Source organism: Vidua macroura, chromosome 2 (genome assembly GCF_024509145.1).
Source record: "Vidua macroura isolate BioBank_ID:100142 chromosome 2, ASM2450914v1, whole genome shotgun sequence".
NCBI classification, from domain to species: Eukaryota; Metazoa; Chordata; class Aves; order Passeriformes; family Viduidae; genus Vidua; species Vidua macroura.
Window position 1 is genome coordinate 93,496,108 of NC_071572.1, and position 72,089 is coordinate 93,568,196.

Consider the following 72,089-nt stretch of genomic DNA (forward strand, 5'->3'; position numbering starts at 1 on the left):
TGCACCCATGATGGGATGGATCTCTGGACCTCTGCTCTTGCCTCTTCCTTTGCCCATCTTGGCTTGTCTCACTGGTGTGCCCAGTTTCTTGTTCAGGCTGGGGTTGGCATTCCTGCGTGCCTGTCCAGCACCTTACACAACACAGGTCTCTGAAGAGATGCAATGCCCACAGAAAGATCAATGGCCTTGGCAATACCCCTTTCACAGGACCCTTTGTCCCCCGCCCTTGAGAAGAGTGTTAGTAAAACTCACAGCTATGAGAAATCACAATTTAACCATCAAAGCCATATAAACTATGAGTCTATTCCAAACTCATGCCCTTAAAGCATTCATGGATCCTCACTTGGGCAGCTGCATCATTGTCCCAGCACTAGCTTCAGCAGCAGGAATTCCTACCACCTATCTCTTCCTCATCCTATCCCATGGTCCTTCCCTGATCGTGTTCAACACCATCTCAAGTCACTGTGACTCCCATTTGGGGAGCTGTGTGGTGAGCTCTGTCAGGGTTCAGACACAACTTTGTTCCTGTGTTACATGGCCAGGCATTTTTTCGTGACAGTTTTTTTGTCTTCTTAAAACAACCCTGCACCATTAGAGGAAAAGACTGGCCAGGCAGCCTGCAGGTAATTTCTGTCAAAAGGACTGAGAGTTGAAACATGGCACAAAATACCTCTGGTTGGAAGAAGTCTTTGAGAAGTAGAGCTGCTGGGTCTGTAATGGGAGACAAAGCCTTTGCACTCCCAGGGTCACCAAGCAGCAAAGCTGTGGTTGTCTACACAGCCGCTGCAGGCTGCTGCCACACCCACGGAGTCCCAGCAGAGCAACACAACAGAAAAACCACAAAACAGGTCCCTGAGGGGCAGAAGAGCAATAGTTTTATTCCCACCTTGGCTGTAAGAGCCACCAGCAGATATGAAGGGAATCTCTTGAACAGACTCAGTCAAAGTGGGTTGACTTCTTGCATAATAGGGTTTCTGGTGCCGAATGCTTAACAGCTCCCTTTGGGAGGCTGCACTTTGGTTTTGCATCTGGATAGCTCAAGAACAAGGAGCGTGCACTGGAGAATCCTGTTCCAGCAGGGTCCTGCACAGAGTGACTGGGGACTCAAGGCAGTGGGAACCTGAGTGTGAGTGCCTGGGCTCCAAGAACAAGGCAGAGGCAGGGAGACTGGCAAAAGGCAGTTGCTATCCATCCTGTCCCTCCACACCCACATTCATCCCAGGTTTCTGGTGGCCATGGACCCCTGGAGTGTGTTAGCTGATCCCAAATATTTTCTTCCCCTTTGTCTGGGCAGCATCCAAACATCCACACAAATGCTGTGGTCTTCAACCTTGTGGGTGCATGTAGCTGCATCCCTGCAAACAGAATATCCACATCTTTTCTATCACTGCTGTCTGGAGAGCTCCTGCATCTTCCTACACTTCCCTGTGTATCCCACTGCCTGTGAACACCTCAGTTATCTAGTGAGGCCTGTTTGCTGTGCAATGATAATATACCCAAACCTTCTGCCCTGCTGCAGGTTATAAAACCAAATACTTTGTTTATTCGCTTGATTACAGGAATGTACCATGACAGCAATTTACTTTTTTCTTTGCCTTACTGGGTAACTTGCTGTGTGTGGCTTAAGGACCCACCATGTATGCTCCTGATGATCTGTGTTAAATAAAGAACAGGATCAGTCAGAAAGGAAGGGTGCTGAGGAGGATCCAGTTTATACAAGAGCCTGAAGGAGTTTGTACAGTGCAACAAAGCACAAGGTGTTGCTTTACATGGTGAGTCTATAAAAGCATTCAGGGATGTATGATAAATATCAGGGAGTGAGAAATATTTGTTAGACAGCACTACCAGCACAACATCAAATGGATACAAATCAAGTGAAAACTTAGATTGGAAACAAGTTCCAAATCATCTGTGAGAAAACAAAACATCTGGATATGCCAAAGAGATGTAAAAGGCCCCCCGGGTTACAGGCTCCACTCCATCTTAAAACTGATTAGCTTGTCATTTGTTCCTGTGTTTTAAAATAAGTTGCCTACTCTTCTTCCATCCACATCTATATTGCATGCCTGAGGGAATGCTGTTCCCTCTCCTCACCACTGATTTCCCTTGCCCAGACTGGGTGGGCACACAGGGCTGCAGACCAGCATCCCATCCTCCCCCAACACTGCCTGAGCTCCTCCCCAACCTTCTGCACACAGTTTGCTCCCACAGGCTTCACTCGGGGCTGTGTTTTGCAAAAGCACAGCTGCCTTGGCAGGTGAAGGAGGGGAGCCTGGATCGGGTGCCAAGCATTTATTTGCTTAAGCTGGGCAGTCCCCAGTTTAAATAAATCTGAATTCCCAGGGTCTAGGAAGGGAGGCTGGCCTGGCAGTGCCACCAGTGCGTGGCTGGCAGCCGATTGCCTGCCTCGTTCCCCCTGAGCTGAGGCACACAGATCCCGCAGGCAGGGGAGGAGCAGGCTCTTGGCTCCTCGGCAAGGGGGAAGGAGTCTGGTGCCCCAGCACCATGGCAGAAATGTCTAATTAGATACAACAGAGGGACAGATATGCATACCCAGGGACCTTTCTACACAAGCATAATTTAAGGAAAGCCAAATATTTATTTTAAATGGCTGTGCCATATGCTGATGAAATGCTAATCTGCATAGAAGAAAAAATACCGTAAATAAACTCCCCAGAAGCACCTCACATTCACTGAGCTTCATCTTTCCGAGCAAACTAACAAGTAGAAAATAAAATCAACACCATCCATTATAGACTCTCTCCCATAAGAAATTCAGGCAAGCTTAGGATGTCATGGGCCAGTGCTTTTCAGACCATCATCTGTGGCTCACTGGAGCACCTATTAAGGGTCTGCAAAAGGTATTTAAGAAAAACAAACCTGCTCTATTAAAGAAAAAAAAAAAAACTTGCTTTATTTAATTCACAATACAGAGATCTTCAGCCTCAGTACAATAAATGCTAGAGGGCTGCAAATCAAAAGCAACTGAGAAATACTACTGTCTGCTTTAGGGTTGGGAACTGGGAGTCAGAGGGACAGTTTTGTCTCCTTTGCTGATCCCAGGACCTTCCACCTCCCTCCCATCCTTCTACCATCTCAACTCCCCATAAGCATTTGGAGCATCTCTTCTTGCACACCCAAATTGTACCCAGCACAACAAAGCCCCAGGACCCTAGAGAAATACACCACTATTAACACTGCCTTATTCTTCTAGCCCTTCAAGCACAGCTCCAGTCCCACCACACGCCAAAGTTTGAAGACATTTCAAGACGGGCAGCAAGCTTTTGGAAAGTCCAATTTGATTACCTAAAAGGCAGCTTTTGTAGCAGCAGTAACAAATTGGCCCCTGGACATTGTCATGTTTTAAAGCAGCAAGGCTGGGTGATGAAAGCTGTTGGCAGTGCCTGGAACTGGTTTCCTTTGAGCCACTTCCACCCTCTTACGTAGGTTCTGCTCACTGGTGAAGACGCAAAGACCCACACTTCTATCAATATGCATATTGTGGTGTTGTCAGCATCTCCTTGAGGGTATTCCCCTTTTCTTCTTGGTTGTATTTATAAACCCTGTGCAGAGTTGCTATGGTTTCTGTTCCTGCCAGCCCAATTGGTATTCTGTGCAGTTCTTCTCACCTTCACCATTTGGGTGACCTTTCCTTCACAAGGAAGATTTCATGCCATCAGCCTGTTCAGTCAGATGTCACACAGCACACTGTGCCAGAACACCAACAACCAAGCAAAAGAGGGCTCTGTGGAACCAAATAATCTGCAAAGGCTGTCTGAGTGATGGATAAACAATGGTAATTATTTCAAAACAAATTGGAAACAGAAAGCACAGCCCAGCACTGCAACAAAAAGGAAAGCCACAAAAAGAAGAAATTGCAGATCTCTATGTCTTGAGTACTCTTGTATCTTCCTCTAGGCAAGTATTTTTCTACCTTTCTTGCTCTCCAAAGTCAAGTTCAAAAAAAAAAAAATCTTAATTCCAAGACATTTTCTTTTACCTCAGTTAAACAACATATGCAAGGGGCTGTGTACAAATGAGAGCAATACAGTTGCAAACTGGCAGTAAGAATTTCTCTCTTTGTCCAAGAAATACTCTAAATATTATATTTAAGTGAGTTTGCACAAGCTACACTGCTTACTGTACAGCCAGTCAGGCAGGATGCAGGATGAGTTTCTCCAAAAGTAAGCATCCTGGGAACAAGTTCAGTTGCTTCATGTACCAACCAGATCATGGGATCTCCAAAATCCTAGCCCAGACACTGAACAAATAGCCCATGGCTTCCCCCTAACTCTGAGAAAAATGTTCCTACTGCAGCAAAGAAATCACAAATACACAAAAGCCAGGAAACAGAGCTTGGACATGATACAACCCTAACTCTGCCTGTGCAGTAGGAGTGGGAACATCCCCACATTTTGCCACTTCATAACAAAGCCAGAACTTTCCTTGTGGCACCTCCTTGGCTGCTGAGTTAAGTTTTCTTGCATTGGACAACTAGCCTAGCCAAGATATTTCATCCCCATCTGCTTTTAATGCTAGCTGGGGCCTTCTAAAGAAGAGGAAAATTGCCTGAATATTTCCAAGACACTACATGCAGACATGTGTAGAAGCATGGCACCTTAGCTGATGAAAAGACAGCTCTGTACTGCACACAAAGAAACTTCTCTGTTAGAGGTACTGAACCACCATGTATGTGCTGAGTGGGTCACAAGAACGGGTCACAACCAGCACACAAAGACAGGGAGGCCCAGAAGGCAGAGAGGGTCAAATGTTCCTGTGCTGTGGGATGCAGGAACAGCACTTGCTGCTGCAGCTCTGTTAGCTGTGCTGTGTGTGGCAGCTGGGCTCTGAACACGGGTGACTGAGGCATCCGCAGCGACGGCCAAGCTTTTGCACAGCGCCCCAGTGAAACCCTCACCGTGCGCAGGGAAATGGCCGTGTGAGACATTCTCTGAACTGCACCAGCGCCTGGCCTTTGCTATCACCAGCAGTCTGCTTTATACCAGAGCACTACTGAGCCTACTCTTGTCCATCTTGGCTCCATTCTGCACCACAGTGCTGCCTGGTGGACAGCTCACACACAGGGGGCTCAGCTGCTGCCGTGGTGCTGACACCCACTTTACACCAGTGTGCAGCTCTAGGATTCCCAGGCTCCCTGCCTGCTCCCCGGCAGCAGGGTGTCACCTGCGCGTTCATCGCATACTTATCTGTCACTACAGCTGTGAAGAAACATCTCAATTCATAATCTGATTGAGGGTGGCTTATTCCAATAACAGATTAAAAAAAATCACTAAAAAAAGATCACTATTTCTTCATCTGCTTCTACCTCCTCATGCCTGGATTGTACCATGAAGTCTTTGGTCATTCGATGGAGGACTTCTTTACAGCACACAAGCTCTTTCATCTTTCCCATGATCAGAACAAGTCAGTGCACCTTTGCTATTTCAGTCACTTTTAAACTGGGGTGAGTTGAACTTCCTATGCAAAGATTTGACCTCTCTTGAAATCCCCAGATCAGCATTTCCCTTGCTCGCTCTTTCATGTTTGAAGCATTATGAAACACTGGAAACTCCATTCTTTCACAAGGAAGTTAGGGAGAAAATTCAAATAATCAACTCAGTCCCAGGAGACACAGGGTCTCTTTCCAAGTTTGAAAGCTCCTTCCTAATAGAAGTTTTTCTCTTGAAAGTCTCCTGGTTAGCAGGCAGCTTCTTTGGAGCCTGATTATACTTCCAGCCCAGGGGCAAGTAATAAAAAAGGCTGCCTGGCTCTGTGAGGTCTGAATCAGGTGCTAACACTGAACATCTGCTGGGGCCTCTGCTCTCCTCTACCCTCCCTTCTATGTGCTGGGCATTGCAGTATTCTCCACTTTATAGCTTGTGGCAACAAAAGGCCAATTTAGAGAGAAAGCATTGCTGACAGCTTTATCCAAAACCCCCAGATTTTAACTGCTCTCCATCCAGGACTTTGGTGAAAGGGCACCACGACATACTGAAGAGATCCACATTGTATGGCAGCCTTTGGAAGCAGTTAGCAGCAAAGCACTCCCAGCCCCACTCGAGTGAGACGGACAGACTCTAGCGCACATTTATTACTTCATACAGCCAGATTGAGTACTGTACAAAAATTAACAGAGCCACCCAGCAGGGCCTTCACAGATGTTTAGAAAACACACAAACACAGCTCTAAAACATGTTCTTTATGTAATCTAGATAAAACTACTGAAGCACCACCTATTGTGGTCACACCCTACGTGTGTGGATGATCTCTATACACAAACAGGTATAGATTGAACAGTGTTGCTGTGACACATGGCTGTGTCATGCTTGTACATTGCTTTCCAAGGAATCCAGGTTCCTTACACAAGGGTTTCCAGCATGTGAACTGGTCTCACTTTGAGCCGTAAGCTCATCCTTTGGGCCTTGAGCTGCTGCCACTGTTGGCTGCCCTTCCTTCCTGGGCTGCTCCTTGCTGCATCCACTGCTGGCTCCCCTGGAGTCAATAACCCAGTCTCTAAGCCTACCTAGGTGGGTGTGCCAGCATGATTTGGTACAGATAAAAGAGTCAGCACACAAGGACAGCTCCCTTTCCTGAAATGTCTCAGCAGGGAAGGGATGGTCTCAGTCTTCTGGGGTGCCTGATCTAGCAGGGCCCAAGTCATGTCAGTAATTCTGGGGCACAACCATCATATACATCTACTGCCCGAAAACTTTCACTTTTCTGTTCTGCAGCTGTGAATGATGAATGGACCTGTACAGTAAAAACATTTCTGGGGTAGAAACCATGACCTTTAGAGAAAAAGACTGCAGCACCTGAATAATTCCTACTAAAGGAAATGCCCAGTACAGTGTATTTTGCTTAACAGCCAAGAGGGAAGTTTAATGCCTTAAGGTAGAAGGTCCATCAAAGAGCTAAGGAATGACAATTTCACCAAGTGCTGTGCTTTCATCAGTAGCAAGGTCACTGCTGTTTGCAATGTGAAACTGAGCAAACTGGAACTTAGACCCTACGAAGCAGCAACTGCTGAATCCCAGCACTGCTCTTGGGCAGCTGAGTAGAGTTGTTACTGGCATTTATGTCAACTCCCTTCTACATCTTGGTTGTGTAGATTAAGCTCCTTGGGCAGCAATGGCCTCTTTAGTGAGAGACCCCACAGTGCTAATCTGGTATTGGCCACAAAAGATTTGTGTAGCTTTACTAATTTCTACTGCAGTCAAACAAACAAACAAAGAACAACTGTGGCCATCTACAGCTTCATAAGGAAAAAATGACAGTCCACAGCAGTATTTTCAGAGCTTTCTCTCTATAAAGGACCAGTTATTCCCTGGGAGGAATTATAGAATCATTAAGGTTGGAAAAGACTTCTCAGATCATCAAATCTGACCATTAACCCAGCACCGACATGTCAAAATGTTCACATGTCCCCAACTGCTACATCTACACATTTTTGAAACACTTCCAGGGATGGTGATTTTACCACTTCCCTGAGAAATGAAGTATGTGATTTAAGGTTTTTTGCCTTAGTGGTTAACATGTCATGGCCCAAGAGACCCGTATGCTGAATTACTGACATTACTGGGAACATCTGAGGACTAACAAAAAGTAACAAATAAGGATATATTCCCATTCAATAAGAGGTGCTGTGTGTTTCTAACTCCATCACATCTGTCTGTGCCACTAGGAGTCTCCACAGAGAGCTGAAGGGTTGAATACCTACCAAGCTGCAGGGCAATTCACATCCACCAAGATACTTAAGGCCTAGCTCACAACATCACCAAAAACCTGAGAGCTTGCATATTTCTCTGTAAATCTGGTTTGACCACTCCTTCACATTCCTACCACAGGAAAACTTCATGTGCCCGACTCGCAGGCTGAGTCTGTGAAAAGCTCATACAGTCAATATGACAGGTATCCTCTAGAGAGGATTTCTCATGTTAGACTTTAGAACCCTTCTCATCACTGCACTTGTATGAGGGAAGGGAAGAAACATTTAAGAACATAAATGAGATCATACAGATTATTTTATAAATATTATTAAACCAGTAACATTTATACATTTTTAAGAAATCTTCATCAAAAAAAAAAAAAAAGCATGAACAGTTCTACAACATAAAAAGGTAAAAGTCCCATTGCCTAGTAATGCTAGGAAGAAATTAGTATCTAATCAGAAGTGAAAGTTCACAGCCATTTGTTCTAAGGACAGCATTGTGTTTTAAATACAGCCTTTAAATTAGTGTCTTTATTAAACTCTTAATACTAAAATAATAATAATAATAATAATAGTAATAACAATTACATTTAGATAGCACAGACAAAGCACAAGATGATACACAAGCATAAAAGTGCAAGTTATAACCTAAGTCAAAGTGCCTACTTGTCAAACAGGTTCAAACTATGTTCAGAGAACAAGCATAAACCGGACTGAGAACAATCCATGCCTTTTTCTTTCCCTCTCATTCCCATTCAGAAATCATTGCAGGTAACACTGATAACAGCCTGAAGTGACATTAATTCCAAATGGGAGTACATGAGAGGAGAGTCAGGCCCATGTCTTGATGGAAAACTGATCCTCATTTCCTCTGTGTAATGCCAATTAATCCACAGGCTTTGCTCTGAATATCTGAGCACAGAGAGAAAGAATAATAACTTGGATGCCACATTCAAGGGAGGCAGAAGCAGCACTTAAGAGCAGGGAGGGTACAGCAAGCCCTTGTCTGTTCCTCTGGAGTCACATCCCCCAGCTGATTTATTGACTCCAGCCATAAAAAATGACTAAGAGGAAGTTAAGTAACACTGCTCTTGATTTGAAAAATAAAAAGACTACCCTCAGAAGTATGATTTTTCCCTTCCTGTTTGTCTTATTTTTCTGCTTCAGAGATAAAATATCTTTTACAGTATCAGCTCATTATTGTGTTCATTCCCTTTAAAGGCAAATAGCTTAAAACATCCTGTCACCAGAAAGGGGTGGGATGAGGGCAGAGGCAGACCTTTTATTAAACCTTTAAAAAGATTTCTAACTCATTTTGAAAGTGAGAACAACAAAAACCATAAAACTCCAGCAAAGGAAAGCTGTCACTGAGATTAAGCAGATCCAAACTCTGCCATCCATTTTTCATACTTCTCCAGGTCTGCAGCAGAAACAGATTTGGAGATTTTCTTCAGAGCCAGCTCAAAGTCCCCCTTGGTAACCGGCATCTGAAGCTCTTCTTTAGAAAGTGCACGAATCTCTTCTGGAGTTAAGCCATTAATACGTCTTCTCATTGCCATTAAAGATGCATCCCTGGAAATACAGGACAATGCATGGGAGCTAATTGCTAGCAGAATTTGCTGTAAGCCTATGAATTTTGATTGTGTACTCTTGCTAGAAACCACTGGCAGGAACATTTAAGACAGCATTTATTTACCATAGAAGATGCAGTTCACATCTTTCATAGCTTCCATGTTCCCAGATCACTACATTAATTCAACATAAAGAATGCATTGGCACCAAAACCCATTTAAGCATATGGTAAATGTGCAGAGATAATTAAAACTATAAAACTGAACACCCTTTAACAATGATTCATGGAGATGAAATTTTACAACTTTAGAGCAGAAAAGGACAGGGTGGGAGACAAACTCAAAGACTTTTTTTTTTTTTTTTAAGTAATCTGGATTTTTACACCGCATTCCTTTTAGACTTCAACTTTCTCCCTGCAGCATAGCTCCAAAGGACAGTCAGCAAGGGTTAAGAATGCAGCCCAGCTCGGCTGCCTGCTTGTCCATAGCACCTGGATGTGTGAAGGGCAGAGCAGGAGGCATCAGACACAACATCACGTGGCCCTGAAGTGCTGAGGCCAAAGATGCCTGTGGCTCCTCATGCTCTGCCTGCTCTCTGACTCCTCCCCAGCTCAGATCCTGCCAGCCTGGCCTATTGGCTTGAAGAATACTGCTCATTTTCTAACACCATGGCCCACAAGCAGTCTGAAATTACATTTTCTTTTCCCCCAGGTTTTTCCCAGCAAGGGCTAACACAAACCTTAGGGAGAAAGGTAATTTCACTACTACATGACACACACCGAGTTTTCAAATCCGTGGAGTGATTTCACATTTTCAGAAAGGCAGCAGGGGGAGAAGAAAAAAGATTCCCAAGCCATACTCTTACAGGATCAGTTTCTCTTGACAGGATACTTAACGAACATAGACTTCCTTCAGATAAGTTTCTTTAAATACCTATCCTTCATCAGAAAAGACTGATTTGTCAAAAATGAAACAAATTGTGGAAACAGGATGGAAATAAATTAAATACTAATATTATCATCTATATCCCCCCTGCACCTAGAAGATGCAGGTAGACACCAAGACTCAGCTGCACTGGGGGCTGTCCAAACATGCAGCATATAGAAGTCCCAAAGAAATGTTCTGTGAAAGGCATTTTTTGGATTATGGAATTCTAGCTCTTAAACTAATGGGATTTAAAAAAAACCCCAACAATCCGCTTTGCACTACATTAACAAATGCAGACAACTACAGTAAATGCAGCCAACTGTAACATGAGATTTGCTCAGATAATTTTTTTCACTTCAGATCCAAGAAAACCACATCTCACAGAAAGACTCCATGGTATTTGGACCACTCCACATGATAGTAATACCTGAATACAGTAAATAGATTTGGGCCTCAAACACAGACACTGTGAGCATGGCTTCAGCTATAGTGGGTATTGCCTTTTATCATATAATGCAAATGATGACTTCCCATGTAGTTCTATTTGCAAATTAAGGGCAATGAGATACCTGCAAACATTAGTGATGTCAGCACCAGAATAGCCTTCAATCTTCTCAGCAATTTCTTCAAGGCTGATATCAGGATCTAGTTCTACTTCCCGAAGATTAATCTTCAGTAGTTCTGCTCTGCCTTTTGCTAGAACGTAGAAATATTTGTTTGAGGACTGGCAAGAGTTACATTAAAAATATATATAAACACAACTTAGATTTTTCAGTGGAAAGTATGAACAAAAGAGTTCAATATAAGAAAAAAGAGAGAACAAGTCATAGTGAAGTGTGCAATCAAATACAGTAAAGTATTTGATTAAATGCAGTATATTGAAACAGCATAGTCGAGAGATATTTGTCAAAGTGATCTGTCACTAAAAATGTCTGTTATGTCTCAGGTGATAAAGCATTTGGTCACATATTACCCAAGGGCACAAAAGCACAATCCTACAAATTTCTGTTTCTTCTCACATCCCTTTGGATCCACTCCCTATTCGAGGGTTTGACTGCATATTAGTCATAGTTTCATTAGAACTACAATAAGGATTCTATTAAAAGAGCTTCAGACAGCACAAACCCCTTAACAACAGGCTGAACTCTAAGCATATGTTTAAGCAGTTTATTCAGTTGGGACCCAAGAAATCAGCTGAAGCCTGATAGAAAACAGACACATTAATACAATAAACATATATTAATATATTTTTGATAGCAATGTCCTGGTATCCCACTTTCCTACCCAGATGCAGTGTGCACACAGTGATAACCAGCTGTGTCAATGAGCACTCATGCACTCAATTAACCATTTCTCTTGCAGAGGGCACGTGCATATGTGCATTTGGGTACACATGTTAAGCAGCCGAAGCTTGTAAGGGGGAATTCACATTTGACAGCTTAGGCCTCCGTGTTGCTCTGCACAAGGGTGGGAAAGAAGAGGATGACTGGTTTCCTGGCTTTCACTGTCCAGGAAAAATATGCCAGCTCAGCATCTTTATTCCCCAAGTGATCAATTTTTATGACATATAAAAAAGGACGACCACAACAGAAGAAGTAGCAGTAGGAAAGGCTAAAAATCTTAAAAAAATGTCCAATAAAATATGTTTTATTCATTGATGTCCCTAATTCTTACTTTTTTAACTTTTGGGGAAGGAGAAATGCAAAAGAAAATAGCTTCTCTAGAGCTGCTGGTTTTGTGTGCTTTGCAGAACTGTCAAGAGCACAGAGTTATCCATCACACACAATTGGCACTAGCTATTAAATGGGGATTTATTATTTAGAGGGCACAATGTCCACACAAGCATACCTGCAGAGAGTATCCTGCATCAGAGAACATTCTTCTAATTGTTGCTGTGGGGCTAAGCAAGTCTGTGCGGCATTTTGAAAATTAAACACTACAGAATATATGCTTACATCAAATTCCAGAATATACAGGTGCATCTATGCTACCATGCCACCTTTTCAGTTAAAATGCCTGACTATATCAAATCACACAGCACAGTTACAAGACTTGCCCAGAGTAGCACAACATTCTTACTTGCAGAACAGAAACAACAGAAACTAAGACTGGAAATAAAACCAGATCACATCTCCTATGTTGTCCAGGGTGTAATACACTGTGTTAGAAAACAATCTGGTTTAATTAGAAACAAAAGGAAGAGCTGATAGGATTTTAAACTAATTGGTCATAAAGACAGGCATCCTGTTAGGAGCTGTTACTGCCTGTAAGCTGCAAAGACAAGCTGTAGAGCTATTAAGTGTCCTTAGACCTGCTAAACTCAATCACAACCACTGTCACCATGGACATGCATCCTGTTATCTTGAGTGCTCATGCAGGGAGATGAGGCATCCACTGTACCAAGAAGAAAGGGAGCTATGCAAACTTCAAGTGATAGGAATCTCAAAATTAATAGGACAGGTGGATGACAGCTAGGAAAGACAATACAAGCTGAGATGTCTTAGGGCAGGAAAGCAATCAGCCTGCTGCATTCTGAGTGACTGGAAGCACAGTAATAAAGGCAAGCAAGCAGTGATTTGCAATGAACTAAGCCTGTAAGTGAAAATTCATGGATCTACTTCTTTCCATTTGTCTGCGAGGGCATGGAGTGCATTTGCAATATTTGTGAACACATCCAAAGGCTGCCTTTGATGATCACTCAAGGACTGACTGTTAAACATTTAAAATAATTCCAAGCTCATTAAAACCAACTCTCTTTCAAAATATAAGAACCCATCAATGGCTTGCAATGAAATGCCACAGCTCTTTGTTTTTCAGCCCCCAAGCAAGCAGCATTTCTCCTTTTTTCACTCTCTTTAAAAATAAAGCGATCCAGACAAATTATTAACCCCTGAATTACACTGCTCATCACAAAACTATCAGGATTCCTTACAAGTGCAACAGTCCTGCAGTTATCCTAAACTCATCTTGTAAAGAGAGGAAAGGAAAATGGTCTTCTCAAACAGACCTGTGGGCAAAGGTATATAGATCCTCTTCTCCAGTCTCCGTCGGAGAGCTTCATCAATATCCCAGGGAAAATTTGTAGCAGATAATACCATAACCATCTTGGAAGGGTCATCGTTCTCCAGAGCACCACCTACCCCTGCAAGCACAACAGTTCAGAGCAATTTTATTCCAGAGCTCTTATTGATGGAGATGTTTGCTGAGAAACACTGCACAGACAAACATAGCCTGGACAAAGCTAAGCAACAGCTCTCTATAGTCCTGTGTCCCTTTCCAAACTTCCCATAGCTAGGTGTCACAAGACCATCATTATCAAAGAGAGAGGGACAGTTCATTATTTTGCTGAGTAAGGGGAGGGCTTTCTTGGACAGCGCTAATAACACAGCAATATGTGAGTGTAGCCCTACTAGTCCCACTGACAGTGCTATCTCTGTCGAGTCTGGTCATAGAAGAAATAGGAGTCACTCAGCTTACCAAGTGAGGACTGCAAAGAGATCAAAAGCTTTCCTATCCTGAGCTTACCACAATGAACCTGCAAATTTGAGAACATTTAAAATAGTAGTTTATATACAGTCGTTTATACAGCAGTTCATGATAGCTGCAATATAAAGGTGGCTATCAAACCTCTACACCATACAATATTCCTTAGATGGTCATGCTTGTTGTGTGCAACTGCACAAAACAGGTACTACATCTGACTTAAAAGGGTGATATTAGCTGCCATCATAGAATACAGCAAAAGCAGATCTCACAACAGGGTTCCACAGTTGGAGAGTCTAGCAAAGGGCGGAATTTTGTTTAAACTGAATACAAATTAAATACCTGCATAAAACTGCACAAATCTCCATTATCTGCTTCTTGTGGAGTCTGTATCTCTTTAATATGAGCTTTCAAGTCACCCTAAAAATAGCCATTTAAGAAAAAATAAAGCAGAACACCCTTTTCAGTTATCTGTTGTTGAACACTCCAAAAATACACTCATCTCAAGTTGTGTCTCATTTTTCTCTCATGCATAAAGCCAGGTTTTCCAGATGGGTCAAGTTCCTATGTTCCCACCTGTAAAGAAACAGCATCCCAGCCCCAAAGCCAGATCTAAGCCCTTGTTACCATCCATTTGCACAAGCAGCTCTGACTTGACTCTGCGACTGGCCTCGTGTTCGTCAGACGTGCCTCTGCGGCTGCAGATGGAATCTATCTCATCAATGAAGATTGTTGTTGGCGCATAAAACCGTGCCTTTATTCAAATGAAAACATCACTATTAAGGCTGCTCAGCAAGCACAAGCCCTCATCAGACCACAACCCAGCCCTGCTGGACATACCCACACATATCTTCCCTGACTGTCACAAGGGAGGAATTCAAGACCTTGATTTACACACTGTCATATGCTGAGGTTTATACACTTTAAATTGTACTCCTTGGGTCAGTGTTCATTGGCTTTCCCCAGCAAATGACACTGAAATGGGGAAAAGAAACACTACCACAACACGGATAGTCTTCTTGACACAATACAGGCAGTTTTCCCGTCCAGGTTTTGGGCTGGTGAGAGTTAAGCATAAAGGATAGAAGGGAGCTTAGCAATCTCAAGAGACTCAGGTTTTAGCTGTGGATATTACAGGAGTGCAGCGAGGGTCTCAGAGGTATAGCCCACATGGATATGTCCTTCACACACCCTGCATAATGGACTGCACCCACAGCTTCACTGAGAGGCTTGTGACCATCATTCAGAACAAAAACAGAACTAAAATATGTATGGCTTCTAGAATAATTGCTCCAAACCCCTTCCAATTTCAAATCTACTTCATATGGGATTGTTACCCCATAATTAAACAACTACTGAATTTCTGTTGAGGTCATGACTCTCTATTTAGTCTGGAAAATGCTATCCTAAACAAGGGTGATGAAGCATTTCCTTCTTAATCCTTAATAACATACCATATGTGGAAACCTAGAAATTATGTTTTTCTAATTGGTTGAGGAGGTGTCAGTTCAGTGAACTCCATGCTTCCAACATGCCACTGGAAGGGCAGGAAACCAAGAGCGCTGTCCTTTCTCACCTTAATGAGCCCTAGATCACCTCATCAAGGACATACCATTTCAAACAAGAGGCGGACCAGCTTCTCAGACTCGCCTCTGTATTTAGACGTCAGTGTGGAGGAAGACACGTTGAAGAATGTTGTCCCACATTCTGTAGCAACAGCTTTTGCTAGCATTGTTTTGCCAGTGCCAGGAGGACCAACCATCAGCACACCCTGGAAGGTGAGAACAAAGGTAACGAACAGCAAATTAAGAAAACTTTGCCATTGGTACTCTACATAACATCTCAATATGAGCCAAGATCTGGATTTAAATTAATAACATAATCATCATCAGTGGAAAACAGAAGACAAGTATCCTGCTTTCGAGGACAGTGTGGAAGTGTTCTGTCATTTCTTCTTACAACTCCACTGGAGTCAGAACCACAAAAGCCAGTACCTGTTGCTTGTACTAACACCTAGGAAATGGACAAGAGATTTACAGCCTTGCTCAGAATCAGAGTCTTGACTTGAACTTAGGCCTTTCCCAGCTCACAAGGGGCTGCAGAGGCAGATGAAGACAGTAAATTCTTTTTTTGGAACAAAGGCCCCTTCACGAGAAACTTTCACAGAAACCAAAATACTTTCACAGTAAGTTGTGTTTCCTCAGTAGAGAAATTTTCTACAGAAAAACACTTTCCCAAAATATCCCGACAATATGTATGACTCTGGTTGGTGTTTACATTTGCATGAGAGCATTCACTGAATACATCAGTCTGTTTTTTGCTTAATCTCCCGATCTCAATGTTCCTATGACCACATTACTGCGTCAAAGCAATTCCTGGATGAAACACCATCCTCATCAAGCTGGATGATTGGACTGTACTGCTATTACTATTTTACAGATAAGCAACTGTGGCTCATGTGGACTACTGCTTAGTCCCACAAAAGCCTAATCTGAACTTCAGTGATTATTCAGAAAGCTTTTTAAACTAGAAACAATTCTTATATCCACATCATCAGACTATCTTTCCATCTGTGGTCTCTGAAAGAAAGAAGCACACATGTATGTAGCTCAGCACATTTACCCATGATTACATAGTTTTTTGGCTTTACACAGAACCCATGTTAAGATCTCATCACTGAGATGGGTTAATTACTCTTGATAATACTACTAAATACAGCCATCTTTATGGGTAGTCTTTCCAACCCTTTCAGCAGCAGCACTGGAGAGGGACATAACCCTGGTCCATGTTCTGTACAGTGCTAGTATAGGGCCCTGTGATTTTAAGTAAATCAATGAAAATGTAGTGCTCAAGCAGCTTGGGGTTTTTTTCCCCTCCCAATTGCAAGATCTTATTACATGCTAACAAGAGTTTCCTAAAATCATACTGTATTGCAAGGGTAATCAAATTAGCTAGTGTTAGAATTGCACATCATAATGTGCTTTGCAATTAATAACTTACATAAAATGCCACAGCAAAAAAATATCTGTTAAATGCAAGCCATATAGCAAATTAGATTTCATCTGTTCCTCACAAAAATTTACTTCAAAAAGCACAAAGAATGACATGGAAGAGATCTATAAAAACAAATCAACCGGGAATGCAATTATTCAAAAATGTCCCATTTAAAAGCAATAGCCACTCTGTATTCCATTTTCCATTAACTCTTAATACCTTTATTGCCATTTAATACTTAGCTAATGCAAGCTCAACATACATTCATCGGTAAATTAAATCAGAAATGTTCAAATGCCATCTCTACAGCTAACAGTCCAAAGTCACTCCTCAGGCTGCTCAAGGTTTACTAAGCTCCAGAGCAGCAAGCATAAAAAGTAAATGGACTCTCTTTTCTCCCCATGAACACTCAGACATTCTGATTTGAGATGCTGCACAGTTATACTGATATTGCACATACAGCCCTGGAGTGACGGGGTAAAAATTACTCAGCCTGTAATATGCAGGTCAGAGATGACTTACTGTTCTCTCTGAGCTTCAAATGTGTTCATTTAATATTTTTTTAAAAAGCTTCACCTCAATTCAAATCACATTTGAAGCATGTGTTTGATAAACTGTGTTTAGCACAGGACCTGGCGATACAGAAAAGTAATGCCATTTTTGGGATATTGGTTCAATTCTCCATTATTCTGGAAGATCAAATCCTGGCTTCAGGTACACATGCTGTACACTGCCAAAACTGTAGCCCGTGTGTCACTTTGCACCTCCTGCTAAGTATTACAGGAAGCGCTACATTGCGCATGATACTGGCATTATATATGTGCATAACGCAGGTGCAAAGCAGCCACACCAGGTGTAAAGCCAGGGGAAAAATAAGCTCTCTGGGGATAGAGACAATAGAAATATCAGTTAAAGAAAAAAAAGAAAAAGAACTTGAGTTCACAGCAAAACAAGACATGCATGGCTGCAAACAGAAACACATAGGATCAAGTTGCTCTTTCTGCAAACTAGGAGGCTGCCACTTACTATTTAAAACCCTTGACAAACACAAAGACTTCTTTATTCTTCTTCTAAGGCTCTGTTAATCCTAAGTATTCCAATAAGAAGCTGAAATGCACCGCAGGGAGTAAGTGTTTTGATGAAATCACTGCAGGGTTACTTCTTGTTGTTGTAACAATCACTAGCAGAGCAGTGGGAAGCACAGTGAGCAACCAGGCTTTCTTGGCACAAAACATTTCAGAGAAACAGAAAGAGCAAACCCATGGACACTCAGAAACCCGTGGCTGCAACTACACAGCACCTGTGTTGAATCAGGGACGACAGCTGGCTCCTTCAGACAAGGCACAGTTCTCTGAATACAAGCACAAACTGTGAGGGCTGTCTTGGGAATTGTTCTCAGGGGAGTCTGAGCATCCAAAACCAGCTTCGGCTGCCTTTTTCCCTGAATTATTGTCCTGAATTCCTAGGCTCAACAAATGCCTGCTGCTACACTGATTACTGCAAGACACAGCCTTCCCTTCAATACTTTTCATCCTTATAGCACAGTCAGAGGTCAACAGTAGGGAAAATACATGCTGTTCTGTGTGAAAAATAAATTCATGAGAGTTACAGCTTCACAAGTCACCAGGGAAAAGGCTAACAATGAAGACTCTTCATAGCCTTGTCAGAAATCAATTTGCATTTCAGACTGAAGAGAGGAAATAGTCTTAGAATCTTTTCCATGTTGACAACCACCTGGTTTTCAGAGGTGACACTGCACAGTAGGAAAAGGTAGTCTCATGCAAAGAGATGGAGATCGTAACTCTTTAAAGGACCAAGCTGTTGTTCCTTTATCCACTGCCACAACACTTGGAGACAAGGTCAGTGGCATTTTTCATATTTCCTGCAGTAAGGCAGATACCTGCCTTAAAGACAGATGGCCACTACATCCTCTGTGCATGCTAACAGGTGAAAAAAAAGCAGAGCAGATCTTTACTCCATTAGAAGATTTTGAACATTTGACAGATGGGGCCCCCATAGTCTATAACAAGAGTATGGATCAACTTCCTCTAAGCCAAGAAGAGAAGAAATTCAGCTGTTCAAAATACACTAAAATACACTGCACATGTAACTCACAACATCTAGGCTCTGTCCAAGATGATAGCTCAGTTAACCCTAAGGTTAACCACAAGGCCACTGGTACTGACCACAAGCACTCTAACTCCAAAGGCCCAATAGCCTGGGGCTAGGTTTGCACTGACTGTATGTTTGGGCTCCCTCCCTGCAGCTCAATAAAACCTGTGAGCAGCTCTCAAGCAGCAATCTCCCAGCTCCTGCTGGGTCTGACCTAAGTATAAGCCAGGGAAGCACAAGGACCAATCAGGAAAAGACAGAACAAGTGTTAGTACAGCAAGATCCGACCCATGCTGCTGAACCAGCGCACTAAACAGGAAACTACTCTTGTACACAGCATTTCCTACACACGCCACTTCCTTCCACACTCAGAATATCAGACAATTTGCAACAGTCTTTTTTCCCCAGTAAAGCTTCTCAGTAACCAAAAAGGCCTTGTGTTGTGACTAGGTATTCCCCAAACAAGCATCAATCCATTCCACATCAGAAGCAAAATAATGCTGTCTGCTGTTTACAGAAATGCTCGCCAAACTCCTCCCTCCTCTTCCTTCTTAGCTCTAAGCAAAGCCCAGACTGGGCTCACTTCTGGTCAATCAGCCTAGTTCAGTCCTAGATCCTTCCAGCTGCCCTGCTTGCAACTCCTTCTCCTACTCTGAATTTCTCACTCCAGCTGCAACTAGGCCCAGCTGCAAATGTAACTGGCAAAGCTAAGTCACCAGACTGGCCCCTCTTTCCTTGCTTCCTTGTACCATGCAGGTTGCAGTTTGCAGTCTGAGTCACAGGTAGTTGAAACATTTGGAGAAAACCAGTCCAAGGATTGCTTTCTTATGGGAAGTGATGACAACTGGACACCATAAGCCTATGTAGAGCTGTCTGTTAAGCATTTCTGCTTTGGTTGATATAATCTGTTTACTTACATCTACAGGTTGGCATATAGAAAGTAATATAATATCAACAAGCTATAAGTGAGTAAATAAACAGAAAATACCGTTTACCCTAAGGGCCAGATCCACTTCCAGCTGTTTCTTTCAGTGCCTTTTACAAGAATCATTATGAGAGGATTTAATAAACAAATTCATGATCTTTACCTTTTTAGCCTTTTCTACAGGCATTCACACGTTACAGCAGGAGACTCACATAGGTACAGCTTGCCATTTACTAAAACACCACATAAATTCTCACCTTCCAAGGTCTTCTGATCCCTTTGAAAAAGTCAGGCATCCACATTGGAAGAACAACAGCTTCTCTTAATAATTTCTTGGCTTCTTCCAAATCCGCTATGTCATCCCTGTGCAAGATGAAGAAACTTGTATAATATTCTCATGTATTTCTTCTATTTTTATACAAGAGAAATAGAAAAGCTTTTCACTTAGTACCATTTCTTTTAGTATGCAAGCATATGCCTCATGAGAGCACTCCTATCATACTGTGACCTAAAATTGAATCCACTTTTGGAAGACAGGGAAAAAATTACTTTCAACTCAAGTTACCTAGAGCTGCTTAATTAAAAATTGTTTTGGACAATGAGAACACCAAAGCAGTATCTTTAAAGATCTCTGGAGCATATGTTCATTTCAGCAGTACCTGTAATGAATGTACTGCACATAGTATCAATTAGCAACAAAAGCTTAACTTTAATCAAATTAATAAACTGTTAAAGCAAAAGATCTCATTTTTGCCTGTCTGCAGACGATTGTCTTGTCTCCCTATTTTAGGAGTTTGAAGATAGGTAATTTCTCTCCTTTCTCACACCAGCAAAAACACCTGAATTGAGAAAATCCTCATACCAGTGAATGCTTGGATTCCTTGACACAATGTCTCTTTCAAGAGCTTCGATCAGGTCTTTGTCGTAACCTGCTCCATCAAATTTTGGAATTTCCCCATCACCAAATTCCTGGGGTATTTTCTTTCCCTAGAAGTGAAAATCATACAGGCTCATAAGAATATTACACAACTGACACACTTCCTGGCCAACCAAAGGCATGAATGCAGAAACGGCCTCACAAAAGTGGCTGTGTCATGACTAGCTGAAGACCAGAGCACCGAAAGCATATATTGAAGATGCTACAGTTGCCATCCTACCTGTCAGAAATAAACATCTGACACTTTCATCACTGAAAAGGAACAGGGAAGCTGTTACCTGTGCTGTCTGATGGAGCAAAACCATGATTCTCTCCCCATTTCATTAAAGCCTTTCTGCCCAGCAATACCTGCTTTCCTCAACTACAAACTGTCTATGTCTCGCTTCTCATTCACAGGTCAGCTTCATAAACAATTAAAATGCTTTTCAAATGTCGTATTTATTTAAGGGCTGCACCAAAAGCCCTAAAGAAGCTCCAAAGACACCCAGGCTTCTTAGACTACAAAAATTTTTGCAGCACACCAATGCTACATCAGTGACCAAGCCACACTCTGCCTCTGCCCCAAATGGCCCAGAGTTTCTGGTTAATATTTCCACAGCTCGTTCAGCTTATAGGGGTGAAGTAACATTTTCCCTTTGAAGCATCAGGGCTCACGCTCCTCCTCTTTCAGTTCTGAAGGAAATCGCTTCCCCTCCCACCATTCAGGGTGCCTGAAAAGCAGCTGCGCTGGTTTAACGGAGGGGGCTGAGTAGGGAGCTACTTTAGGACTCTTAACTCAGCTTCTAAACACTATCAGCAGCAAGTTAAATAATCCCAGCTGGCTGGACAAAAGCATCCTAGACGAAGGCGGGTTGAGAGGCAGCTGGAGACACACAAATAACTTCGCAGTGGAGAAACAAAAAGGTAGCGATTACACCCCTCCCAGTTGCCGTTTGCCCACGACGACTTGTGAGGGAGTAGTTTATCTTCCCAGTGCTTTTATTTCTTGCTTCCAAGCGAACTCTTGTGTTGTTTAGTCCTCCTAACTCAGCTTTTTGCAATGGAAACGAAGCTCGGAATTGTGTTTAAGCAAAGAGCTGGTGTAAAAAATGTAGTGGTCTGGTGTAAAAAGGAAACGGCGAAAAACACCCTGTGGAGTTTTCAAGATTTCAGGAGAGATAAAATGCAATCCAAATGTAACCATTAAAAATAAAATTAAAAAAAAAAAAAAGAAGAAGAAGAAAACAGGACAATGAAATGAAAGGTATTTGCTGTCTGTTACATACTCCTCTTGTTCTGCAATGGACTGGCATTCCTAGTAGAAAAATTTTTCTGCACATCACAGAACAATTGGTTTATCTTGTTGCGCTTGGGTTTTGTTTTTTCCTGAGTGAAACCGAGTTAAGGCAGGACTTGGAAGAGCAGGAGCAGGGAGGGCGGCTGGCTGCAGCACGCTGGGGCACGAGCAGCCCCGAGAGCCCCGAGCCCGGCGGGCAGACGGCGCAGCTCAGCCCAGCGGAGCGGAACAGAAATCCAAAAATCAAAGGGGGAAGGAAGGCCCGGGGCCGGGAGGGCGCCGGCAGCCCCGGCGCGGCCGCGGGGCGGCAGCACGGCCCCAATCCCGGCCCCGATCCCGGCCCCGCTCCTGCGGGACGTGCTGTGCCTGGGACCGCTGGTTCTCCTGCCCCTGCGGAAGGTCTCGCCAGCGGAACGATGGAGAAGGGCGGCCAGCGGGCAGGCGTGCTCTCAGCATCACCTCGGCTGTCATTATAGTGACACTGAATTTTTTTTTTTTTTATCCCCCCCCCCCCCAGTTCCGTAATTAAACCAAGATTTAAAGTAGTTGTAGTTTCCACAAGTAATAAGATTATTAATGCTGGTCCAAAATTGGTCCAACCTGCAATTCTCAGTCAGCAGATATGAGCATAGACTAGAAATAATGATTTTTTTAAAATGTCACCTGAAACTAGGCAGCAGGAGTAAGCATATTTTTTCCAGTCATCTCTTTGGGTATTACTTTCACAAAATAGGTTTAAATAAAGTTGCTGTGATGGCTTCTCTCTAAGAAGGTATGCCACCAGATAGGTATACAGGGCTGCAAAAGACTATTCCCACCCTTGGCAATCCTATCGCATAATTTCAGGCACCCAAAATCTGTCTTATACATTTAGAAATCAGCTGTCCTTTCCATCAGGAAGAGTTATTAGACCTGCACTAACACATTGGAACAAAAACCTTGTTTCCAAAATTGATGTTATTTCTACTCTTGTACTAAGTTTCTGCAATAGTTTCAGCAGTTCTCGGTGTGTCCACCACACTGATACACTTGCATCAGGCTTGTGCTCTCCCTTCATTTACCAAACTAAGTCTCCTTTTGGAACATAAGCTGAACATAATTACCCAGTCACTTTGGCAACGCTTTGTTTTTTCTCTCCCTCCTAATGTTAACATATCTTTCTTGAGTGTGGTTGTACACAAAACACTCCAGCTGTTTTCTCACCAGATCCCCTATAATGGCACAGGTATCTCTTCTCTCTGCTGGTAACACCTCAACAATCTGGGATTTTGTTTACATTCACATACATAGCATTATCATACTGTCCCCCCCTTTAAGGCAATCTCAGCAGATTAATCACATAGAATAACCCTGAGGGCTGCAATGGCCAGAACTGGACTCTGAAGATACCTTGCCTTCCTGTAGGTTCTTCCCATTGCATACAAATGCCAAATAACAACTATCACATGCAGTCTCCACCCCTCACTGCCAAAGCCAAAGGTGGCACCTGACTGTGCCTCGCCCCACAGCCAGCCCGTCCCACCACCACCAGGAAAAGGTAATATACCAAATAGAAGTTCAGCCTGATCCAGTTTCTGCTGATACATCCAAATCCATCTTCTCCTCTACTGCTGAGCTCCCAGCTTCTAGCAGAAATTCATGTTATAATTTCCAAGAACACAGCCTCCTGCTCTGCACTGCTGAACATTATCCCATTTCCATGACTCCAACACAGAGTCATCCAATTCTTCCTGTGCAACAGCCTCATTTGCCTTTTCTGGAGATGGTGCTTCCCAACTTCGTGTCATGAGCAAATTCAGTTAGTGCATGCCTCCTTTTTGTGACAAGTTAATTGGCACAAAAATATTAATTTAAATAAAAAGCAAGAGTCAAAAATGATGTGCCAGTGATTCCTTTCAGTACTGCTTGTTTACATTCCCCTTGCTGCCTAATCCCACTTCAAAATTCCTCTACACCACACACTAGATTAACAAATTGCTTCCCATGTGCTACCCGGGTAGATTGATTTCTTTCTATAAGACATTAACTAGAACTCTAAAGAAATCCTGGCAGAGGCAACATCTTTGTTTAAGAAACCGTATTTCACTCTATTCCACTTTTCAATTAGTTCCAAGTCTTTAGCTTTTCATCCACTCTAAATTTGTTGTAAAACATATAAAAATTAACAACTCCGATTAGCCTGGATCGCTTTTCCTTTCCCCTTCTCAATAGAGACATTGTCAACACAACTCACCATTCACATGAGACAGCATCAGACTAAGTCAATTTTACTGTAAAAATGTGCTCCCAGCCCTGCAATTTCACCCAACAGTTCTTTCAGTGTTTTCAGATGGAGATTATGCAGCCTTCCAGTCCCAATGCATGGAGGTCTGTGCTTTCACCTAAATACAACTATCTCATCTCATGTCACAGTTGGTGATGCACAGAAGGATAATCAATCCAAAATAATTTAATTTATTAAGTCATACCTTCATTGATGTTAATATTCACTTCACTGATATGGCTGCACAGACCTTGGCTGTTTCATATCCTTCATAATAGTTACTGTCCTTATTCACTGACAGTCTAAAATAATCTAAAGAGTACTCCTAAAAAAGTGTTCCACTACTTACATATGGTATTATGCAATTTCTAAAAGACATACTGGTAGCATTCATGCTGCCTCTTTAAACTGAACTATTAAACAGAAGCTAAAATTCTTGGTAATGCTTCAGCAGAAGGTACCCTGAGAACAAGCCTAATAATTTTCAGTGGAACTAAGAAGGAAAAAAAATTTGAAAGCAGCATTTTAGGGAAAAAAATGAAAGACACATAAGGATTAAGTGGACAGACACAATCTGGTGGGTTTAGATCAAAATTATTTTATATAGCACTAAAAATTGTAATTTTATTGGCATACTTAGGTTAAAATTACCTATCCCAAGATGGTTACTGTCAGAATGAAAAGATGTATGGTCTGGAGAGGAGAAACAGTGAAATAAGGCATTTGTTTCAAGTGAGGCAGAGCATTTCTGAAATATATGTACTATACTTACATTTACCTTGAAAAAATATGTGTTACATTGTGGTATTATAGCCAGGACAGCATGCAACCTATTACACTGCAGTCAATGTCTTAGGAAATGGATAGGTCATTACATGTTCTAAGTAGTCCTATCCTAGCACCCAAACCCAAAAACTACAGAGCTGAAATATTTAGTAGAAGAAAAGGTACCTGGTTACTTAATTTAAAGCTTCAGGTTTGCCCTATTATTTTTATTATTCTTTTTATTATTATCATGTTCAACTGAACATGATGAGCTACCAAATCTCTTTGATTCAACATAGCAGTCTACAGAGCAAAGCTGCTTGATGGTTCAAACTCAGAAACTGAAGAACAAACACTTGTAAACTAAGAAAGGATAAAACTGAAAGGTAAACCTATTTTCATGCCTGTGTGCAAAATATAGGAAGTTACATTAACTTCTTCCACTTCCCACACCTGGCTATTTCTTCTTTCATTGAAAATGTTTCTCAAAGGCAAATCATGGATCCCTTACAAGAACTGTTATATAGCACATGAGGATTTGTAATCTGGGGTGATTTTCAGTCACATACCCCAGACAAAGGAACTAGAATAAACACCCAGGAGCTAGACAAAAGGGAATACAAGAGCACATATATTGGAATTTTTTGAGGAGTAGACATATTTTCCTTCTGCCACCTAGTGACCAATTTATTCAGATAAGAGCAGTGTTTAAAATGTACCATATTAAATGGAACACCTTCATGACTTTCCTGCACCTCACAGCAGTAGTACTGTTAATCACATTATTCCCAGAGATAAGTATTATACAAGTCATGTTGTTGTAGGCTCCTTATAGCAAAGCCCTATAATGCTCATCACCGGAAAGCTTGGAGAGCAGAGTTCACCCTCATTAGAGCTAAGACTTTGAAGGCTGCCTTACACAAGCACATCTGGTGAACCTGTCACACACTATGACTCCAATTCCCCATATAGCTGGCAAATCCTTCAATAATTTCACAGATCTTCATGAGATTTTTATAGCTTGCAGGAGGCACACTTGTTATTTTAAATCTTACTGATCCAGGGTAGAGAGATTTCTAAAATGCTTGATCTGTACAGTCACTCAGTAGCACTGCTGAAAATGTGCCTGCCCCTACCTTCTGATGGTCATAAGGGCTAGGATAATTTAAGACTTTTCCTGTGTATCAGAAAACAATTTATGATGGAAAAAGCATATCTTTGAGTTATTCCTAAGCTGTCAAGAAGTGCAATAGAAAGGTCACAAAGGAACTACCGAATTTTCGAAGAAAACTGGCCTAAATATTTTCTTATTCATCTCTCAAGATCTGTACAATACTGTGTGCCCCCATAGGAGGGCATGTCTTGTATCTTTGTCTGTCAGGAAAGTAATGCCACTTCAGTACAGTCTCAACTTGGATAACAAATACCATAGAGTCCTTGGGTTCCTGGCACTAACTCCACAGTTAAATTAAAAAATGCAAGTGTCTCAGAAACAGCGATTTGCACACTGACATTTTTTACAACCATGAAATAGTCCTGGTTTTGACAACACCACTTTATAGTGAATCAGTGTTTCTCCTTTTCTTTCACTTCAGCACTGCTTCTTTTTCATGGATCTTCAGAAGAAAGTATCTCCAAATTAGTCTAGTTTAATTCATTGGTTTTACTTTTAAAACAAAAGAGTTCCAATAAGCTTCTTTTTAAACACCATAATAAAGACAAAACCCTTTTCATAAACCAGAGAAAATGAAAAGTTGCTTGGAGTTTGGTTTTAATATTTCTCCCTCATATAATTTTCAAATATGTAACTTCAAATAATTTGGCACAGATTTACCTATCATCAATGCATTTATGGAACTGTTCTGAACTCTTACGTCTGCCTAAATTATACTATGGTATGGCAGAGGCAATGGTACTGTAGAAGTCCATTCATAATGCTTCAAGTCTAGGGAAGGGCACTGGTCTCACTTTTGCACTTTTTATATTAATATCTGTACAAAATCCCTGTAGTGGATTCCTTTAAGAAAAACAAAACAAAACAAAACAAAAACCACCAAACATGGGAGAAAAGGAGGAGAAGGGACTTTATGCCTGAATGACACTTAGAGATTAGAGACAAGCCCATGGTCTTCACTCAAAGGATAAGAAACTCTCAGCAACAGGACACTATGCTTCCCTTCCTCAAAAAAATCTTGCACCAAGAGAGAGCAAACATGACAGAACTTTTCTTAATTTGCTGTAATTATTAATAAATATCAACATATTTGATCATGGGGAAAAAGAAAGCACTAAGTTTTTCCACGTGGGATTATCGTGACTTTTTATTATCTGTATTAAATGACTAAGAGTGATTCCCTTTGCCACCTGCTGCATCACAACACCTCCCTGCCAAGTCCTTTCCCACTTCTTACCTTGTCATCTCTTCCTCTGGCTCTGGACTCCCTTTCACGGCTGCCTGAAGATTTCTCCCCCTTGGACACCACGTGTGCTCTGCCCATGGGCCCGCGGGGCTGAAGTCCTGGGGAGTCTTTCTTCAAAGATTTCCCATCTCGGTTGGGACGTTTTATCTGAGGTGGAGCCCTAACAACAGCAGCCACAACAAAAACATGCTAAAAACAGTGCAACATTAAGAAGGAAGGATTCTAATTTGCCTTAGTACATTATTACTAAAGCTGCCAAGACCCTAAGCCTTATTTCCCTATATCTGCAAATCAAAAACCACATTCCTGGTTCTGTCTGATACTTAAAGTAAGAAGAAAAAATGCAAAAAGAAAAACTTAACAACATTATCAGATCAGTACTCCTAATCAGTCTTACAATAAACCAACACCCATGTAACAAAAGAGGAAACAATTTAGTAAAATTCTTCAAATCGAATATTCCTCTGACTCCAAACCAGGAGATTATATTAGGCTACACTCACATGCACAAATTCTACACAAACAGGTGACATTCCTGGTAAAATAAAGATTTAAAAAACAGAGACATAAAAAAAAAGGTGGCTAAAATCTTTGACAGGCCCCAAAACAAAACAGAGAGGATTTTAAACAGTCCGCCTACTTCTGACTTCATTCCCCTGTGTGAAAATGTCAAAACATAAAAATTACCTTGAAAGCAAAAGCAAACAGAGCCAAACTGCAATCACCTACATTTGTGTACATCACCCACCATGTCAAAGAGTACTCAGCAGCAGAATGAGGAGAAAGAATTTGGCTTTAAGACGAGGCGTCATTGTCATTTTCTCTAGGGACTGAATTTGAAATACAGAACTAAAATAAACAGCCAGGAATGTCACCCAAATTTAGTAAGTGTCCACTATTGAATCTTGTACTGATTCTTGTTTTGTAACTCAAAATTTGTTAACCCCAAAAACATTTTCCTGGAATATGCTTTAAATTAAGCCCATTCTTAAACACACTGCTGGATACAACGACAACATATTGCTTTTCATGCATTTTCTTTAAACTTAACAGCATAGAACAGTGCCTAAGTTTCCTTACTTATTTGCACAAGATTTAAATTTCAGCTTAAAAGAAGCAGATGAACTATTTGGGCTTTATCACTAAGGAAAACACAAGAATAAATACATCTTGAACTTTACAAAACATTACCACGGAAAATCTGAGTTATTTCTACCACTCACAAAAGTACTCAGTATTAATATAATTTTACACTTATATTCTTAGGGCTTTTTTTTTTTTTTTTTTTGAAAGGCAAAGATCTTTTTGATAATCATAAAGCACAGGAAGTTATAAATAAGCTTGGCATTTCTTTCTGTTAACCAAGATCTCTCATTTTATTTTGCTCCTTTGCTTATGTGAGTATACATACGTTAAAATTCTGTGTTCTTATGTTAAAAAATTACTGACATGATAAATGCTATTTTTGTCTGTAAGCTGAATCTGTTTCTAACCAGCAGGTTGAAAATAGGGATTTCAGAAAATGCACAAGCATCTATTTTAAAAAATCTATTAGCTAAGTGAAGTTGCCTTAAATATGGTTACAGGAGAGATATACCATATGTAACAGAACAAGTTTAGCAATTAAACTAACCAATGGATTAAACACAGGTTAAATTATCTGTAGCTAGGGAGTGATTTCTAACCACCATGTCCTTTGAGATCCTTCAGTTCCAGCTCTTTGCAGATTTTTCAGTCATCAATTAATTCTTTTGCTCAAATAAACTGAAATGGAAGTTTTCTCTTTGCACATGAGAACATCAGCTGTCATCAAAAGCCCACTTACCTCTGCAGCAGACTCTAGTTCCAGGCACTTAAGTTACTCCTACCAGAATAAAGGAGTGACTCTCTTTAGAATGTCAGAAATAAATCTGACTGTAGTTTAAAACTTTTTTATCAATGAATTAAATTCACTCTTTATTACAAATGATGAAATTAAATGCAATAAATGTGCAAATTAAGTGTGATTTTCATGTTACAGAAGCATTCAAAAACAAATACAAAACTATGGTGACCCACCTTTATTCCACCCACTCTGCTTGAGCCTCTCCTTACCTGTGTTCAGCTGGAACAGGAGGAGGCCAGACAGCTGGATCTCTGAAAGGCTCATCTTGACAGCATACAGAGATATCTGGAGGTCTGTCCATTTTAAAACTCTCCAAAGTATTGACAATGCTCTTAACTTGTTCATATTCTTCAACTAATTCTTGTCGGACCTTGAGAAATACATATGTTATTTTAAAATTGTTACAATTCAAACTTAAAAAAGAACCAAACAAACATAGAAAGTACCTCAAGAACATATGCTAACCTCAAAGGCAGGGACTCCCAAGTCTTCCTATTCATAAACCCCAGACCTATCAGGGTGATAACAGACCTTTAACAGCAGCATAAACAATTGAATCTCTGTTGAGTTCATTTTCCTGCTCGTTAATGTCCTGACCAGACATGATTGCTAACGCAGTGATCACTCTTCCGTAACATGTGCTGATGCTTGGATTTATGTGTGCATGTTGACATGTATGCACACATACTCTCATACTAGTAAGGGTGCTGTTGGCGGATCTGCAGTAATTTGCTACTATTTTGGCATAAAAGATCTCCGATTACAGTCTCTGATGTCCTAGTTATAAAAACAGCCAAATCATTAAAATATAATATTACAAAATGAGGAGCACAACATTAGAGTGTGTCCAAAGGAGAGCAACTAAGATGGTGAAAGGACAAGGGCAAGACTTATGAGGAGCAGCTGACGTCACTTGTCTTGTTCAGCTTGGAGAGGAGAAGGCTGAGGAGTGACCTCACAGTGGTCTACAACTTCCTCAAGGTGGGCAGCAGAGAGGGAGCTCCTGATCTCCTCTTCCTGGGGACCAGAGATAGGACACAAGAGATGGAATAAACCTGCATCAGGGCAAGTTCAGATTGAACATTAGGTTCTTCACTGAGAGGGTGGTCAGTCACTGGAACAGACTCCCCAGTAAAGTAGTCACGGAACCAAGGCTGCCAGAGTTCAAGGAGCGTCTAGACAATGCTCTTAGTCATGTGGTTTAGTTTTACGTAGGAGCAGGGAGTTGGACTCAATGATCCTTATGACTTCCTTCCAGCTTGAGAGTTTCCACCATGATTTTATTAATATATGTGACTGTCATCAGCAAGATACTGGCATGGACAGAGGGAAAGAGAAGGGTAAATCCCCAAGGCCCTGAACAGATCTTAAAACACTGCATTTACTTTACCAGAAGGTTTATGAACACCTGTACAAAAAGAGCCTTAAGTATAGGAAGATCTTGATCATTTCCCAGGGCAAAGCAGTCTTCTTGCTCATTCCAGATGGGGTGACTGTATCATTCCAAAGACACAAGACATCCAGCTCAGGCAGGATTATTCCTGCCCTGCTTTGCTCTCTTTGCTTTCTCATCACACAATCAGTGAACACATTCCCCAGTGTGAGAGCTTCCAGCTGAGTTACAAATGTGATTGATTACTAACTCGGTTCCTTCAAACTGTCTTCACACACACCCCTCCTGTCCAAAAATAAATCCAGCCAAACAGCTGCTGTGAGGTACAAAAGAATGATACAGCATAAATCCTCCAGGGCACCACTCCACAAGAGACAGCTACTCCAGTGCTCCAAGAATACTGACAGGATTCCTTCTATCAGCCTTCCAACACATGCAGAGAAATTGGTGGAAAACAACTTTCTAGCACTAACAGCCAGTGTGCTGTCGTTCACCATTCACCACACTGGACCAGCAAGAGGATGGTATCTGAAAACTGAGGGGAAGTGACCATTTGATGCTTTGGAAGATGAAAACAGACTTAATGTCTGCCAACCATCTCTTAGCCAGACCTGAGCAGACCAAACTCTGAAATACACACCCTATTTCTCAGTCAGTACTTGGCAAATCAACCAACAAGGAATCCTCAACATGTGGACCACAAAGGAAAACCAGCCATAAACTCCTAGAGGCCTTAGAGAAACTGACTCAGATGAAACATGTGCAGAAAGTCTTCCTTGCAGTTGAGAAACAACCCAGACATTGGCCAAAAAAGGCTGTGCCACAATTATGAAGTTGACTGAGCAGTGTCTTTCAGTGATCACTGCCACTCTGAAGCAACCTAGGAAGGATGCAAATGGAAAAATCACTGGTTTAGACTCACCCAGTCTCCTTGTCCCCCATCATACACACCATTATGTGCTAGAACCCTTAGGAGGCTCCAGCTCAGGTTTTAGAGAGCCTCAAGAAAGCTTTTAAGTTATTTATATTTAAGCAGTTTCAAGAGATAGTGTGCCAAGATAGGAGCTCACCACTGCCAAACAGAAAAAACTCCCTTCACTTCTTCTCCCCAACCACACTCTGCCCCTGCTCTTCTGGGTTCAATTCTGGCATCTCAATACAGTAAGACAGGTTGGTAAAATTGCAAAAAAAATTGCCTAGGAGGGTAAAAAAACAAACAAACAAAAAAAACCCAAAAATAAAAACAAAACAAAAAAAAAAACAAACAAAAAAAAAAAAAAAAAGGACACTTCTGCTGGGTTAGTAAGCTGCATATGCACACCTTCCTGTGATCATGTAAATCCCAGGGAAAAAAAAAGGACAGGGGGCAGAGGAGGGAGAGAAGCTGGTGCAGATGGAAGGAAGAAAAGGTAGGGAAGAGCTTGGTCTTTCTAGGCATAGCAGGATGTTAGCTGGATTCAGCTACCGTGTGAAGCTGCCTGGTCCCCAGAGCCAGGCTCTGGTACAGCAATTGCCCCTACCAGCCACATCACCTCCTCTGGGCACTGGGTGACGTTGGAAGGCCCAATAAAAAGCCTTTCAGCCCACAGGATGGCCTCACAGCTTTGTTTTGACATGCCAACCTCGAGAATTTCCAGTAACCAAGCAGAAAACACATCCTATCATCTGGATATAAAACACAGTGAACAAGAATTGAGTTCACTCGTTCTTAGTGGTAGTTACAAAACCCATTTCAGGGAGTACCTCTGTATTTCATAATCTGGCAACTGTTATACCTTTTCCATCACCAGCTTTTATTTGCTATGCTAGAGCTTGTACTTCTATACCCATTGCAATAAGCATGGGTATTTGTACCTTGGTAAATACAAATAATGTGTGGGATTTTTCTTTTGCTGAAGAAAAACTGATCAGGTTTATCTCTAAGTGTTTTCCAAACCTGAAATTACTACCTGCAATTAGTGTTAGTTATTCAAAAAGCTTGATATTTTAAAAAGTGAAAATAAAAGGTCCTTAAACCATATCCAAAATAGATACCCTGCAACCCTCTCTAATTCCATGGAGTGAAGGTATAGCTCCTATAATGACACCTATTCATGAGTTACCCACAGAATGTTTCTTAATTAATCATGAGGTAACCTACTCAATGTTAATGAAACAGGCATGAAGCAAAAAACAACAAAAGCACAGATTGACCGAAATGTGTTTGAAGTAATAAAAGGAAGAATTTACCCTTTATTCTTTAAGCAGGAATACAGTGCACCTAATCAGTGCACCTGTACTAGTGACCACAGTCAGTGAGGGTGCCTTGCTGGCTGTTCCAAGCACTCAGGGAATCATTGAACTCCTGCCTGAGTTCCAGTGGAGGCCCCTGTGCTCTCGGCTCTTGTGCAACACAGAGCACATGGTTCTAACACGCAGCAGGTTTTGCTTGACAGCCGCTGGCCTTGTTGTAAGCCAGTTCTATCTCCCAGGGGCACGCTCTGCTGTCATTCTGCAGCTGCTGAACTGTCACTGAAGCTGCTCGTTCCTACAAGCCAGCTGTCTAGTAAAAACACTGCAACAGCCAAGAAACTCTCTCAGAATAAACAGGGAGAATGTCAACACAAGTAAAGTTCATAGTAGTGGACATGCGACTAAACCTACCTTTAAGTTTTGGTAAGGATGAGTTGCTTCTGATTTTGAATCTTTTCAGTCCCAGCCTGCATTTACATGAATAATTAATATGCCTACCTGTCAGCCAAACTCAAAGCACAACAAAGTAAGTTTTTTAAATGAGCTCAGGAGGCCTAGGAATGAAGATGCAAATGGTGCTACACTCAGCCAACCCAAGAGCAAGCTGGAAACTCCCTGTATGCAAGACAAGGACGGGTCGTGAGAGCAGGTCACCCTGATATCCCCAAGACAAACCAGTCAAGAGATGATCAATGGCTGTGAATTTTCCATGAAGTCAGAGAAATTCTTATGCTGTCATGTTTCTGCTTTGGTGGATCCTCAGCGTGCATCTTTTGCCCTGTTTAAGATCTGCAGGGTGTGCCAGACAGTAACAAAATCCCTCTTCCCTCGTTAGCACTGATTTGGAATTCCCAGAAGCAGTTCTGCTTTAACTATAAGTGAACCAGTCCGTTGTTCCAAGGGGAGAAGATGTTAATATGTTCATATTCCTCCTCATCCTAACCATCAGCTCCAAGCAGGAGGAATCCTCGTAATCAAGATGCCCAGTTGCAAAGCTGAAGCTGTCTCTCTGTGTGACATGAAATACAGCCCAACAAATATTTGCACAGAACATCATTCTGTCAAGACCAACCTGTAGCAATTTTAAAACAATCACACCTATGCAAAGAGAGGTAGATCAAGAGCATTTGGGAATCTGACCCAAAATCCCAACTACTTCTGGTTCACCTGGGCTTTGACATTGCTCAGTAAACTACCGGGAAAATCCTCTGTCATACACAAGGCAACAAAGCAGATCCATGACTTAAGGGTTGCTTTTCTTCTCAAGCCACTTGCAGGAACCACACTGGTATGGGAATCTTTCACTTCTGCACATTACTGGTACCAAGTGGGTTGGACCTGAACTTCGCTAAACTTATATAATGTGTATGGCATAACACTTTAATGAGGAAGATCGAAAATTAATATCTAGATATTGTTTTAATACTGCGAATGAATGTTACTTGTGATCCAACTTCTCAGTTAAATTTTTTTCAGAACAGCTTGTCAGTCAAGACAGCTCCTTGACTGTGACTGACAGTTTGGATGTAGCTGCTGTTGGAGCTGGAAAGCAATGCTAACATCCACATCATCAGACTCCCTCTTACTCTGTCTCAAGGAGCGAGAAAGCACAACAATTATTTATAAAGAGTCGGTAAAGAAAGCAGGTCTATCTCTATAGGTCTCACCAAAACACACAAGCTCAGGTATGGAAAAGCTAGTAGTTCCAGGGCTGCATCGTTTGCTCTTGGGCTGTATCATTTTGTTCCCATAAATGAATGAGAAGGCAAATAACCTAGGGATGAAGCCCTTCATTTTTTTTTTCAGTCACATTTCTTACTTTTTGCTGTTTGTCTCTGAGCCTGGCACCAGTAACAGCAAAGCAATATTCTGACAAAGCTCATCTGCCACTACTGTGTTGGGAAGTTTCAGAATTAACATGAGTGCAAAGCATGACAGACGCTACCCCACCTACTGCAGATCTTATTTGGGTCAGATCTCTAAAGCATTTATGTGACATGGTCAGGGGCTATTCTTCTTTTGCCTAAAGGGAATAATTTCTGAGAAGGTGTCAACTTCAGATCCTCTGCTGGAGAGACAGCTGCCTTCCCCAGGGAATGAATCCTGGAAACTGTGTTAATGGTCCTTTTGTACTTGAGGTTTGTGTCCAATGTGTAGCACACATTCCATGGTGCACAGACTTCTTTGAAGCAGTTCAAACAACGCACGATAACATGAGACTTGAGTGACCTTCACAACACAAGAGCTGTTGAAAGTTTATTGGAAGAATCAGTGTCATCAGAGGAAACACTGAATACTAGATGTGAAGAAAATGCAGTGGTTCAGCTGCAGAATGAGGAAATCCTCATACTCTACCTTCACATCAGCTGCAAGTTTGGCAGGGACTAACGACGTGTACTGGGCATGAACACCTTGTATCAGCACATCCTGGGGTGGGAAAAAGCTTGAATACAAGTACTTGAATGTGAGTATCTCCTATACAACATCCAGCTTACTACATTACCAGGAAAACTATCTCTGCTGGATGCACATGCTTTGCAGACAAGCTCTTCATAAACAGACTTCTACAGTTCCATGATAAACACCTGAATAGTACTGTTACTACAAAGTGATTGTCAACAGTGTTGTACTTATCAGTACATAAAATACTCTATGTTAGTGTCAGAAGTTTCAAACACAAACCTATAAACAAATCATCTGCTGCAACGAAAAAGGAAAATTTGCTTCTGTTTTTAGGTGATATCATTTAAACATATGATATTTAGAAAAACTCTTACTGAAATCATCTCTTTAGCTACCTACTGCAAAATTGTATCTTTCATAGGAGATACATTATTCTTTCACAACATGGTCTTTAGGTAACATGAATTCTTTATTCTAGGAAACATCTTTATATGGTTTTCTTCCTTTTTATGTTTATAGAACACAGTTTGTACCATGAAAAACGGGCCAAAAAATGTGAGGAAGACTTAAATACTGAAAAGTAATAAATAGATGGGGTTCTTATATTTCACCTGCAGATTTCACCATGGGTTCAACAGTACTCTGTCTAGCAGGGAGATGGATGTGTGCAAGATTCAGGCTAAGAGTATGACTTGCAGTTTTAGAAACCTGATCCAAATTTGTACACTATAGTAATTTAGTTAGCTGCTACTCAGACAACAATGCTAGTGATGCTAACCCACCCACTCACATTTTAGTTTACTGGACATTAGGTGGCCAAAAGATACAAAAGGAAAAGAAAATCCTTAATTTTTTTCAAAAGTATGCAGTCACAGAGAGAATGCAGACAGAAACAGACCAGGAATTAGACAGACATCCTAAGTGAAAACAACAAAATAATCGATTCAGTTAGAACAATAGAATTCCTTTTGATCACATCATGAAAATTATTTTCCCATGAATATCAACAAAATATTGTACAACAACTGCTGCCAACATCACTGAAATATAAGTCCTCTGCATCTTATAAGGTTTGGGAGGTGTAGTGTGGTTTTTAAATATCAAGTAATAGAATATGGCCAATGTTATTTCACCCTACCTGTTGCCATTTGCCCTTAATTGCTGGATCTCTGATCGACTGGCAATGTCTCTGGATTTGCTGGATGACACCCTGGTAATATACCATAGAAGAGTCATAGTTCCCAAGGAGTGCATATTCTCTTCCTTTTTTGGCATTATCACAAATCTCTGCTAAATTCATCTTTACTCAGAAATCTAAAAGAGAACATAATTACCAGAAAAAATGAATTTTACATGCTGTAGAATAATTCAGACAGTAATGCTCTAGTTTTGTTATTTTTCTCATAGCTGAATTGCGTCTTTCCAGCACCGCTCCCATCCAGTCCTGCTCTTCTACAACCATTTATGTCTGGAGTATCTCTTTACTAGCTTAAGGTTCCAGATCACAAATCGTAACTCTTTTATAGTGATTAAAAACACAACTTCTTTGCTGCCTTTGGCCCCAGTCCTGCTAAATTAATGCAACGAAATTAAATGCCCTTCCCACACTGAAACTAACAAACTCAACTTTAATTTGCAGATCACCACAATGTATTAGCAGCCATCAGCTGTGAATCACAAATCACACGAGGCATTAAATTGCTTTTTATTCTGTTGTATTACATACATGCCTAAATGTGCCAACCAGCATCAGGGATGTCTGCACTTCACACTTTCAAGAGCCCTCACCCTAATGAGATTATGATATGGTTGAATGATTGCTCTACTATAGACAAAGTTGAGAGCCTCATTCTGTTTAAATATTCTTTCAAAGTACTCCACCATCCACATGATGACTTGAATTTTTTCATTAAATTTAACATGTCACTTTGCGATTTATGGCCGAGTTAGCAATCCAAATTTAACACTCCTTAGAACAGTGATTCCCAAAGTACAACCTTCCCCTAGTCCTCAAATTGCAGCATGACTTTAAGGCAAATCCATAGCCCAACTTTTCCCAGTAACCAGTCAAGAAACCAATAACCCAGACATTCAGAATTAAGCTGTATTGTACAGCTAGGTTTGTATTTAAGGTTCAGGATTGAAGCAGTGCCTGCCCTTTTATCTGAATCTCATGTGACCCAAAGTTTAGGTTCTCACCACAGATAAAGAGCATCAGTTCCTTTCCCTTGTTCTCTGACTCAGTATGTGTGGGGGTCCCTGACATTCACCCAGATATAAATCCCTGGAAATGAAAAATAAAAAATTGCAATTCATAGCTATGCAATGTAGAGTTGCATTGAGCAAGAGGGAGGAGGTCAGCTCTGGAGAGTGGTCCACTAGTTGTATCAAGGGTTTGGCAAGACCAAGGAGGTGAAGAAGAAACTGGGAAGGGGGGATACAAACACAGTTCAGGCTACACAGCTGAAAACAGCTTGTGCTATAGGAGTGCACACAGAAGGTGGTAGCAGACAGAAGGCAGAACAGGGAGAAGTAACCTTTTACATCCTAGTGGGTTATAAAAATGTAAGTAGGTTTTATAAACAGACAAGACAGGAGCAAGATGGCAATAAGGAGGATGTGTCTTATGCTTTTGTATTTCCTGTGCTTAGCAAAATTCAAACCCCTGACAAATTAAGCAGACATCCATTCTGCCCTGAGCAAACACACACTGCACCTCCCAAAGGTGCCACACAGATGGTCCTAACTGCTACCTACAGCTGCACACCAGGTCTGCTCCATCACCTCATCACTCCTGCTCCCTGCAACAAAGCCATGGAAACCTGCCACCCTCACTTAAACCCACAGGTCACACAGCTTGCATGTGGCTGATGACTCTGATAGCAAGAACATGCTGCTACCCTGCAGCTGACACTCCACCAAGCACAGCAGGACTTACTGGGGCTTTACTTGTCCTCATGCTGTGCTGCACTTTTCAGCTTGCACGGCATTCCCGCTGGCTGTTGTAAACTACTGGGCAGGAGAAAATCTAAGGTGGAAAGGGTGACAGCCCTAATTTTGTTTCCTGACATAGACAGGATACATCATTACCAAGATCTGGATTAGCAGCAACTAAGATAATTTAATTTTTAAATACAGAAAATTGTAACTAATAGGAAAAAAAAGTTATGTCACTCACATTGCACAGGAAATGCATAAAATTATAGGAACTGAAGATAGTTTATAACCCATTCAGATCTCATGAGTCAGCTTATAAATGAACAGAACACCATGTGGGGCAGAAGCCACTGACCTGTCTTCAAACACATCCAGGTTAGGATGTGCTTCACAACCAGCCTGTCACCATTAAGAAAAACATTCCTCAAATCTCTGGAGGATTTCCGCATATGTAGTGAAAGACAGTGAGTAAATAAAACATTTTTAAGGAACTCCTGAATTCAAGTCCTAGAAATCCATTAAACAGAACACATACTTCCTTTACAACCTCTCATTGCTCCTTATTACAGCTAGTTCCCACCCTCTGGGTATATTTAACTCCCTTTTGTCTTAAGAGGACTGATACTCACAACCAACTTCCCTTAATTCCAGAAGAGTTCCCTGCTCACCAGAGGAGACAACCTCCTCATCTCTGTCTGTGGTGGAAGCTGGGTCAATCCACAGGCAGGAGGCAAGCCATAAGAGCCATGCAAACGTGCCCACTACAGGACAGTGGTTAGACTGGAAGCTGAGAGGCAGGGCGCAGAAAAATTTACACGGTTTCAAAACTGCAGGAGCAATCCAAACAAGACTCTCCCACTTCCTCCAGCTTCCAAGAGTTTGGGGGCCTCCTGCCTCATGCTGGTGATGCCAAAGCTTACACATGAGCTTGATGCCTGGTGTGTCACACTGAAGAGCTTATAGAACACTGACAGGCACTGAAACTTGGAGCATGGAGGGAGGCTGGTGGATGCACACCTGTGTACCTACTGAGCGGTCAATACCTCCAGAGCTAGGCTGACAAAGGCCCCTGGATCTTTCTTGTGGATTCAGGCACTTCAGTTTTTACTTATCACCTACCCTAGACACCAAAGATGTCACATAGCTTGAAAAGGTGAATATAATGTCACCCATTTACTGGAGCTTTATTTGAAACAGCATCTGTAGGTCTCAGTCCTAAATCAGTGCTTTCCTGGAATCCCAGGCAGTTCTCTGAGATTCTACTGCTATTTAAAACTAATGCTAAAAATGGTTTAAACAAACTACAAGCCTCCTATGCACACCAGTGAAGGTGATGTTATTTCAGAATATCCAAATCCAATCAAAACAAATAAATCCAAAATAAAGGAAAAAATATTTTTTGGAAGGAATTATTTCCTGTGTTGTTTTCTGATCATCCCATTTTTCAATGTCAGGGATGGGGAGGGAGGGAGAAGTAACTACAACTAGGTGAGGACCTTTTCATGTTATGTACTCACTCTTTATTATCTGTTCTACATTGTATTATAGAGTTCATACAACATCAGAGACATCCAAGGAACCAGAAATACAAAAATCATAAATAAAGCATTTTGTTGTTTGTTATCTGGAGCTTTGTTTAGATATTTAGTTTTCCTACCACACCACAGCCACATCTTTAAAGTAAATATACAGCCAAGGACAACTGTTGTCAAGTACATTTAGAACAACTTACACACTACTTGTGACACCAGCTTTTCATTCTATCATTGTGTGGTTCTCTCCTGCACTAGTAACAGCTCCACTGCACGTCAGGATGTCCTTGGAGATTCCTTAGTTCACGGATCATTGACAAGAAGAGACATTACAGACATTGGTGTTGGCATAGCTGCCACACATGGGGTCTTAAACCCACTTGTTAAAAACCCTGCAGCAGCTAGGCTAAAAGGTCACAGAGGATATTAATCTCTATTCTTTGGAGCATAAGCTGAGCTGATCCCTATGTGGGGTCAGAAAAGAATTTTTCTCCCAGAACTAAAGCAATGCGCAATTGAGCAAGATCCAAAAGACAGTCTCTACTTTAACATCAAAGCATTATACACACAAAACATATCCATGGGCAGATACAGTGACTGTGTGAATGACAGGCAAAGGGGGACAGCTTAGCACACTATTCCAAACTTGTGTGCAACACCAGTGGGAATGGATTCAGGACTAGCCCTCTTCAAACCATCTCTCTCAGCACTACATCACCACAGTGTTACCAGAGGCAGCAAATGCTCCCCCCTGTAGAGTGGTTCTGCAGCAGGGCTTTTCCTCTTGCTTGATCCCAAACACTCACTCTGCAAGTGCCAAAATGGAAGGCATCTGCTATCTTTCTCTTTTATGCATTTGTTTTGACACAACCAGCAACACCAATGCATTCCATTTTCTCCACAAGCCCTTGACTCTTGCATAGGATGGAGGACTGTCATTTAGTGAGCTGTTAGATACTTTAGCTTTATTCTCATTGTTTCAATAGTCACATCAAGCCTTATTTAATACCTACTAATCAGACTTTTCTCCAAATCAGATGTTAATTATTCACTGAGAGGGATATCCAATACATGGATTTTCCTGGACATATGTCTTTCTCTGATCAAAATTTTATCCAGGCAAAACAAAAACATTCTACAGCTTCCTGAGATTGCTGGACATATGCTCTCACATCATGGCAGCCCTGCAGTACTGCTGACTGGACAGCTGAACATCTGGAAAGTCCTGGACATACACTGATGAAGATTGGCTACTAATCCTGTTTCTCATTTTCTGTAAATCAGCCATGCATGATGTTGGGCATCCTGAAATGTAATACAGGAGTTACAACTAATGTCACAAGACAGAGAGTCACACTGTTAGGCACCATCTTCTGAATTCAGTGCTTATGACTGAGGTATGACTGTACATTTTTCACTTCATTTTCCACTTGCCTCTTCAAGGCAGAGCCAGGATGACTCTCTGCCACCGCACAATCCCAGAACAGGTCAATTGCCACACAGAGCAAAGCAGGAAGAGAAGTCCAGTGTTAAGAGGTTTTGATGTTTGGATTCATATACTTTTCATGTGCAACCATTTCTATTATCAGAGTCGAAGTCATAAACTGAAGTTGTTTTTTCGTCAAATTCCTCTCACTGCTTGAAAGCTTTTCATTACAGTTAATTGAAAGCTTCCATTCTTAGGTTAAGGCCATATTGGTTTTGTAAGCCAACTTTGACCAGTTTCAAACAGCTCTCTTTCCCTCAATTATGTCTTCACTTAAAATAGCACAATGATCTGATTTTCAGTCTTCTCTTGAAACTTAAAAATTGTTAAAATAGAGACATGTAACAATATGACAATTCTTTACCTGAGAAAGTATAAACAGCAACACTAACTGGAACATTGTCAGAGAAACAAAAAAAGTGTTTTTCCCTGCATGACATAAGACTCCTACTAGAAGCCTACAGAATTCTATTTCTGACAGAAATACAGACTGTATTTTTTATGTGCTTGATACATTTTATTTGATTTTTAAGAATAAGATATTAAAAATAAAATAAAAGAAATTAAATAAGTCTTTCTTGCTTTATTATAAAGATTATCTCTTTTGTTTTGGTGTTGGGTGCAGAATGATCCTCACTTCCAGTAATTATCTGTCCCTGTTCAGAAGCAATTGCTAATGCTGCAGACATTACGTTTGCATGACAAAAACAACATTTTAACTGATCATTGTCAGATAAAAAACAAACAAACAAAAGGCTTGCCAAGTTCCATAGCTAAATCCATCTTTCCCTGTTAACATGGCTTTGTTTGAACATGCAGCTGTGGTCTTATGGACTGGTGTGAAAACTAAGATCATGACTTCACAGGATCACAGCTCCTGTTAAAAACATATCTGTAAGTAAGGACATGGCTCAGTTCCAGCAGATTTGAATTTAAACTACATGTAAATGAATCAAAGATGAGAAATGTGTTATGCCAGTGCTGTTTTTTCCTTTTGCTGTGTGCATTAGCAGTGACAAGGCTGGCTACAATGGCAGCAGCAGTGTTGGGGTTGCAGCAGGTTATGTCATTTTTTAAAGCAGTACAGACACCAGATAAAACACACACACACACATATTGTGGTCCAGGAAACCCAGCACCAAGGGATCTTTTAATTCAGTCAACTGCTTTCTGCTAACTGGTTTTTGGCCTCTTTGCACTGAAACTCTGTTTTGCAATAGCAGACATGGAGTTAATAGGGAGATGTGTATGGGAAGTGGGAAGGAGAAGAAGCATGCATGCAGGCCTCAAACTATTTTTGTGTGCATTCTTAACTTGAAACAGACAATTACTTTGAGTGCAAGTGAAAAAAAAATGTTCAAATGAAGTAAAGACACTCACCACAAGTGAAAAGTAAACACATAAGAAAACACTAAATAGGTGGTCAGTCTTTTAATTAAAGATTAACTTAGAGATATAAATGAGAGATTTCATTAGTTTGGTGAACCAAACAGAAAGCATCCTGTAGAATGAAACAGCCATTTGCAGGGCCTTTGAAGTACAGTTTTCTGAAGAAGTAGAAAGGAGAATCAGAGACAGCTGTGCTATTCCTAAAACTGAGTGGGAACCATATCCTTCTCCAAGCACCTCATACACCAGTTTCAGACACATCCATATGGCCACATCACCATTACTTGGGGTAATGAGGTGTTCATTAGCAAGGCTGGGTAAGGAAAAGAGCTAAAACAAATGCTGTGGGGCACTCTGGCGAGCATAACTACATATACCCACGGGTCAGGCAGTGACAGGCTTGCCAGCTTCTGCTCCACCTTAGCCCTGCTGGACCCAGGCTGGCTCCACACCTCTCTCTCCTCTCCAGCACAGCCTCCAGGGCTTCTGACATTAGTATCAAATCAAACCCAGGCCCGTGTTCAGGTGGGACCAGCCCTGAGGTGGATGAGTCAACCCCTCCTCTGACAGGATGCAGGGCCCAGATACCTGAAGGATTCTGTCTGGAGCTCAACAAAGTGGAACCCAGCCCGAGTCAATAATCCTTCTGGTCCTTTGTGGAGCCACTTGCTTCTCTGCGTATCATGTGTGTAAGCACTTCTGGTAGAGCAAACATGCCACCAAAGGCTCCCAAGGTGGGCCTGCGCAGAGCCAGCTCGGGTTCAGAGCGTTTCTTAGGTCAGGCTCTGTGCCAAGAAAGGCAGTGAAACTGCTCCTGCACCTGGCCTGGATACAGCACTCCTGCGTTCCCCCTGTGCTGCAGCCCATGAGCCCTACCAGACCACAGCCAGCTCCACAAAGCCTGGCTGCTGCTGCTGCTCCATTCCCAGCTCAGCCAAGCTGCATCCCAGATAAGCTTTCCATGAATAATTGCAGGTTTAATACACTCACATAGGTGTTTATAACCCTGATTTATAAGGTCAGAATTTTGGGCTGAATTTTCCACCTCTTGAACCCCACTCTGAATTTCAAAGAATTGGCTCTTTAGGACTAAGGATATGTATTACTCAAATAGAATAGCATACTTTTTAAAAAAAAATATGCATTTATATGCATATTGCTGTTAGTGCTACAGACATCTACTCTTCAGATTTCTCAGTTCATCCCCAGAATCAGTTTCTTTTTGTTGGTTTTTTTTTTAATTAATTACACAGAAAACCAGATAAAGGCCTATAATTTTTTTTTCTTGTATTCCATTTACCTCTCAGGCTTTTGATTGGGATTAGGTCAGGGTGGGCTCTATTTCTCCCCATTACTTGCTCAAAAGCCCAAATCTCCAAGAGCCAAGCACCCTGGAAGCACGCTGCAGCTGCAATGTTCAATTCTGCAGTGTGGCAAGTACCAGGAGCTGCAAGAAGCTGAAGCCTGTCTAGCATATAGCTGACATAGGGATGGGGCGGGAAAAGGAAGAAAAAAGAAACTGTTCAACAATCTGCAACTGCAATCAAGCATTCATTGGAAAGAAACCCATGTCTGTGAAATGTGAAACTAGTAGGAATAGACATTCAATATTCATATACAAGGGAGTACTAATGTACTGATGCTTTTAAGATAGAGATTTTCAGGAAGAATAAATGACACCCCCTTATATACCAATCATAAACACGTGTATTTTAAGTATGATATACAGAGAAACTATAATTTTATTCCCCTTCATGAATGTTAGAAAACACAAGATAAAGAATAACACGAGAACTGTCAGGAGAGGAAATAAAAAGAGAAAAGGGACAAATGCTGACATCGTGACAGAAATTTTTTGGGGAAAAATAGAAATGTAGCAGAATAATTTTTAAAAATTTACACTGTGTCCAGACCATGTAGTGAAACAAGCTCAACAGAGCCTAAGCGTTGTAGGAGACGCAAAACTGGAAACCGTAAATGCAAACTGGTTGGGGAAACTTTCCAGAGCTCCCTCTGACCATTGCCTCCTTCGTACCCATCCCCACACTCCAGTCTGCTCCGCCTTCTGCACAGCTCTCTCCGTCCATCTGCTCCAGCACATCTCCATCCATCCAGCCATGTTCCCATGTGCCCCTTTCCTTGTATTCTTTCTTCCCTCCACTGGCATCCAGACGCCCCCCCACCCATCCTCCCCTCACCGCAGGCACCCACCCATGTTTCTCCCGCACCCACCCCCCATTCACTGCCCTGCCCCGCGCCTCCCCTCTGCAGCCGCACAGTCCCTGCGCCCACCCTCCCAGCCGGCCCGGCCGCACCGCCCCTCCTTCCAGCCCCTCCCGCCCCGGCAGCGGCACAGGGGCTTCTCTCCCTCGCTGTTCCGCGGCAAGAGCCGCCTCAGTGCCCTCGTTCAGAGGGAACCTCCCGTCCCCACAGGGATCCCCTCCGCAGCACCCATTCCCCCCCGCCGAGAGCTCTGGGGGCTGTAGTTCCCTCCCGCCGATTCTCCCGGCAGCTCCCAGCGCCCGGAGGGGGGGGCGCGGACTACACTTCCCGGCACGCTCCGCGGGAGATGGGGGGCGCCCCCGCCCTCCTCCAGCCTCTACCGCTGGTTTCCCCCCCATCCCCGCCGCCTCTCTCGGCGTGGCGGGGTCCGAGCCGCCGCCCGCCGCGGGCAGCAGCGCCGTGAGGTGCTGCCCCGTTCCCGGGCCCTGCCGTTACCTGGGAGAGCCGGGGGTGCGTGTCCGCGGGCGGGAGCGGCGCGGGGAGGGGGCGCAGCGCTGCGGCTCTGTCAGAGCGGGGCCGGGGGGGAGAGGCGCGGGGGGGGCGGGCGGGGAAGGGGGTGCGCGCGCGCGGCGACGGGCGGTTGCCATGGCGGCGGCGGCGGGCGCGGGGAGGGGACGGCACCGCCACTCCGGCCTCCGGAGCGCCTCCGCCTTGTCCTGGCGGCGGGGGAAAGGGATTTTCCTCAAGGAAAACCCCGCGACACCTCCGGCGATGGCTGCGGGTGCCGCCGCCCAGCCCGCGTTTAGCAGCCCTCGGCAGGGCTCCGCGCTCAGCATCCCAGGCGGAGGCGGGCGGAGAGCGTCCCGCTCGCTGCGGGAGCTGGAGCGGCGCGGGGCCCGGCCGGCCAGGAGGGAGGGAGTGCTGGAGCCAAGCGCCCGGGCTGGCTGCTGAGCGCCGGCCGTGCTCTGCGCTGTGCTGCGCCAGGGCTCGGGGCGGGGAGGCTGAAAACACGGAGTCACAGGATGCGTCAGGCTGGAAGGCACCGCTGTGGGTCATCTGGTGCAAACTCCCTGCTCAAGCAGGGCCATGCCACAGCACATGGCGCAGGATTGCGTCCAGACCCTTCTTGAATAGCTCCAGTGAGGGAGGCTCCACAACCTCTCTGGGCAATCTGTTCCATTGCACGGTCATTGCACACTAAAGAAGTCCTTCCTCATGTTCAGCTGGAACTTCCTGTGCATCAGTTTCTGCCCTTGCGTCGTGTCCTTGCAGCTGGAACCAGCGGGAAGAGCTCTGAATACACATCAGAGCTCATTCAGACTCTGAATGCAAACCTCATGTGCCTCCACCTCGTCTGTGGGAGTGTCTAGGAAGTGCAGAGCGTACGTTTGTCCTACGTGGGCATGCAGAAAGGCACTGGACTATCTTTTCTATTGCAGTGTAATACATTTTTCTAGTATCGTAAAGGAACAGATTTAGGGATTTGCCCTGTTCCTGGACCGAAGTGGTATTTGGCGATCATAGGCAGTCTCACAGGGTGGCACCACCCAGTTTGTGTCACCGCCTGAGGATGAATGTTACCTAGTGTTCCTGAAGCGTGCAGCTAACAGTCAATACGAGCAGCCTGGTGTCCTGCGAAGGGAGCCATGCAGTTATAAACCTTTCTAGGGTTGTAATTTCACAGTTAATGCAAGACAGCCTGTGTCTGTATTGCCACCGAAAGGGGCAGTCCTGCATTCCTCTCTGATCATGGATATGCCTTCCTGTTTGTTATTTACACCGCAGTAACACTGATGATGCCATCTGGCAAGGCAAGCCTGGGATCAGATCTGGTGGAGAGCCAGTTTTGCTCCTCCAAAAAATTAACCGAGTTCTGCTGGAACTGAAAGTTCCCGAATTAGCTGAGTCTGTAGAGCTGCTGCAGGCACAAGGAGGGCAGAGGAGATGTGGAGGCAGGAGCAGCCCATTGAAATCCCAGTGAATCAGAGTTGTGTTTCTGTGTGCAGCTGCACCACTGCAGCAAGCCCTTACTGCTGAAACTGCCTTGTGACGGTTCTGAGAGTGTCCCAGTGATGATCTTGTGATCCTACCTGATAGTAGTATATGATTTCTCTGGAAAATTTCTGTTGTTTTTACTTTAAGGCAGCAGCATGAGGTTGTATCTCACAGTAAGGTTCTCAGAAATGCTAACTGACACAAGTGAAAGAGCAAGGATTGAAACTAAAAGCTCAGTATGCCTCTTAAACAATACAGCATGCATGAATGTGTCACTCATATATCTACAGATCTTCCCTCAAAATCATGTGGAGATTCTTATGTCTTTGTGAGAATTTTGGAACCAGGACCAAAATCGTGATGAATTCATAACAGCTGCAACTCTGGCTTCCCCCTTTTCCAGATTTCTTCGAACTTGCCTGTCCTTAACATCAATTCCTGATGTTTTTTCACATAGGCAGAAGATAGAAGCTGTGCAGACCTTATAGAGTTCAGCCTTTCTAGGGGAGAGCAGATGATAAGCAGCCTCGTCCCAGCACTTCCATAATATCCCTTCCCACGAGACTATGTACCTCTTACCACATAGGCAACACATTAAGTGCTGTGTCTGAGGATTGTATCCCCCAGCTAGGAAATTGTGACCCAGAGAAGGTTGGTTATTTGGGTGTAATCTCTATTTTTCTGGTTGGGTTTTTTTTCCCCCATCCCTTTTTTTTAGTAACAATTGAGTCGAGTGGGGCTGCTTCCTAGTGGCAGAGGGTCCCCATGCTACAGCTGACCTCCCTTTTGTAAAGCATTTGTTCAGCACCATAACAATACCATTGTCAACCTATTTTGACCACTCTGAGGGAAAGTTTGGTAAGCATGGGTCTCCACAATTTGCCACGATGTGCTGTGCTTGTGTCAGCAGGAAGTACTGTGTCTTCAGGTTCCTGGCTATGCACACTAGGTATATAGGGTAATTCATGTTAGAGGGGACCTCAGAAGGGTCATCTAGTCCAGCCAGACAATCAGAAGTTCATAAGCCTGTTAGTAAGCCATAAGAATGATAACTTTAAGTGTGAAATTTCTTAGTCTTTCCTATTGCTGGGTCAAATTTGAGCAAATCTGGCTGAACTGCTGCAAAAAATACTGCTTCCCTGACCTCCTTACTGAAGGTTCCTGCCTTCACAGCAGTCCCTGGATTGAAAAACACTAGTGTTTCTAAGCCATTTTAATGCAAAATATGATGTTAAAGTCATCTTATGAGCAGTTTAGGCTAATTTGCTGGACCTTGTGTTGAAGTAGCTGGGACTAGTTTATGTCTCGTTCCACCGATTTTGCTGTGAGGCAGTAATTTCAGGCAAAGAGGACGTAGGAAATTGCTGGGAGGGGAGGTGACACCTTAAGCCACTGAAGCTTGTTCTACTCTGAGCATATTGTCATGGCTTACAACTTCTTTATTTTTTGATAGAAGCTATAAACCTAGTAGTTCTGGATAAGACATGATGACAGTGGGTGTCAGTGAGTGTGGTTAGGCAGGATCCAGCTGTGTTGGTGGAGGAGAACATTACTCACAGCCAGACCCCAGAGACTTATCATGGCCCTTTCCAGCAATCTGCAAATCTGCCAGCAGAGCTGATTGTGTGCCCGCTCACTCTGATTTATTCTAGTCAGTTCAATCAGAAGCTGATAGAAATTAATGTAACTCTTTTGCCGTGAACATTAGATTTGGTTCAGAAGTGTCTCTTCAGCTAGAGTAATTGCAGACACTGTCAGAGAAGTTTAAAGCTGTGCACTCTTCGGGTCTCTGACAAATTAACAAAGCTGGTTTCTGAATTGATTTGGTTATCATTACATAAATTCCACTGACTAAAGGGCTGGCACAGGCTTTTAGCACAAAGTAGCAGAGAGCTTCATTTGTAACCTCCTCCCACCCACAAAGTTCTGCAAGGAGAAGGTTGAAATCATGTGAGAAGTCTGTGAATTATGAACTGCCCTCTGCTTCTGTCTTCCCTTCCCCTTGCAATTATATTTAACTAGACTACAGGAATTATTGTGCCTTAGTAATAAGCTTTAATGCTTAGATGCAAACATAACTCTTTACTGAAGGTCTTACAGGCTGTATGGAGAAATGCTGTAATAATGAAAAGGGAAAAACAATAGGGAAGCAGTAGGGAGAAGAAGGTGCATGTTACATATTCATGGACATTAACCTTACAAGGGAAGTTATGCACAAGTCAGTAAAGGCATCATTAGACTGTTAATTTTCATGCACACATAGTAATTGTTCTTCTGCATAGATATTTTTATGGAATTATATTTACCAGTATGACACATCCACCAATTTTTCTCCTAGGAAAGAACTTCAGACTCTGAACCCTGAGACAGATTTAATCAACATCCTTTCCACAAGGCACATCTCAAAGTGCTGTCAATTGTTGATAGAGAACAGTGTAAGAGAAAGCAGCTGATTTTTAAACAGGATTGATTGCAATTAAGCCAGAAGGTGAGATGTGGAATAGGCAAGGATGTTTTTATTTATCTGGTCAATGTAGACATCTGTCATGTAGACTTTTGCCTCTGAGTTAAGACTTTGGGGATACAATTCCTGCTTCAACCAAAGTGGATTGTGCCCTGAATGTGCTTATTTTTTTTTTCCAGTGCTTATAGCAGACTCATCTGATCAACCTAAGTGTGTTTGCACTGTAGATGTCTAAAGGCAGGTGACAGGAGTTCTACCCAATGTGTTAAGTTGTTAGAGCCCTAGAGAGGGAAAGCTGTCATGGCAGTTTTAAGTTGGTTGATTAAAATTATGAAGAATAGGCCAGTGTCACTTTAATGGAAATCACAGGTGGAAGAGAAGACAGGTCTTTGAGATGAGTTGAAACAAACCCACAGTACACTAGGAAAAAATCCCACCTGTGCTGCTTTGAGTCTGTGGACAGAAATTAGAAAAATAAACAGGAACTAGGATATTGTGATTCTTTTATGTGTATACTTAATATGTTGGAGTATTACTTTTTGGAGAGGAATAAGAAGGGAATTTACAGCAGTCAAAACAGAGAGGAAACTTGGACAGAAACCTCAGAGAAAGTAGAGTCATGCGCAAGGAGCTGGATGTCAGCAACTGTTGAGTGAAAACCTGGACCAGGAATGAAGGTTTATTCACACCATCTCAACTTTGTGACAGACCACTGGACAGTATTAAGTGGCAAAGTTCCCTTAATCCATCTGCTGGGGTTGACAGCTGAGAGAAAATCTCTCGTGATGTGTTTTTGTTTGGTGGTACAACTCTTTCATGGTAAAGTGTGAACTTTAAGCTGTTTTTTAAAGATGTGACATTCTGGAGTTGCACTGTTTGTCCCACTGCAATAACATTGAGCCTCACTTCTCAGTTTCTACCACATTTCCAGAAGGTTGGAAGTGTAACCAAGTTCCTTTTAGCTTTGTAGTATCACAGTAGAAAAAATACACTCAGCTAGTGCTTCTGCTGAGCACAAGCAGGCTTAGCTGTTCTAGATTTCATCTGGCAGCAAGCTGCCCAGTGTGCCCATGTAAAATGACTGGCAGCTCCCCACTTAACAATACCTGCAGCACCTGCTTCAGTGCACAAGTTGCAATACCATTGGCAAGTTTTTTGAAGGGATGGGGACTTAGTGGGAATGGATACAACACCACAGGATAGTAGGCTTTGATATTTTGAACAGTTACCTCAGTTGAACCCATTAACTTAGGCACGGCCATTTGAAGTCATGCTGGTTGGTATATATTATTCTCATTCACCTGTAGGTGTTTTTCTGACTTAGCAGTGGCAGTTTCAAATCAGGGAGCTGTTGGGCAGCTTTTTGCACACACTGTGTAGATGCCCAAACCACTAGAATAAACAAATCACAGTGTAATACATATTAATGGCTTTCCCAGCATGTTTGATTTCTTAGGTGTGTTAGTTGCAATTCCGCAGTGTGAGACACTAGAAAATGAATTGGTTTTACCAATCCACTCCTGTAAACATATTCATCCAGGAGAAAAGATTGCTACATTTAAAGAACATTCCTTCCACAACTGTCTCAAGTAGTCCTTTGAATAGTGCTGTGATCAATGGCAATGACAGTGTTTACACTGGAGAAAGACACTGAAAATTGGTGTTCTGGTGTATGCCTTAATATCAAGATTTTGCAGGGCTGGAGTTAAGCCATGCATCTGCACTGAAAGAACAACTTCACAACTTCTGTTGTTTATTGATAAATTCTGAAACCCACATCACTGAATATGTAAAATGTTCTGAGTAGATAAGAGCAATGTAGACAAGATGTAATTACAGATCAAAGCTCCTAATTGAAAAATTTTTAAAAAATGTTTGAGGAGAGCAATAAAGTTAAATGTACACTGGTGATCATTGTGAAGAATCTCTTTTCCCTTTCTGGTCCCCTAAAATGATTACTGCTGGGAATTTGCAGTGGTTTCCATGTGAACAACTTAATCTGGTTCATATTTTGAGAGTAAAATTGGGAATCTTTTTTTAACTTCAGAATTTGGACCATCACTGAATAATGTGCATTCTGTTAATGTTGCTCATTTATCTTATAAATGAGAAACATGGTTGTGTCAGTAGAGGATCAGTGGCACAAAGAACAGTATCTCATAAAAGAAAAGACACTGGCATCACAGCTTTGGTGAAACATGTTTTAAACTATTATAACATCCCATTCACATTCTCGGGGGGAATATTCACTGCCTACATTTAAACATCTAACTTAGATGCCTAAATTAGGAGGCTTGTCTCCCCAGATGCCTTGCATAGTTGAAGGAGTGAGAGAGGCTCCTCCGGAGAGCAGTTCAGACTGTTAGTTGGGCTTCTGCTCTGAATTATCTAGAGGAGCCTCTTCAACTTTGAGTGCCTTTCTGTGCTATTCTTTGCATCTTTTCCTTGGCAACTAAATGGACTTACCTGGTCTCCACCCCTCAGCACTTGGTCTTGCCTTCTACTTTACATACCGCTCTGTCTCTTGAACTAGTATAGGGTTTGATGTGGTGGTACTGCCAGCTAGGTTGGTGAAATCATCTGAGTTGAACCCTGCAAAAGAAAGTGTAACTTTTAACCTAGGTCATGTCTCTGATGTTCTTAATTGCATGACCTTGTAAACAGGTCTGAGGAAGGGATGATCTTTAGCAAGGGACAGAAGTGCACTGTTGACCTTTTTGCCAAGTGTGTCACTAAGAAAAAGATATGTTTAAGATGTAAGATAAGGAGACTGAGTCTTGTACAAAGGATCGTTCTGTTCAAGCATATTATTTTTATACCATTACAGTTTCAAAAATGTCATGGAAGTTTATTATGGTTTGCACCACTGTAAGAAAGATATAATCTAGCCATGTATCTCTGTTATCTGTGTAAAAAGTGGCCATAATTTAAACAGAATTATTTATAGTATTTACAAATGTACCATGAAAAGGTGTGCCAAACTTTATAAATAAGCCTAGAAGAATGGTGTTGCCACTAGAATAGAGCAGCTGCAGTCAAGTTGGAGTAGCTTAAAAAGTTCCCCACCCATCAGCCAAGGGCTGCTAATGTTTCATCAGACATGCTGGATGCAGTGTACCTACCTTTAATGGTTTACAGTGCAGGCATCTGCTTGTAAAATAGTTGTCTTAAATTCTTTTCAAAATCAGTGGAAAATCCGGCCTTTTAGATGATGCTTTACATGACCTGTAAGAGATGCTGAGATATGAAGTACCTACATTTGGGCAGCTGAATCCCACCTCCAGGCTGAGCAGCTGCTCGTTGTACATGGAGCACTGCTGACTACAACAAGCAAGCTTCAACTGCCCTGTGTGCTGACCTCTAAAACCACCCAGGCTCAGCTGCTAGTATGTCACTAAAGCTTCGTTTTCTGATTATTAAAACTCATTCCAGTTCAGACAGACTTGATGCTACTGGTGTCCACCACCAGGACACTTTTGCAGTCTCTAGCAGTTAAAGTCTCTAGCATTTCAAATTGTTACAGAATTAACCATCCAGTTATAAAACAGTATTCTTTTAAAACAAGCATGTATTAGGAATGTGAGCCACAAACCCAATGAGGTGAGAGAATTATAAGTAGTTTTAAATAGTTTTGCATTGCATCTTTTGCTGCTTTTTAAATTTCAGTAGTCATCAGGTACTTATATAACCTATGAAGAGATTGTTTAATTATATTTATCTGTGACCTTCTATAGCTTCCCCTACCTAATTGTTTCTTTTAGCTAAAGTACTCACCTCTTTCTGTTCCTTTTCCACGCAAGTGAGAATAAAGACATTCCTAAAGACTTAAATAAGGAAAAAGCTAAAATCCACAAGGAAGCACAGCTGGAGCTAAACCTCTATATGCTAAGCTGGAGTTAAACCTATATATGCTCCTGTCTTCCTGTATGCGTTTCCTCATTCAAATAATTTTTCATGTCACCTTAAAAGAAAAAAAAAAAAGGAGGGGAAGTGTTGCATTTAATTTTCATACTTGATGCATTTTTAAATGTAATGAAGTTACAAAATGAGCTTGTTGTGGCTTAACCCCAGTAGGCAGCTCAGCCCCACACAGCTGCTCGCTCACTCCCCAGCCAGTGGGATGGGAGAAACAGAAGGGTAAAAGTGAGAAAACCCACGGGCTGAGATAAAGACAGTTTAATAGGTAATGCACAAGCCCCACAAGCAAGCAAAGAAAATTAAGGAATTAATTCACAACTTCCCAGAGCCAGGCAGGTGTTCAGCCATCTCCCAGGAAAGCCAGGCTCCATCATGCTTAATGATTACTTGGGAAGATCAGCATTATCACTCTGAACATCTCACCTTCTTCCTTCTTCCTCCAGCTTTATATGCTGAGCATGACACCACATGGTTTGGGATATCCCATTGGTCAGTTGGGGTCCCTGCTGTGTCCCCTCCCAACTCCATGTGCACCCCTAGCCCACTCGCTGCAGGGGTGGGGTGAGAGGCAGAAAAGGCCTTGACCCTGTGTAAGCCCTGCTCAGCAGTAACCAAAACATCCCCATGTTATTACTGTTTCCAGCACAAATCCAAAGCACAGCCCTGCACCAGCTACTGTGAAGAAAATTAACTTTATCCCAGCCAAAATCAATACAAGAGCCTTAAGTCTTCACATCCTTTTACAGTGTAGAAATACATGTAGGATGAGGGTGCTTGTGCATAAAAAGATATAAGATTGAGGTTTCCGTAATTACAGCTTACAAAAGAACAAAGGTTATCAAAATAAGTTGTTCCAAGTGCACAGGAGAATAATACTCTATGGATTTCTCAGGATAGGGAAGGTAATCATGTGCTCTCTCTCCCTGTCACCTTTTATCATTTTTATTCTGGATTTCTGTTTTGCTCAGACACCAAAAAAAACCCTCCTATTGAGACAGTCCTTGGGACTTTTCTACCTGATGAAGGTAGTCTCCAAGTGCCATTGTTCAGTGCAGTGCTGGCTGATATGGGCAGACAACCTATGCCATTATTTGCAAGTGTCTGCAAAGTCTGTATCCACACGAGAGAGAGCAGTTTTCCATCCCAAGGCTCACTGGTGTGTGCTGATGCACACCTAGGAGCTTAGGGCTACTCCAGACTGCTCTGTCCATGCCACACAGCCTGTACCCTGGATCTCATATGGACATACCCCATGGTGTCCTTCTCTGCCCAGTGCAGAACCTGCAGGAATAGTGTTGGAAGACAACACGGGTCTGAGAGAGCCAAATGCAGTGTTCTTGGCCTTATTGCCATTTGGGGGAAATCTCGAGAGTGAATGCAGGGGGTGTACCTGAAGAGGTCCCCAGGGAGAAAGCTGCAATTCAGCAGAGGGGATGGCTGGGTGCTCAGACTTCCTCCCTGTCAGTGTGGGACATAGTGGTGACATTTCCTATGTACCCAGTTTTAGCCCAATACTGGGATGAGTTCTATATAAACATACACATTCCTATACATTAGCTGAGCATCTTTGTTATTGTATGCAGATTTTGGAAACACAAGTGGTTAATACCATATATCAGAGGCACCTTATTCTTTCATACATATGGCTGAAATAAAACTGCTTACATTCCTAGTTACTAGCTTTACCTGCAACTCAGCAGAGCTTTGGCTGGGTCTTAGATGTAAACATAACATTTTCTTTCCTGAGATAGCCTACACTTCAGTGATATTTTTAGTAGAAATGCAGTGCAAAAGTGAAATAGATTATATTAATTGTTGTCTTAAAGCTTTCTATTCACTGCATAGGAAGTCCTTATTACATTTTTCATCAGACCATATGGTATCTAAATATAATGTGCTACATTACTAATGCAGGACAATAAATAACATTATGATTATGTGTTATGGGTGCCATCTCATACGTGCACAACAAGTAATTATAGTTGGAATGAGTAATGGAGATTTGAGTTTTATATTTAGGAATATATGAGAAAGGGCAGAATTTGTCATTAAGGATGGTAATTGTCTCATCTCACTTTGCAAATTCAATAAGTAGGTGTCCATACTAAGCCAGTCATCTGTGACTGCATCTGTGATCAGTGGAGAGGAACAGGGACTTCAAAAGATAAATGGTCCCTCCTCTCTTAGACAAATATTTTCAGATGACTGCATCTCAAAATCTCACACAAACAGAAAATCTTCAACAACATCTTTCTGGGAAAAAAAGAGCATCCAGGAAGACCTGGTCACATATTGTAACTTTTCTCAAATCAATCTCTGGGTCTTCTCTGCTTCAGTGAATGATCATCCATAGTGAAACTTTTGATGGTGTTTATTTAAGCCTTTTTTTTTTTTTTTTATGTTCCAGTGATGAAAGTTTCACCATTTCTCTAGGCAGTCTATACCAATGCTTAATTGTCCTTAATCCTGGACTGTTGTCTAGTGGTTTAATGTAAATATCCTTTACTGCAATTTATCCCAATTGCTTCTTGTTCTAATAAACATAAACAAGTTTATTTCATCCTTTTTCACAAATACTTTTCACATATTTAAAGATTCCCCTGCCCCCAGTTTTCTCTCTGCTTGACATCGTTTGTGTTTTGACACTGAACTAAAGTACTAGTAAAGTGATATTAGTAGGATTTATGTAGAGTTAAACCTTCCCTCTGCTACCCCTTCATGCCCTCAGTAACCTCAGTGTTGCACAGACTCCACAATAGCACTGATCTATCTTGCTGCACCCATGGTTGTGATACCCTAATGCTCTCAGCCCTGGCTAATTTCAAGTCAGCACTTCCAGCTCCTTCCTGGTAAATTGAGGACAGGAGGGGGTTAAGTGTTTGGCTGTTTAACACTTTTTATGGACACTAGCTGCTTCACAGCTTTCCAAGGCATGATGTCCACACTGGGGGCTTGTTAGCCAGTGTTTACAAGCATAATGTAGTTTTTGACTCATATCTGCCTTTTTAATTTTCACTGACCTTCCATGCTTTCTAATTTCTTTACAGTGATACCTTCATAATTTCCACAAATCCAGCCATTTTGTCTGAGCGTACTGAAATATGCTTAAGGATCTTGTGAGTCATGCTTCACAGAGAACATTTCACAGAACTATACATTATACCACAACATTGTTCTTACCATGCTAATTTAAAACATATTTTTCTTTAGATTAGTTCATAAAGAAAGAGGAAGGAAGATATTTAGCTCCAGACAGCACTTGCAATAGAAATCAGTTATTTCTGTACAGCATCTTTCCTTTGAAATATCACTAAATTATTTCCAGAGAGAGGAAGAATGTAATTTAATGATCCCTTGCACAGCTCAAACACCTTTCATCAGAGCATCTCAAAGCATTTCAGACAAGCCTCAAAGCTTGTCTGTTTTTCCCCAACTATTTCAGTTGGCCTAATAAAAGATACTGTCTTCCTACACACATTGTATTGCTTAGCACTCAAAGCATTATCGTACTTGTTTTACCAATAAGTAAAAGGGGCACAAAGAATCCACATCATTTTATTTGAGACAGTGGATCTAAGGTGAACTCTGTGGGGTCTGGTTTTCACTGAGTCTCCAGGATGTGCAGAATACATGTTCTCAGATTACAGGCAGACATGTAGAGCAGAGTCTTCATTCCACTTACATCAGTGGCAAAGTTCCCACTGATGTGAATAAGGCTGAAATCGCATCCTAGCTTTTCTAGCTGCTGCCTTCCAAAGTCAACTTCAGACCTGTGCATCCTTCCCATCTTCTGTGTCACTGTTACTAATGGAGGTTCTGTCACACCATGCCTGCCACATTGTGCCTGGCATTTCCCCCCAAAAAAAGTGATTAAGACAAGTCTAAATAAGGAATGAGAGACCCCAGCAACAGGAGGGGGTGAATGTGTGGTGTGTGGTTAACAGTCTCCCCAAGTCACTGCAGATCCCTGCATCTGCCTGCACGCTCTCTGTGCTGACAAAAGGAGCCCTATGAAGAGCCCTTTGGACAGGCTCGCCCTGAACTGGATGTGTGCTGTCCTTGCTCAAGATTGTCCCAGGTTGCAAATATGCTGCTGGCACCACCACAAAAACCATGTCAGGTCTCTGTTACCATGTCTGACCTTTTCAATTAAAGGACACTCTAACCATTTTGAGAAAATCTAGCAATCTATTGCAGCTTCCTATTCACTTAATTAAGATTGTGGATTTGGGCATACAGCACCAAATGCATCCAAAAAAACTGTTGTCTTAAGGAATTAAGAGTCTCAAAACAATGATCATTAAGTCTTTTTATATACTGTCTGTGAAGTATGCACTTTCATCAGAAGCCATATTGTACAACAGAAATACAAACACTTTAAAATACAGATTACAAAAAGGAGCACAAAGAGAGAAAATGCTGTATACAGATGTCTTCTGCTATTGAGGATAGATGGATATGGTCCTGATGAGAAAGAGAATATGTGTTCATTCTCACTCCCTGTACTGTCCATTTGTCCCTTCTTACAGGGGTCTTCTCAAGCTTGATGGGGGTGCAGCCTGGGTGGCTGGTCTTAGTATATTCTTGTTTATTTTTACGCAAAATGATCACTAAATCATCTTGGTGTGGTGCTAGACTGAGAACAGAAAGCTCTTGCCCATCTGGCATTTGTTATCTTCAGCTGCCTTTCCTCTTTCATAGGTCTTTCAGGTCATGGATAAACTAGAGGAAAAAAGAAAGTTTTTCATACCACCAGTTTCAATTTGAAGGTAAAGAACACCAAACGGACAAGGTCTGAGAGTAACTTCTAGGCTCACAGAAACATTTTCATGGCTTTTTGGCAAAATTAAATGCTGGTGTTTCTATACACATCTTGTACTACAAGCCACTTGCAAATTTTTATATCTGATCATTCTCTCATTGTGTTGGAAAACAATATGTGGGAGTTTCTTTCCATACTAGATCTTTGTGGGTAACTTGCTAGTAAACTAATTTTACATGACTCAGATTTAAATAATAAAAAGGCTTAACTCCAGTCTGAGAAGAGTTTATTGTCCACAACTGTAGCCTAGAGACAAACTCCAGCACCTTTGGGACTCAGCTGAGGCAGCAATTAGGCAGCATTTTATTGTGATGCAGTGAGTGCGCAAAAGATGAAGCTGGACTACTCTCAAGAGCTTAGAAACAAAATTGGCTTCCTGGAGAGAGAACATAAGAAATCTGGCAACCTAAAAATATTTAAAGAGCTTAGGGCTCCCGGGGGAGAATTTCAAGCTATTGAAGTGGAAAAGACTGAGCATTTGCTAAAATTGAAAAAAAAAAAAAAGGGGGGGGGGGGGTTACATGAAAAACGACAAAGTGGGTTTTTTTTTACTGTAGCATTTTTCAAAGGGGAAAATATAATAAACCTGAAATCAATCAGTAACACAGACTTCAATGCAGCATTCCAAATCAAACAGCCCTGGCTTGAAAACAGGAGTCAAAAGAGATTTTTTTTTTCATTTCAGAATTATAAGGGATTGAGGCCAAGAAACCATTAAATGAGGTGAAAGGTCTAGGGTAGAGGGCATCTTGAGCAAGTCTAATGAAGTCATGGTTGCTTCAGCAGCCACGTTCCCGAAAGGTTTTGCTGTGTTTGTCACTGTGTCTCTGTTCCTCTGAATCTGGCTCCCTGGCCTCTGGGGTTACGTGCCAGAGCGTGCTGCACCAGGCACCCTACAAAGCCCCTTTCTGCAGCCCCAGAACATGTAGCATCCCTGTGTCAGAATGCAGCCGTGCAAAATGGGATTTATCTCGCCAGTTGCTTGGTGTGTGTCATGCAGGCATTCACCTGGGAGCTGGCTATGCCTGACTCCATGTATTATCAGCGGGGAGCAGCAGGAGCTCATGAGGCACAGTTGTGCTCAGCTGAGTGTAAATTTCTATCTTATGCCAAAAGTGTCTATTTTTCTCACTTAAAACGGCATCCTAAGGTGACTGAGTCCCAAATGGACACCTACTGCTTAAACATCTACATTTGTTCAATGAACTCTACCCATGTAACTGGCATCACCCCCATGCAGCCTGTGTTTTAGAGGTTTCTCTGCTGTTTTCAGGCCCTGCCTTCATGCAACATGTATCTAGGACTACGATGAATTATCTGGAACAGTTTAATTTGTGTCCCAGCAGGAACTAGAGGGTGCAGAGTGTTTACCTTGTTGTAGGCTCTTCTCTTACTTGCCACCATTCCTCTGCATAATGCTGACAGCCCTGTCTTATGTCACCCCTCCAGCCATATTTGGGGGCTGAGGAATGGCTATCAGTAGGGAGGGAGGGATGAGAGTCACCATAGAATGGAAATGAAGAAGGCTGGCGGAGGGAAGGAAGCAATGCAGTGTGAGGAAGGGCCAGGATACTGTACTTGCAGAGTAATAGCAGCCCAGTCTGTCTCCTGGGCATCCACAGGGCAGTGCAGTTCACAGTCCTGAGCTCTGTTTGTGTAAGGGAGCTGAGGAACAGATCACTCAAGTTCTCCACCTGGGCCCTGGGCTGCACCGCAGGTAGAGGGAGCATGCTGTGTGTTATGTCTCTGACATGAAATGAACCCTGCCACACACATCCTACCTGCATCTGGTATTACCACCCTGCCTCAGCCATACAGCTCAGCTCATGATTTCATGTATCAGAGGCAAACCCATCGAATGACAAAGAAACCCCGAGAGATGTGTGAAGGATTTCTGCCCCAAGGACAGAGCCAGGCAACTGATCAAAAAGGAAAGTCTTGCTCTGCTCTTCTGTACCTGAGTAAACTTCACCTGCACAAACTTTTGACATCTCTGTTGACTGACAAAGCTGTGCGTAGGCATAACGAGTCAATGAGTTTTAAATAGTCTCCAGAGGATTACCCATTCAGTGCTGAAGACAATTTCTTCTCATAGTCCCAAGGCATCCCTTTCATGTATTTAACGTCATAGGCTTCCCATGCTGTTGTTGTGTTGCTAGTTTGGAAGTTTTATTTATATCTCGGGCTGCAATTTGCAGTGCAGACAGTGTTGGCTGCTGTTATCACTAATCATCAGTCTAAGGGCCTGGTACAAGTGTGATACCCAGTATCAGGGGGATTTGTTGAGCCCTACTCACAGGCTATATATATTGTAAAGCCATCTTGCTCACCCTGCACTTGATTATTGGTAAAATGCCCAGAATTATCTCTTTTATTTGTCAGAAATTAAGGTTATGATAAGCAGCAGGGAAAAGGACAGCATTATGTTCTCTGAAATGCACCAGCATAGCAGCCAATTTCTGGACACACCATTCATAAACCAGGAAGCAAAGTGCTGGCTGGTGTGCTGTAATGTGCAGAGACAATGTGGGGCAGCTCTGGATGAGCAGAGGACATGCAGATCTCAGTGTGCTGTAGACAGCTGTGGCTCTGCTATGGCATGGTGTAAGGCCAGATATATACTTAAGGCATTTTCTGCCTCACCCTCGTCTGCTCAGAGGACGACACACATTTTCTATATATCCAGAAGACCTAAGATAAATGCAGTCACATCTGCAGGAGAGGAGGAATTGGACCCTATACCCAGGACCCCATGTTCAGGACCTGTATGGAAGTGCTCCGTGGTCACTGCCATATCAGTGATAAGGATCAGTGCACACTGCATGGCACTCCATGATGCTGAAGAGGAGACAGTGCTGAGGATCTGTGCAAATACACCCATCCAGGCCATCCATCCATCCAGGCCACCCATCCATCTCCTGCTTTGTGCTGGAGATCCTGTCACTTCACTAAAGGGGTGCAGAGGAGAAGGAGCATGATGGAGGTCAGGTTCAGCTAAACATGGGAAGGCACAGGGGCTATGAAGGGAGGTGGGTAAACCTCAAATGAGTTTGTTGCTGACAGGACAATCTGCAGCCCCAGAGTCAGGGCCTTATGGTAGGAATCCAGAGCCATGTGCCCTTCTGCAGTACACCCTTTGTGGCTGGATGAGCATCCACAGACAAAGCACATATTGCAGCAAGGCTTGCAAGAAGCAGGTATAATCCACTGTCATATTGCTAGGTGACAAGAAAATAAATGCTTTTATGCCTACCAAGATGTGACTAGCTTTGCCAGTTATATAACCCACTTGTTCATGCTGTTGTCAGGATCAGAAGACCTTACACAGCTTTTTGGCCTCCATAAACCCTAAATATCTGGGTTACATTGCATTAACATGATGCATATCGATAGAAGAAGGGTTGGAGCATCCTCAATGAACTCTTCTTGTGGCCATATATTTGCTTTTCTCAGGTTAGCTCAAATCTTCAATACGCAGTGATTAAAAAACAAGCAGCCTCTTACAAGTCTTTTAATTTTAAAGTTACATATTTAATAAACAATTCACCCAAATCATAGCTTGTTTTGTAGTAGAGACGTGAAAGGGGATCAGATGTATGAAGTGTCAGATCAAGGTTAGTTTAGGACACACTTCAGCCACCTAAGAAACACCAGTAGCACTTTGTACCCTTGTTGAGATCTCACCAAGCTGTACCATGTCAGTGTTCTACAAACAAGCAGTTGTTCCTCTGCTGTAAGAGATACCAGTATTACTCCCATTACAGATAAGAAAAGTTAAAACAAAAGGGACATGGATTTGTCTCTTGTCAGTGGCAGAGCTGGGATTGGATTCACTTGTCCTGATTTTTTGCTCTAAGCACCAGCATTGTTTCTCAGGTGTTATCTCAGCCAAACTTTCACTGTTGAACAGTGGGGCAGGAAGCAGAGTAAAGCCTGATGAGGCCAATGTTCGTCTTGAATTAGATCAATACTAATGGAACCTGAGTAGCTGCTTGGAAATTACTACGGGTTGACAACTTGATAATATGAGGAAGAGAAAGACCTGTGCATTTTGGTGAGGAAAGGGTCTTTGGGGAAAAACTCCTACAAACTAAAACCAGACTAACAGGTGGATTTTGGTATCTGTTTATCTGCTCTTTGTGGTATAGCCAAGTTTGACAAATGTCATTACTTTCCTTGGTTTACAGTTATTTTATTTTGTACTTGGAAATCCCCGCTAATCACAGTGAACTGTTGCTCACTAGACGCTCTGAACAGACAGTTCATGGCCCTGTGACCTTCCTGAGCAGCAGATGCATTGAACCTAGGCAAGAACATGGCAGAGGCAAGGGGACATGCCTCAAAGTGCAGAATTGAGATGGCACTGCATGAAACACAGCCATCGGTGTCTCTGTAGACATTGACTCACTTTCAGAATTATAGGTTCCAGGGTATGGAGTAGAGGGGGAAGAAACCAAGTGAGAGCCCTTCTCAGGCATATGAAGCAGTTTGAGTGCCGTTCTGGTGAGGAATGCTTTTTTAGCTTCTGTCATGTGCATGAGCCACTCCCCTTGGAGCATCCCTCTCTGCCATTGTTCTCATCCTCTACTATCCCCACTCCTAGACAGACGCTGATGCTGTCTGGACATGCCTTGTGGAAATGAGCTTCTCTATGGGATGGAGGACTCCACTCTGCCTTTGGAGAAAAGGAGGGCCAGGATTACTGCTCCCAGAAGAACTGAAATAGCTATTTACCCACAGCAAGAAAATGTTATTTTTGGGGCAAAAGGGAGCTGTAATGTTTTCCTGTTACAGTAGTTGGCAGCATTTCTCTATAGCCCAAACAGTTCTTTCTTATGGGAATCTTTACTCTTTGCTGTAAGTTTACTAGAGGGAGAGACATATATGAACAATTCTGTAATTCAAACACAATATACTGACAATAAGACAGGTTTAAACCCTGGGAGACTATCGGAATGGAGTGAAGGAATAGCAGAATGGGACCCTGAACCAGGAGCCTGAGCTGAGAGGATACTGGTGGCTATGTGCAGAGAAATGTTGCATGTACAGTGATTTTCAAAGCACAGACTATTTGGAATAAAGTAAGGACTTATCTTGCAGGTTTTTCCCCTGGGTTCATCCAGATGTTTCAACTTACTAGATTGGAGTGGTGGCATGGGGAAATGTGAACCAAATGAGTTAGCTTAGACAATTGCACTTTGAGGCTGAGGTAGCTGAATGAGCTGATCTAAAACTGGAGGAGCATTTCATGGTAATACAGAAGAAAGCTGGGTAGCGACTTGCCTCTCCTACAGAACAGATTATAAGCCATCCAATGACCCTGGTTTTCCTCTCCCATTAACATCTTAAACCTCTTTTGCTTCAGGGTAAGGTTAATGGAGAGGCTGCAGTGGCTTAACCCTGGCAGAACTTGTCTTACTCTGTGTCTTCATCTTACAGGGGCCACACAAACCTGACAGACAAGGGAAGAAGGAGTTCTCTCTTCAGGGAATGCTGAAGGGCCTCTAGTTCAGCTGGTTGCCAGTGTTTACCCCTGTTTTGCCTAGTCAGTGTGAGCACTAGGTCCTTTTCTGCACAGTTCCCCACACAGCTGCAGCACTGGCACTTCTCCAGACACTCTCCCCCAGTCCAGGTACCTACCAAATATACTCTCCCATCAGCAACAAGCCATAAACAGCAAAGAAAGACACTTGATTTTGGACATAATTTTGTTCTTTGGGGAGAGTGTTGACCATGATGTGGCTGATTCAGCCAGGGTATATGTAGCTGTTGTAGCTATAGCCATGGTGCAGCAGGTGTTAAATCTAGTGCATGGGTTGCACTGAACACATTTGCAGCTTGGTTGCATAGCTGGATGGTAAAACCGTAAACACCTCAGGCCTAAACACCACAGGAAAACCCCACACTTGTATGTGTATCAGATGTGTTTTCCTCATGGCACCATTCTTTAACAGATGGTTTTTAAACCCCTTTTCTCTGTGTTCAAAGGAGCAGAGGAATGTTTGCATCCATCCCATCCTAAGGCAGTGGCCTCCCACGGGCATTTGGGGCAGTTTGTGGGCACTGCAGAAGCTGCGGTGCACAGCCCTCTGCCTCCTGGGGGCTCAGCCCACACCGATGGCAGAAAGGCCAGACTTGCACTTTCCAGCTCGGCACCCCTGGCCATCCCCTTGTGCCAGCTCCAGTGTCCACCTAAGCAGTTGGCCAATTCAGCAAACTGAGCCAATTGAAAATTGACCCTACAAAAAGAGAAAAAAACAGGAGGGGAGGACTGCACTGAGACCAATCAGCCCCTGGCACCACAGACCCTACAGCCAAAGGAGCACAAGAGTCGGCAGAGGGGGAGAGCTGCCTTTTGGCTGGAGCGCAGCTGTAGGTCAGCTTAGGCCAGTTGTGAAACCACACAGCCCCTGTGCTGCCGAGAGAGTGGGCGTGCTCACCAAGAAACCTCTCTGTGGAGAGCTTCACTGTCAGTGTTTGTCTTAGGGAGCCTGGAACATCCCTAATGGATCCAGCCACTTCCGTGATTCATGTCTGAGGCCTTGAAGATTTAATGGCTATTTTCCCAAGCAAGAAAACTGCAGATTCTCACTGCACGTGCACTGTGAGTGCCCTTCGAGGGTGATTTTGTGTCATCCCACTAGAGGAAGTGCCTTAGGGCAGAGCTGGGTCTTGTTCTTTTGCCAAGTGGGAGGCATAAATAGTTAATAGAAGAACAAAAGAGGACAGCTATGTCAGGGTATACACCAGGGAAAGTGAGAGCACAAATTAACCTTATGGTTTGCCTTTTGAAGAACCACACAAAGTTTTGGATGTTTTTAGAGTAGTGTAGCAGCAGTGATGGTGTGAGGCTATAAACATGAGAGAATTTATAGAAAGAGATTAGGTCTACCAGCTCACCATGTTGTAGTAAGCAGACACATAAGCTCTTCTTCAGGCCTGTTTTAGATTTGAAGAACTTACGTCTCTGAAAGCATGTTTTGCCTAGGAAATAGGTTGGTCTAATAAACATCTTTTCCACTGGTCTTGCCCCACTGCTGATTTAAGGGCACTCTTCTGGCAAAAGTTTCAGCTGGAAATTCAATTCTCACTCTTGAAACATTAACTCAGATCCACATTGTTAAAGGCACATCAGAGGCAGGAGTGCGGTGCACCCAGTTACACACTGAATTAATTCTTCTCCCTTCTCTCCCCCCTGCCAGGCACCACCACACGCCATCTAGTGAAGTAACAAAGAACGCTGCCGTGCACATGTAGGCACTGTATTTATCGTATTAAACCATGAAACGATGCCTACTGGAGAGAGCAGGCTCTTTTTTTCAAACTCCAGTTATTTGTTTTAAGGTAGCTACCCTAAGGAAAGGGCCTTTCCCATCCTTTGCTGTTACATAAACTGGGGCACTTATCATCACTACTGTGATGGGATTGATACAAGCAGAAGACAAAATTTACACAAAAATTGCTTAATACATACTCAGTAAGCTTGAAGAGGCCTGTAAGGCATCTGTTGCCTAAAATACTTCCTGGCTTAAAGGTAGGTGCTGTTTCAAAACTAAATTTATCACCGTGTAACTGCAGCCCAGAGTGAACTGAGCTCCTTGGCCCTTGAAAGCCACATTCCTCCCGTTGGCGTGGCTGCAGCCTGCGCTGCGGAGCTGAGGAATCCCTGTGTTCTTCCTGCTTCGGGCTGTCGTGCTGCAGCAGCAGCCAGAGCTACAGGAAGTAATGCCGAGCACACACCCTCCCTTTGTGCTTTAGGAACCTTACAAAGGCAGCAAACACTTGTCTTTTGTCAGCGAATAAAGCACAGAGCGTAAGACACAGAAGATTTATAGGTGTGCTGTCCCAGCACTGCCTGCTTGGATTTACCCTCACTCAGATCCCATTTGCTTTAATAGGGATGTTGCTGCTAAAACCCGGCACGATGTTTAAAATATTTACCCCATAGAGAGCAGATAATCTGGGAAGTAACAAGGTGTCATTTCCTACCAAATGTGCTCTCTGACTATAACCACATGTTAATGGTACTATTTAGGGGCATGCTAGAGCAAAGAGCCAATTCACCACTTAGCAGCACAGTTAAGCTGTGCCTCCATGTGAACTAGGAGGGTTCTGTTTGCTGTCATGCTGTTATTTGTCAGATAGGAAAAAGAAAAAAAAAATGTAATACCAAAGCTGGAACATCAGGCTTCCTTGTGTGTGGCTTGCTTTTTTTATTTTTCTTTTAATACTCAGGACAAAATATTTTTTTTCTTGCAGTCCAACTCTGAAGTTTATTAGATTTCTATGAGTGCTTCAGTTGTGCTCCTCACACATGACCACCACAGATGACATGGTGGTTCTAGAGATCATGTTAAGCATGGCAGAAGGATGCTTCATGTCAGGAATTCTGCCTTCCTTTTCAATGTCAAAATACTACCTAGCCTTTCATTCTGCCAGGATTTTGTCCATTCAGGTGTTGACATCAGCAGATTTTACTGTCGTTTGCAACATGAAGCAGAGACAGCAGCTGAGTTCTCCCATCACTTCACCTACCCCTTGCTCAGTTCTGAATGAAGGCACATCAGCACTGCACAGCTTAAAACCTCTGAAGAAGCCATAAAACCCAGCATCCCCTATGAAACTGTAGCCTTTCTCCTGCCCAGACTAAAGTGTTGCTTGATTGACTCTCCTTGTCGGCGGACAAGGAGACTTGTTATGAGATGTATTAATGAGTGTGTTGGGAGGGATTAACCACAGTCCCTCACCTTGAAATTGCTTCAGCTTGATTTCTTATGGAAATGAGGGCAGCTGTACACATATATCTCAGGCTCTGCTTTTCTGCATATCTGCCCTTCTCCCAGCAACTTCTGAATTCTCTGACCAGTGTCAGCAATCTGTAACAGAGGAGTAGCAGTCTTAAAGATAATTAAGTTGCTAAATGTTCATTAAAGCTGGCCATGAATTACAGGAGAAAGAACCTTTTGTCATTTAAAATAACAATGTGGCTCAAAACTAACTTGTCCCAAAGAATCCCTGCCGGGGAGGATATTTGTGAACCCTTTTTTCCTCCCTACACGTGTGTTTAGTAGAGCAGGATCCAGTCCTAAAAACTAGTTTCTTTTTAGATTATTTGTAAGGTAGAATCCCAGATATGGTATTACATAGATAATTAACCACCAAACACTAATGAATTCCTTCAAATACGGTGCAAGGCGCCACAGAGATTGTGCTGTAATATCCTGCCAAATGAAGCAGTCTATTCAAAACTGTAATGGGATCACTAGTAGGGTTGCCCAAAACACTAGGAATAATCTAGTGGGATTGGAAAAGTTCACTTTGATGTGGAGTACGTGGTAGCATCCAAACAGTTTTTATCAGGTCCTCGCATGGAGCTTGCTGGGCTTGTTGATCTTGTGCACATGTTGCTGTTCACCCATTTTGTACTCTAACCCCATCCATTTTGTGCATGCTGGCATGGCAGCAGCAGCAGCAGCATCCCCGTATCATGCAGTTTGCAGGGAGGAATCACCTCACTCTGCAGCCTTGCCCCACAAATATAAGAGAGCAGAGTCTCAAAGCACAGATTGAGCAAGGAGTTGACATCACTTCGTCAGGAGCCCAAACCCCCTTGTGCTGTGACACAGAGAAAGGGTGGGAGTGACAGACGTTCCCTGCTCATCCCTGAGCCCAGAGCTACCACTTGAAACAGATGTCTGTGTGAAAAAGGCCTCACACCTGCCAAACCACCAGCCTCAAGCTTCCTTCCTTGTTTCTTCAGGCCTCAGAATAATAACAGCATTTGTGCAATATGTACCGCGGCCTGTGGTTTTCTCTTGTCCCTGTACACATGCTATTGAACCTCCCTGGAGCAAAAATCAGACAGCAAAGCCTTACAAGATGGCAGAAAAGAGGTGAGCAGTGAAGCAATGTGTACTCTGCTCAGCTGGGTTCACTTTTCAACACCAATAATAAAGGAGGAAAAGCGTGGGTCAGTGTTGCAAACTCTGCTGGAGAGGCATTTGAATCTGATAAATACTACAAGCACCTCATTTGCATGTGGACGCAGAGCACTAAACTAGGAAAATAATCAGTTAACAGAAAAGTCATCTTGAATCAGAAACTTTCAAGATTTCATTTTTAACTGCGGTGAGAATTTAGCGTTTTATTGCTGCTTTGCTTTTGGTTCCTGTTTTTGCTAGCATTGAGAAATGAGGTGCCTTAGGAAGCTCCATGGTATGTAACAGGCAGGAGCAGCCTGTATACAAAGGAAGGAAGATGATGTGGCAGAACATTGTTGAGGAAAGATCCTGTTTGTACAGGGAGCTGCTGAATAGCAAACCAGAACAGAGCAGGGATGCAGAATTGAAAGGAAATCAACCCAAAATGATTCTGAATCCTGTTTGTGTGCAAGAGCCCACTACAGCCACCATGAAAATTTAAAAATCGGGCCTGTCTTTTCTCTGATTCCTTATTCTGTAGTGGAGTGGAGAAGAGAGAAGAAGAGAGGGCAGACATGCTAGCTTGAATTCCCCTGCCAGTCTTTCCTCCCAGTGCAGTCCTGCAGCAGTGACTGAAGCAGCAGTCAGATTTGTATCAAAACTGCTAGAGCTGACCAAAAGTTTCTCAAAAGTCATTCCTAGTTGTGGTTTATCCCAGGGACACTTATTTCAGGAACAACTTCTGAAAAGGTCCTGACTACCTTTCTGATTTTTTGAGATATATTAAAAAAACATCTCTTAGGGTTTTTGGGTTGGTTTTTGTGGTTTTTTTTTTTTAACAATTAACTGATTCAATGAGCTTCAGTTCCTGATAAATATTTGCCTGTTCTGTAGATGCTGTATGTGTAGCAGAAGGAAGTGACTTCCCTGCAATATATGCCCATTTCAGGTCACATATTCTTTTGTTAGCCCTTTTAAAACACATCCACTTAAGGTCATTACATTCTCTAAGTCTCTAACATGGCTGTCAATAAACTTATCTCCTCAAAGTCATATCAAACATCTTGATAACATCTTGTTATCCCTGCAACAGGAGGATTAGCCTGTGAGTAATCTGGGTAGTGCTGCAGCAAGTGTTTGGGGGTTTTTTAATTGCTTCAAGTGGTTTATGGTCAAATTTAGAGACCAATGCATGCAAATCCTGCATCCAAACCTGAGCATTTGTAGTTATTTTTTTGCTTGTATGTAACCTTCTTGCTTTGGTGTGAGCAACTTTGATCTTTGATACACTGACCAGCTTCCTGCAGTAGGCGGAAGAGACATTCTTAACTGTGTCTGCAAGCTGCGTCAAGACTTTATCAACGTTGCTGACTCCTAAAATTCAGGCAAGCAGTGCCACAACACATACTATAAATGACCTTTTTATCCTGGCCTGCTGGCTGTAAACAAGCTTTATACAAACATAGGCAAGGAAAGCACCATACTAAGGTGTTTTTTGATTTTTTTGTGTTGTTGATCTGGTGGTTTGGGTGGACCCTGCTGAAGTCCTCTATAAAAAAGGCAGTGCATGAAGATGCCTCTCCCATGAAATTTGGAATAATCTTAATTGTAACACACCAGAGATATTCTAGCACATATCAGAGGTGTCCTGGACCTGAGCAAACATGATTCTTATCCTAAGGCACACAAAATGCTGTCAGCCAGTACTGACTGGGGAGTGAATCACTGATTCAATGAGCTTCAGTTCCTGATAAAATGTCTAGGAGAGAAGTAACTGGTCAAGGAGTTTTTCTAGGCAATGAGAGACTAGAAAGCTTGTTTCCTCAGGAAATTTCCGTGGGGAATTTGCGTGGTTTGCGCTTTTCTATGGGTGATGAATGATGTCACTGGGTAATTTTGGTCATTCTAATGGCAGGTGTAATATAGTGGGGCAAACAGAAAGCAAACGGGGCTAAAATTCCTCCCTTTAGATATGTCATCTCCTGCTCCTCACAATGTGGCTGGCACCACTCACTCTCTGTGCTGATGGGGTGAGGCAAAGAGACACTGGAGATAGCCAAAGCTCTTGTGCATAGCTGTAGCAGGGGCGGGGGGGCAGTGCCATGGACTCCATCAGCTCTCCCTGCCAGGCATGCTGAGGTGATGTATGGCTAGGAGATCCCCTGTCATAGTGGAGTGCCATGTAGCCAGGGGATCTTGGGACTGGAGGGCTTGTGGGCAGTTATGGGCTCCAGGCAGCAAGTCCTGCCTTCCCATGTGGCCTACATATGAAATCAGGGATGCGTCTGGTATATATTTATGTCCAAGTGATCCCTCCTAGAAGTCCCATCCCATGCTGGGGACATGTGGGATGTATGCCTCCCCAGCATGCACACTGTCCCTTTCACAACTAGCAGTGAATGACCCAACTCTCTATGAGGCAGTGCTGCAAGTTTTAAATTAAAAGAAAAAATGTCCCAGCATACTTCCCAGTCCCTAAGTTCTGATGTCTGAGTATGCCAGGTGGCATCCCAGGTGGGATGGGAGCTGCAGGCGTGTACTTCAAGTAGCCATCAGCACCAAGGTATGTATCTGCAGGATGTGGGTATGGGAAGTGCTTGCCCAGGTCTGCTTATGCTGCTTCAGTGTTGACTAGGCAAACTAAAAAATTCACTGTGGTAAGGAATGTCCTCTCTTCTCACCATTTTGGTACATTTGCGCAGCCTCTCTGGGTTTGTATGATGCATGTCTGAAAAGGAAACAGGAAGGAGCTGTAAATGGAAATGTCAAGCTGTCAGCAACAGAGCAAACCCCAACCAACTTCCCATAGCTGGGGCATAAAACCCAGGCTGTGCACTTCAGCTTCAAGTGACAGAAGATGCTGAATTTTACACAGAGTCTTCTGAAATCAGCAAGTGCTGGAGATGAAAGAAATGTCTTTGTCTTGGTTCTGTCTGCCCCAGGAGAGAGCCCAGGTTCCAGCATCCCTTGGCACAGCTCTGCCTGTTGTCTGTGAGCCCTCCCTGAGATGCTGTTCCTTAGGCTGGCCACCCTATTTTGTTTGGGGGTGGCTGTGGGAGAGGAGCTTGCCAGGTATAAAAGCTCTGCTGTGCTGTTTGCTAATGGGGGAGAGAACACTCCCTGGTCTGTTTTGTTCACAACATAAATCACAGTGTCACATTTGTCTGTGGCTTCACTAGAAATGTACCAGAGAGTTTTAGCCCATAGCTGTGTAACGCATGTCCAGCTGCTATGAAAATGCATGTGAACAGAACAGGAGACAAGATCTGTGATATGAGAGCCGAATACCTGTATCGTCAAATATTTCTGTGTGTACACCATCATCCCAATCCAGAACTGGTCACCACAAACAGTGCATGGAAGATTACAGAATTTATTCTGATCTTCAGTTAATCAGTTTCTCACCCAAGGACTGATGAGTGTGTGACCTTTTTCTAGGAAAGAGCCACTCCCACCAGCTATATAATTTCACAAATCCACAAAACAAACATGTTGCAATTCTGCAAAACCCTCATACCTATGGAATTCTCATATCCTGCGAGGTGTGGATTTCAGGTGAGCAGTGCTGGATTCTTGGATTACTTTGCTAGGCTGAAGGAGCATACACAATACATGTGTATCTATAAGTTGATATAAATCCAGCTGAGACTAAAAAAATTAGCAGTGAGATTGTGCAAGTTTTGCAGACTTACAGTGTCCCACACAGGTGGCTGTTGTGCTGGTCTGCATTCATACGGGTGAGGGCTTCCTTGTATGCAAGTGTGAGGATGAGTGAAAATGTGATTGTCCCATAGTACTGACAGATTAAAAACATGATTTTCTAGAGCCGTGAACTCTAGACTTGGCAGAATGGACAGAGAGAGGACAATTTTCCTTGAAAAGACTGGGTAGCTGAATAGGGATTCTTTTAAATAGGATCAAAGTAAGAGAGCAAGGGGTGCAGATCATCAGTGCTTCACAGCTGGAAAAAAGAGTGTGAGTATTTTCAGTCCATGGGGAGATGAATGGAGAGAGAAAGCAAGTCCAGAATATGTGACGGTAGAATCTTCATGAGGCCTTACTGCAGGGCTTGTTTTCTGTGCTAGTGGTTTGTGGAACTGGTAAAGCTG

General features: G+C 42.6%; 1 protein-coding gene across 3 annotated transcripts; it reads right to left on the bottom strand.

The window, feature by feature from the left end:
- Window positions 1–8,017: 8,017 nt before the first annotated feature.
- On the bottom strand, window positions 8,018–45,443 carry KATNAL1 (katanin catalytic subunit A1 like 1). 3 transcript variants are annotated; one of them, XM_054003461.1, is made up of 13 exons: window positions 45,357–45,443; window positions 37,494–37,578; window positions 36,433–36,608; window positions 29,476–29,636; window positions 27,373–27,541; window positions 20,583–20,707; window positions 19,978–20,083; window positions 15,302–15,460; window positions 14,032–14,109; window positions 13,684–13,741; window positions 13,214–13,348; window positions 10,776–10,902; window positions 8,018–9,280 (listed from the first exon to the last, which is right to left on the bottom strand). In XM_054003461.1, exons 3-13 carry the CDS (start codon window positions 36,592–36,594, stop codon window positions 9,082–9,084), a joined length of 1,479 nt encoding a protein of 492 aa, XP_053859436.1. In that variant the 5' UTR covers window positions 36,595–36,608; window positions 37,494–37,578; window positions 45,357–45,443; the 3' UTR covers window positions 8,018–9,081. The 3 variants fall into 3 exon arrangements, with proteins under 3 accessions (XP_053859436.1, XP_053859427.1, XP_053859445.1); XM_054003452.1 differs by lacking the exon at window positions 37,494–37,578; XM_054003470.1 differs by lacking the exons at window positions 13,684–13,741; window positions 14,032–14,109; window positions 37,494–37,578 and adding an exon at window positions 14,317–14,443.
- Between the last annotated feature and the right edge of the window lie 26,646 nt (window positions 45,444–72,089).

Excerpts from the sequence above, each read along its gene's own strand:
- KATNAL1 (XM_054003452.1), bottom strand. The coding sequence starts at position 36,594 with ATGAATTTAGCAGAGATTTGTGATAATGCCAAAAAAGGAAGAGAATAT. Across the intron at positions 14,110-15,301 it reads TCCGCCTCTTGTTTGAAATG|GGTGACTTGAAAGCTCATAT; the intron begins GTATGTCCTTGA and ends GGCTATTTTTAG. Across the intron at positions 13,349-13,683 it reads CTCTTTGCAGTCCTCACTTG|GGGTAGGTGGTGCTCTGGAG; the intron begins GTAAGCTGAGTG and ends TTGTGCTTGCAG.